The sequence below is a fragment of the Medicago truncatula genome, chromosome 1 (assembly GCF_003473485.1).
Source record: "Medicago truncatula cultivar Jemalong A17 chromosome 1, MtrunA17r5.0-ANR, whole genome shotgun sequence".
In the NCBI taxonomy this organism is placed as follows: domain Eukaryota; kingdom Viridiplantae; phylum Streptophyta; class Magnoliopsida; order Fabales; family Fabaceae; genus Medicago; species Medicago truncatula.
In genome coordinates this window covers 25,217,756-25,289,844 of record NC_053042.1, presented here as the reverse complement: position 1 = coordinate 25,289,844, position 72,089 = coordinate 25,217,756, and the positions used below count along the sequence as shown (strand labels likewise).

At 34.8% G+C, this 72,089-nt stretch overlaps 5 protein-coding genes across 5 annotated transcripts; 1 reads left to right on the top strand and 4 right to left on the bottom strand.

The window, feature by feature from the left end:
* Positions 1-17,630: 17,630 nt before the first annotated feature.
* On the bottom strand, positions 17,631-20,715 carry LOC25483401 (ras-related protein RABA4d). Its single transcript, XM_013612086.3, has 2 exons — positions 20,130-20,715; positions 17,631-18,422 (listed from the first exon to the last, which is right to left on the bottom strand). Exons 1-2 carry the CDS (start codon positions 20,354-20,356, stop codon positions 17,978-17,980), a joined length of 672 nt encoding a protein of 223 aa, XP_013467540.1. The 5' UTR covers positions 20,357-20,715; the 3' UTR covers positions 17,631-17,977.
* Positions 20,716-31,760: 11,045 nt separating this feature from the next.
* Positions 31,761-35,699, bottom strand: LOC25483400 (transcription factor bHLH130). The gene is made up of 6 exons (XM_013612085.3): positions 34,881-35,699; positions 33,514-33,842; positions 33,253-33,423; positions 33,002-33,067; positions 32,816-32,884; positions 31,761-32,177 (listed from the first exon to the last, which is right to left on the bottom strand). The coding sequence occupies exons 1-6, from the start codon at positions 35,320-35,322 to the stop codon at positions 32,106-32,108; spliced, it is 1,149 nt and encodes a 382-aa protein (XP_013467539.1). The 5' UTR covers positions 35,323-35,699; the 3' UTR covers positions 31,761-32,105.
* Positions 35,700-55,045: 19,346 nt separating this feature from the next.
* LOC112418565 (uncharacterized) lies at positions 55,046-55,780 on the bottom strand. The gene is made up of 2 exons (XM_024774969.1): positions 55,690-55,780; positions 55,046-55,464 (listed from the first exon to the last, which is right to left on the bottom strand). The coding sequence occupies exons 1-2, from the start codon at positions 55,778-55,780 to the stop codon at positions 55,046-55,048; spliced, it is 510 nt and encodes a 169-aa protein (XP_024630737.1).
* A 9,164-nt stretch (positions 55,781-64,944) lies between these two features.
* On the top strand, positions 64,945-67,333 carry LOC25483397 (glucan endo-1,3-beta-glucosidase). The gene is made up of 2 exons (XM_013612081.3): positions 64,945-65,020; positions 66,186-67,333. Exons 1-2 carry the CDS (start codon positions 64,945-64,947, stop codon positions 67,331-67,333), a joined length of 1,224 nt encoding a protein of 407 aa, XP_013467535.3.
* A 262-nt stretch (positions 67,334-67,595) lies between these two features.
* Positions 67,596-71,281, bottom strand: LOC25483396 (receptor protein kinase-like protein ZAR1). The gene is made up of 2 exons (XM_013612080.3): positions 69,767-71,281; positions 67,596-68,385 (listed from the first exon to the last, which is right to left on the bottom strand). Exons 1-2 carry the CDS (start codon positions 71,070-71,072, stop codon positions 67,745-67,747), a joined length of 1,947 nt encoding a protein of 648 aa, XP_013467534.1. The 5' UTR covers positions 71,073-71,281; the 3' UTR covers positions 67,596-67,744.
* Between the last annotated feature and the right edge of the window lie 808 nt (positions 71,282-72,089).

Below are 72,089 nucleotides of genomic sequence, written 5' to 3'. Positions count from 1 at the left end.
GCTGCTGTTATTTAACTGAGTATGCAATGTTTATATATGAATATAATGAAAATGATGACGTTTTGCATCAAGTTATTGAATGCACATGATTACGATGATTATGATGTTTTGTTCATATGTGTCCATGCATAGCATATCATTGAGCTTAGTCCTCACCACGAAAATTAGGAGCTTTGTCCTCCGCACGTTTTATAGGAGCTTTGTCCTCCGCACGATTAAAGTATATTAATACTTATGATGACGATTGGTACCACATGCATATAAGGAGTCTAGGAGCATTGTCACATTGTCATGATTAAGATGCCTTGTTGATAATGAATGGATATGTGATTATGTGATAAGTGTTATTTGATTATGTTATGTTGTTTATAATGATTGGTTATATGATTACGTGATAACTGTTTAGCATTTATGCAAAGTTAATAATGGAATGATTGATGTTAATTTATGATTCGCAATTACATTGATTAATGTTATTTTATTATGAAATCTCACCCCTTCTGCTTGAAAATGTTGCCCTTCGTATGGGTAACTTGCAGGTGATCGTGCTTAGTGTGCAGTTGCTTCGTGAGTTGGCCTTGCCTTCACTGTGTCGTCTAGGTCGCTCTGATACGTAACGGGATGGGGTTATATGCTATAACATGCTTCATTCTTTTACGTGAACTGCTTATGTTTTGATAAACTCTTTTGAGATACTTATTGGGCCTGCGTGCCAAAATCGTTTTACGAATTATGATTATGATTTTCCGCTGCTATGTTAAAGATAATTTGTGAAGGTTAAATCATTATTTAACTGTTTTGGATTACGTTTCTATGTGATATCCCGTTTATGGTTTTTACTCTGATAATTGTTTAAGAAATTTGTATATTGGGAAAACGGGGTGTTACAATTGGTATCAGAGCAGGTCGATCCGTCCGGTCAATTAGAGAGTCGTGTCGAGTCTTAGTAATATTTATATTACTATCTTATGTTGCTGTTGCTACTTTTGTAGAATATCAGAAATGGCTGGAAGAAATGATGCTGCGTTAGCTGCTGCTCTACAAGCTGTTGCCCAAGCTGTGGGACAACAACCTAACGTGAATGCTGGTGCAAATGCTGAAGCTAGGATGTTGGAGACGTTCATGAAGAAGAACCCTCCGACTTTCAAAGGACGTTATGACCCTGATGGAGCCCAGACGTGGCTTAAGGAGATTGAGAGGATTTTCCGGGTTATGCAGTGCACGGAGAATCAGAAAGTGCGGTTTGGTACTCATCAGCTGGCCGATGAAGCTGATGACTGGTGGGTTGCTATTCTGCCTACCCTCGAGCAGGAAGGAGCTGTTGTGACTTGGGCTGTTTTCAGGAGAGAGTTCCTGAGAAGATACTTTCCGGAAGATGTTCGCGGGAAGAAAGAGATCGAATTCCTTGAGCTGAAGCAAGGAAATATGTCCGTGACAGAGTATGCTGCCAAGTTCGTGGAGCTGTCTAAGTTCTATCCGCACTATACTGCTGAGAATGCTGAGTTCTCGAGATGTATCAAGTTCGAGAATGGTCTGAGGCCCGACATCAAGAGGGCGATTGGGTATCAACAGCTGAGAGTTTTTCAGGACTTGGTTAATAGCTGCAGGATCTATGAAGAGGATACGAAGGCTCACTACAAGGTAGTGAATGAAAGGAAGGGCAAGGGACAGCAGAGTCGTCCTAAGCCGTACAGTGCCCCCGCTGACAAAGGGAAACAGAAGATGGTCGATGTTAGGCGGCCTAAGAAGAAGGATGCTGCAGAGATTGTGTGTTTCAATTGTGGTGAGAAAGGCCACAAGAGCAACGTCTGCCCTGAGGAAATCAAGAAGTGTGTCCGGTGTGGTAAGAAAGGTCATGTTGTAGCTGATTGCAACCGTACAGACATTGTTTGCTTTAATTGCAACGGAGAGGGTCACATTAGTTCACAGTGTACTCAGCCTAAGAGGGCGCCGACTACTGGTAGGGTCTTTGCTTTGACTGGGACTCAGACAGAGAATGAGGATCGTTTGATCAGAGGTACTTGCTATATTAATAATACTCCTTTAGTTGCTATTATTGATACTGGTGCTACGCATTGTTTTATTGCTTTCGATTGTGTTTCTGCTTTGGGTCTTGTTTTGTCTGATATGAATGGAGAGATGGTTGTCGAAACTCCAGCTAAGGGTTCGGTGACTACTTCTCTCGTATGTTTGAAATGTCCTTTGTCTATGTTTGGTCGTGATTTTGAAATGGATTTAGTTTGTCTACCTTTGAGTGGTATGGATGTGATTTTGGGTATGAACTGGTTAGAGTACAACCACGTTCTTATTAATTGTTTTAGCAAGTCAGTGCATTTCTCTTCCGTCGAAGAGGAAAGTGGTGCAGAGTTTTTATCTACTAAGCAGCTGAAGCAACTGGAACGCGACGGTATCTTGATGTTTTCGTTAATGGCTACTATATCTATTGAGAATCAAGCAGTGATTGACAGGTTACCGGTGGTGTGTAAATTTCCTGAAGTTTTTCCAGATGAGATTCCTGATGTGCCTCCAGAGAGAGAAGTTGAGTTTTCTATTGATCTTGTTCCTGGAACGAAGCCGGTCTCGATGGCACCTTATCGTATGTCTGCTTCTGAGTTATCTGAGTTGAAGAAACAGTTAGAAGACTTGCTTGAGAAGAAGTTTGTTAGACCAAGTGTTTCACCTTGGGGAGCGCCGGTTTTGCTAGTAAAGAAGAAAGATGGTAGTATGCGGTTGTGTATTGATTATCGGCAGTTGAACAAGGTAACTATCAAGAATAGGTATCCACTTCCGAGAATTGATGATTTGATGGATCAGCTAGTGGGTGCACGAGTTTTCAGCAAGATTGATTTGAGATCAGGCTATCACCAGATTAAAGTAAAAGACGAAGATATGCAGAAGACGGCTTTCAGAACGCGTTATGGTCACTATGAATATAAAGTTATGCCTTTCGGTGTGACCAATGCACCTGGAGTGTTTATGGAGTATATGAATCGCATCTTCCATGCATTTTTGGATCGGTTCGTAGTTGTGTTTATCGACGATATTTTGATCTACTCCAAGACTGAAGAAGAACATGCTGAGCATCTGAAGATTGTCTTACAAGTGTTGAAAGAGAAGAAGCTTTATGCTAAATTGTCTAAGTGTGAATTCTGGTTGAAAGAAGTGAGTTTTCTAGGCCATGTTATTTCTGGTGATGGTATTGCAGTGGATCCGTCTAGAGTTGAAGCGGTATCACAGTGGGAGACTCCTAAGTCAGTTACTGAGATTAGAAGTTTCTTGGGTTTAGCTGGTTACTATAGAAGGTTTATTGAAGGGTTTTCTAAGTTAGCTCTTCCGCTAACGCAGTTGACTTGTAAAGGTAAGACTTTTGTGTGGGACGTTCATTGTGAGAAAAGTTTCGGTGAATTGAAGAAGCGGTTGACGACTGCTCCAGTGTTAATTTTGCCGAAGTCGGATGAACCTTTTGTGGTTTATTGTGATGCGTCCAAGTTGGGTTTAGGAGGTGTACTTATGCAAGAAGGTAAAGTGGTAGCTTATGCTTCAAGACAGTTGAGAGTTCATGAGAAGAATTATCCTACGCATGATCTCGAGTTGGCGGCTGTAGTCTTTGTATTGAAGATATGGAGACATTACTTGTATGGTTCGAGATTTGAGGTGTTTAGTGATCACAAGAGTTTGAAGTATTTGTTCGATCAGAAGGAATTGAATATGAGACGGCGAAGATGGCTTGAATTGTTGAAAGATTATGACTTTGGTTTGAATTATCATCCAGGTAAAGCTAATGTTGTTGCAGATGCCTTGAGTAGGAAGACATTGCATATGTCCGCCATGATGGTCAGAGAGTTCGAATTGCTTGAACAGTTTAGAGATATGAGTTTGGTTTGCGAATGGTCACCTCAGAGTGTGAAATTGGGTATGCTAAAGATTGATAGTGAATTTCTGAAAAGTATCAAGGAAGCACAGAAAGTTGATGTAAAGTTTGTGGACTTGTTGATTGCTAGAGATCAGACTGAAGACAGTGATTTTAAAATCGATGATCAAGGTGTGTTGAGATTCCGAGGAAGAATTTGTATCCCAGACAATGAAGAGATTAAGAAGATGATTCTTGAAGAGAGTCATAGAAGTAGCTTGAGTATTCATCCGGGAGCTACGAAGATGTATCATGATTTAAAGAAGATTTTCTGGTGGTCTGGTTTGAAACGAGATGTAGCACAGTTTGTGTATTCCTGTTTAGTTTGTCAGAAGTCGAAAGTCGAGCATCAGAAACCCGCTGGGATGATGGTACCTTTAGATGTGCCAGAATGGAAATGGGATAGTATATCGATGGATTTTGTGACGAGTTTGCCGAATACTCCGAGAGGGAGCGACGCAATTTGGGTTATTGTTGATAGGTTGACGAAGTCAGCTCATTTCCTACCTATTAATATTAGTTTCCCTGTTGCCCAGTTGGCAGAGATTTACATCAAAGAGATTGTGAAGTTGCATGGTGTTCCTTCGAGCATTGTATCAGATAGAGATCCAAGATTTACTTCTAGATTTTGGAAAAGTTTGCAAGAGGCCTTGGGTTCGAAGTTGAGATTGAGTTCGGCGTATCATCCACAGACAGATGGTCAGTCGGAGAGGACAATTCAGTCGCTAGAGGATTTGTTGAGAATTTGTGTTCTTGAGCAAGGAGGAACTTGGGATAGTCATCTTCCGTTGATCGAGTTCACATATAATAATAGTTATCATTCTAGTATTGGAATGGCACCGTTCGAAGCTTTGTATGGTCGGAGATGCAGAACTCCGTTGTGTTGGTTTGAATCAGGAGAAAGAGTGGTCTTAGGACAAGAGATTGTTCAGCAAACTACTGAGAAAGTTCAGATGATCCAAGAGAAAATGAAGGCGTCGCAGAGTCGACAAAAGAGTTATCATGATAAGCGTAGAAAAGATCTTGAATTCCAAGAAGGAGACCACGTGTTTTTGAGAGTCACTCCTATGACTGGTGTAGGACGTGCTTTGAAGTCAAAGAAGTTGACCCCGAAGTTCATTGGTCCGTATCAGATATTGGAAAGAGTTGGAACGGTGGCTTACCGAGTGGGCTTACCGCCGCATCTTTCGAATTTGCACAACGTTTTTCATGTGTCGCAACTTCGAAAGTATGTTCCGGATCCATCTCATGTAATCCAAAGCGACGATGTGCAAGTTAGAGACAACCTTACGGTAGAGACTTTACCGGTAAGGATTGATGATCGTAAAGTGAAGACGTTGAGAGGCAAGGAGATACCTCTCGTGAGAGTCGTTTGGTCGGGAGCGACTGGTGAAAGCTTGACGTGGGAGCTTGAGAGTAAGATGCTGGAGTCTTATCCAGAGTTGTTTGCTTGAGGTAAATTTTCGAGGACGAAAATCCTTTAAGTGGGGGAGAGTTGTAACGCCCACTTTCGTTTAATCGTTATTTAATCGAGTTTAGGCGATTATATGATAATTATATAGTATATGCATGATTTTGGTATGTTTTGATGATTTGATCGATGACGTGTTAAGTTATGAGTATTGAAGGATTTGATTATGATATGAGATTTATTTTATTGTTAAATAAAATAAAGATTTGAAAATAATATAAAATATTTAGTTGAGGGCTGTTTTGATATTTTAGATAGTTTTGGGGGAGAAAGTGAGATAAGATAAGTTATTAGAAAGAGGTATAAATAGGAGAAGACCTAATATTTTAGAAACTCATTGTACGTGAAAACTTTTGGAAAAGGGAGAAAAAGCCAAGTCTAGAGGAACCAAGGTAGAGTGCTGCGATTTTCTTCATAACCAGGTAAGGGTGAGACTAGTAATTCAATAGCATTGATTGTTGTAATTCTGATGATTAGTTGACAAAGTTAGGATTGATTTAGAGAAGTTTTGAAATTAGGTTAAAGCCCTAAAAATTGATGACCAAACGGTAAAACTTGTTTAGATTGATGTAAGAACCGTCCTATAACCTTAGAACATGTTTAGGATGAATTATGGAATCAAAATTAGGCTTTGAACCATGTTGTGTGTTGGATTTTTGAGAAAAACCCTAGTCTGCCCGTGCTTCTGTTCATCGCTCGCCACGGCGAGTGATGATCCTCGCCTCGCGAGTGATGAACTTCATCGCTCGCCACGCGAGCCCCTTTCCTTCGCCTCGCGAGTTGTTTGGTTCAACTCGCCATGGCGAGCAACTTTCCTCGCCTCGCGAGCTTAGGCAGAGTGCATGTCATATTTCGTGTTTCGACCTTTTTAGTTGAATCTTGTATGCCTTTGAGTACCTGAACTTACCTAGTATTGATTAGGAATGAATGTAGGATCAGAGGGAACCCAGAACAAGCTTAGTTTGTGAGTTGAGTGGTGCTCGCCATGGCGAGTAAGTACTCTCGCCTCGCGAGTACAACCAGGATGAACTTGATTATGTGTTTGTGCGATCTGTGTCGCACTTTTTGGTCCAGAGTGAACCCCTAATTGGTAATGAAACCTTATGATAACGTTTAATGCAGTCTGTAAAGCTATTGAGTTAAGTTGATATTATTTGAGCATGATTAAGGTATTATGCAATATGTAAGATATAATTGAAATGATTATGATTCTAGTAAATTGTTGTTGATATATTGATATCTCCTTGCTGTTATGCGACTTGACTATGTTGCTGCTGTTATTTAACTGAGTATGCAATGTTTATATATGAATATAATGAAAATGATGACGTTTTGCATCAAGTTATTGAATGCACATGATTACGATGATTATGATGTTTTGTTCATATGTGTCCATGCATAGCATATCATTGAGCTTAGTCCTCACCACGAAAATTAGGAGCTTTGTCCTCCGCACGTTTTATAGGAGCTTTGTCCTCCGCACGATTAAAGTATATTAATACTTATGATGACGATTGGTACCACATGCATATAAGGAGTCTAGGAGCATTGTCACATTGTCATGATTAAGATGCCTTGTTGATAATGAATGGATATGTGATTATGTGATAAGTGTTATTTGATTATGTTATGTTGTTTATAATGATTGGTTATATGATTACGTGATAACTGTTTAGCATTTATGCAAAGTTAATAATGGAATGATTGATGTTAATTTATGATTCGCAATTACATTGATTAATGTTATTTTATTATGAAATCTCACCCCTTCTGCTTGAAAATGTTGCCCTTCGTATGGGTAACTTGCAGGTGATCGTGCTTAGTGTGCAGTTGCTTCGTGAGTTGGCCTTGCCTTCACTGTGTCGTCTAGGTCGCTCTGATACGTAACGGGATGGGGTTATATGCTATAACATGCTTCATTCTTTTACGTGAACTGCTTATGTTTTGATAAACTCTTTTGAGATACTTATTGGGCCTGCGTGCCAAAATCGTTTTACGAATTATGATTATGATTTTCCGCTGCTATGTTAAAGATAATTTGTGAAGGTTAAATCATTATTTAACTGTTTTGGATTACGTTTCTATGTGATATCCCGTTTATGGTTTTTACTCTGATAATTGTTTAAGAAATTTGTATATTGGGAAAAGGGGGTGTTACACTCTTCCGGAGGACCACAATCAAAGAAGAAAACGCAAGCCAGGAATCATGGCATAGTCTTCAAGGACACCAAGCAAAGGGACAGGTATAAAATTCTTCTCTCTAAACCTTTGCATCCTTGTCGATATCCAGATCCTTATACTTTGAGTGTGCTAGGACTAAGGGATAATGTGTTTAGCTTACTAGGAAATTTAGGATGGGTTGATATGCTTAGACCTATGCAAGGTTTCGAAAATTTCACTTATGAATTCTTAAGTTCTATTGAATTTACGAAGGATAAAGTGAATTTTGACAACCCCGACCATAGAGTCTCTTTCCGACTTTTGAATATGGATTATGAGATGTCTCTTGAAAATTTCTGTTTAGAGATGGACTTCGCAAATGCGGGGTTCATCCATGACTCTTGGAATCCAAATTTAAAGTCGGAAAACTATGACCCCGCTCTCTTTTGGAAACGCATTACCGGGTTAAGGCATTATAATCCTCGCAACAATAAGGCTAGTAACATTCACAACCCAATACTTAGATACCTCCAAAGAGTCATGGCTTGTACCATTTGGGGTAGAAAAGAGGTAGGAACAACTAGGACGGATGAACTTTTTATGCTTTGGGCAATGCTTAGTAACAATCCCGTTAATACTTGTTTCTACCTACTTGATTACCTTTCCTCCATAGGAGCTTGACCAGATAATAGAGCTGAGATAGTAGTCGGTAGTATCATTACCTTCATCGCTAGGAAGTTTGGAGTGGGTGAGGAAGATGGGATAAATCCAATTGAGGGCAACAATAGGCTTAATATTGAAACTCTTGTTGCTATGAACTTCATTAAGATTCACCCACCCATGACTTATGCACTTCAACTTCGCATACCTCTTTTATTTCTACTTCCTAACCCATCTCGGACTAACCCCGAGGTGGAGGAAAATTTGTTGTATGTTGGTGATGGATTACAGGTACATGAAGAGCATAATCAAGGTGAGGAAGAAGGTGCACACATGCACCATGAAGAGGAGCCCCATGACCATAACGACAACAATGAAAGATGGGCATGGATGCAAACCGAGGTACAAAGGATAAGCATCGAGCAACAAAGGCAAGGTGTTGAATTATCCGGGCTAAGAAATGATGTCCTACGGGGCAACCGCATATCCGAAGAAAATAACCAAATGCTTCGGAACATGATGCAACACTTCAACCTCCAAGGCCCTCCCTATGGACCTCAATAAAAATGTGAGCTTTCCTCTTCCTCTTTTTCACCTTATCTCTTCAATCTCTATCTCACTCTTCTTCCTCTCCTCCTCTTTTATTTTTCTTTTATCTTGAATCATTGAGGACAATGCTTCTCCTAAGTGTGGGGGGAGCCTAATAAAGTGTCTTTAGTCGTAGTGTTTCCAAACTCCCTTGAACTTTATTCTTTTGTTTGTTTTATTGTAAAAGGCATGGTTAAGTAGCTAATTTTTATTGAAAATATCATGACACAAAAATTTTCATTGTCTCCTCTTATTTTGTTGATTCTTGTACATGAAAGCAAACTCTTGTGTTTTAAGTCTTCTTGATATACCCACATCTTGTTTTAAAGTGAATAAAATTCTCCAATGAGAAAAACACAAAGTTGCTTCCCTTGAGTAAATATATGAATAGGTATTTTAAGGAAACGCGTTTTAATCTTAGTGGTGCATTAACCTTTAAAGATTCTCAAAGTGCCAGTAGTATAAGTTAGTATAAGGGAGTTCATAAAAAGCCAAAAAGCCAAATAAATTCCAAGATCTCATCATTGAATCTAGATTGGGGAAGGAGGTAGGCCCTCCGACTTCCTACGTGAAGATGATTGTTATCTTAAGGAAAAACTTTAAAAAAGCATCATTGAATCTAGATTGGGGAAGGGGGTAGGCCCTTCGACTTCCTACGTGAAGATGTTGTTCCTTAAATAAAGAACTTAAATGTGCAAATGGCAAAGAACAAAGATTCTCAAATACTCCCATCTCTCTTATATGAATTATAGAAGGAATCTTTCTTGGTTGGTTTAGTGCTAGGATTAGACCATGTTTCCTCATAATGCCTATCTTATACAGGAGCAAGAAAAGGGTTGGACTTCACGCACACACTCACTTGAAACTTGATCGTTGGGTTGAATAAAAATTACAAGAAATGCTTGAGTTTCTGATTAGTGTACATTTGGGATTTAAGCCCTTGAGGAGACATGTGCTTTAATTGAATTGTCATTTGATATAACCGTTTGTGCTACTATGTTTATGCCTTTTGCTTGAGGACAAGCAAAGATTCAAGTGTGGGGGAGTTTGATGAGTCATTTATATGCTATTTTAATATGCTTTTTAGTTTAGTTTTATTTAGATTTTATATAATTTTATATTAGTATTATTTCCTTTTTAGGATAGTTTACTTTAAATTGCAATTTATTATATTTCAGGGAAGAATATTGGATGGATTGAGTCTTGGAGCAAAAGAAAGGGATTTGGAGCAAATTGGACAAGAAAATACGAAGATTGGGAAACAAAATATATCTCCCACAAGTCAGAAGCCTGGCACGGCCCGTGCTAGCCTTGGCACGGCCGTGCCACCCTCCAGAAGACCTTTTGCTGCTTTTCCTTGGACTCCAAGCTATTCTATTTTGGCGCACAATCTACCGAGGAATATTCTTGGAATATACTTGCTTAGATTTTAAGTCAATTGTGTACTATAAATAGAGTAGCTAGCCATCACAAATATTCATCTTTTCTTGGAATGCAATATGTGACAATTGTCTTTCTAATAAAAGTTCATTTTACTTTCTTGTTATTTACTTTTATGTTTTCTCTCTTCTTCTCCTTGTCTACGATGAACGTCAGTGAGTAGACTTCTCTTGTCTTGGGATTGTTGGATAAGTCTAATGACATAATCCTAATCAAACCAAGCTTTAAACCTTAATCTTATGTAACCCTAATTCCTTATCTAAATTCACCGCTTTAACATGGATCAACCATTATCAAACTGTGGAAACGAAAGTGGAGGGTTTGATAATTGTTTATCCATCATCTCAAATATGAATTCATAAAACGAAAGTGGAGCTTTGATATTCGAACAAGTGAATTTAGACAAAGATTGTAAAGGCAGCGAAATAGTCTTTACAATCTTTGAGACATATAGTTTCGATCTTCAAGGGAACTAATAATGATCAAGTCAGCGAAATAGGCTTGGTTGTTAGAGGAACCAAAATCTAATAGTAATCAAGTCAGCGAAATAGGCTTGGTTGCTAGAGGAACAAAAGAGAAACTGTCTTGAGAAATTAGGTTTAACATAAGGTTATAAGTTTAATAGTTTGGTTTGTGAAGGACTTGTCATTAGGATGAACCAATAATTCCAAGACTTTTATCTTTTCTTTTATTATTTCCTTTTAATTAAAAAACCCAAACTTTTCTATCTTATAAACCTTTAGTCTAATCATTATCTAAAGTTGATTGAATTCATAACTCCCTGTCGGAACGATACTCTTTTATACTACTTCGGTAAGACCGTGCACTTGCGGTTTTATCTCATCAGCATGCAACTTAATAATGTTACAGGTGAAATTGTTCGTACTTAAATTATTAATGATGAGCCAATTTTAACACCGGTCCGGACTTTAGATGTCTCCTCTATAGCGGCAAACGCTAATGCAAATATTGATCCTACTTTACGGAAAGAAATGGATTTTATGCAAACATGGTTAGATAAGGCTGCAGCAACAGAAGTGCCTTTTTCCCCCATGCTTTCCAAGTCTCAAAAGAAAAAATTGAATAAGCAGAAGGTAGATTTTCAAACCAAGACCCGTTCACAGGGTCCTCTTTCAACCTCTAAATGAAGATTATTTTTTTGAACATTAGGAGGATCGGTAACATTGATTCCCGGATAGCATTTAGAGATATGTAAATTGTTGTGCAGACGCTTTGGCTTCTTTGGGGCATGAGCCGCCTGACACTTCTTGGTTCCACGTTATGTCAATTTCTTTGTCATTTGATTTTACTAGAGATAGAAATAGGCTGCCCAACTAGAGATTACCGTAGCCTTTTCTGTCTCTTTTTCTGTTTTTTTTTTCTGCTTTGTTTTGAGGGTATTGGCCTAATCCCCCCTCCTTTGTACAGTTTTCCCCCTTTTTTTAATAATATTACGTATTAGAGAGGTGGTAAAGGATGGGAGTTACTGTTGGGTGCCAACCTAGTTGGGATGTTTCAGCTTCTCCCTGATACCTAACCTCTCTGTTTGCCTATCAAAAAAAAAAAGATAGTATTCTTAGTAGGAAAATAATTATAAATAAATATATTAATTTTCAATTTAAATTTAATCTTATTTGATATAATACAACATATTTGACCTAATCAATTCATAAAAAAAGATTTGACTTCATAGTTAAAAAAAATATTCCTCGTGAAATTTTAGATTTTTTTAAATAATTATAACTACTTTCTAGAATAGATAGTATTCTCTATATGAAAAAAAAAAATAGGCAACAATTTTTTCATAATTATATTAAAAAGATTAATATTCAACTTATATTTAACCTTGTTTGATAAAATATGACATATTTGACCTAATTAAATAAAAAAAGATTTCACTTAATATTTAAAAAATATTACCAAATCGATATTGCTTATTCAACATATAGATAAAAAAAAATAAGAACATATACTTAATTTTTTTATAATTTAAATTAAATGAATAAATATTCAATTTATATGTAACATCATTATATATTCAAGGTTTTATATAGGTGAAAATAAATTATTTGACTTAATCATATTTATTTTCTCCAGTAAAAAAATATTACAAACTTGATATAACTTAGGCAAAATATAGATAAAAATGAGAAGAGTACATAATATTTTTTTAAATATAATTAAATGAATAAATTTTCAATTCATATGTAATCCCTTTTAATATAATTTAATAGATTTGACTGAATTTAGTAAAAAAAAAAAAATTATAACTCATCGATTTTTTTTGGGAATACCTGAAAAAAATGGCTCTGCTAGGGTTTGGCCAATTTCGCTTGCTCAGTGAATCAATTCCTTCATGATTTCATCATTCAGGTTTTGTCTTTTTCCATTTCATAACATTACGTGTTGTTTTTGGCTTGCTATTTCTACAAATTCATAAGCTACGGTGCAAATATTTTGGTTTACGTGAACCTGTATCGCGTTTTGTTTCTGTTTCCGATTGGCTCAGCTGTTCCGTTTCTTTTACGCACATTTCTAATTCACTGTGACCGGTTCTTCAATTTGGGGTCGCGCAACCGCGTTAATGCCTCTCTACATTACAAAGGTTGAACCACGCGTGTGTCAATACTAGAACTGGTCTGGTGAGTCGCAATTAGCCCACACATGGCATCCGCGTGCCAGTGGCCGTGTGTGTCTGAAGCTGCACCTTCTTTAGCCATGGTGCAACACATATATGTACCAAACCTAAAAACAACTTTTTTGGCTTTCAACCAGGCTAAAGACATAGATTTAATTTTCTCTAACAACCAGGCTAAAGACATAAATTTCATTTTATCTAACAACCAGGCTAAAGACATAAACGTTAAAAAATCTATTATCATTTTTATTGCGTTAACGTTTGAAAATAATAAACGTTAACGTTTGAAAATAATAAACGGTGTTTTTTTATTAACTTTTGATTTTGATTAAAACCAAAAATATAAATATGAAACTAACCATGATTATTTATTTCAATGACACCAACAATATAACAAAAAAAATATAATCTAATTTTTTTTAATGACACCAACAACAATCTTTATTATAGTAAAAATTGTTTAAGGGTATAATTCGAATAATGAAAAATTAAGTATAAATTTACTCATTTAGTTTGTTACACTTTTGAAATGATAAAGGAAAAAAATCAGATATATATTCATATTGTGTTTGTTACATTTACTCAATTTATTCTTATCTATTTGTTATATGCGTTATATGTATTAAAAATTGAGGGTATTTTTGAAAAGGGAAAAGGTCAGCCCAAAAATGCTTAAAAGGGTTATTTTCTTTATAGATAGTATAGATGAACTGTAACGCCCTCTTTAATTATTTGATTATTTTAATGAGTTTAGAATATACTTATTTGATTTGTGTGATTTATATGATTTATTTTGATGAGTGATATTTTGTTATGTTATATATTGATATTTATTAGTATAATATATATGTTATTTGGTTTAGAAATATATATATATATATATTAGAAATAGGGAAATGATTTTATGCACGACAATAATAGGCACGACTGTTTAATGGCCCTTGGATGTGTAAAACATATCAATAGATTAATTTTCTCTCTCCTCCCATGTATTGTATGTGAGGCGCTTTATGCCTGTCGTGTTTGTTCGTGGGCCAAAGAGAGTCGTGCCATATAGCACCTCTCTTAGAAATATATTTGTTATAAAGATATATTTGTTAATTGTTATAGAAATATTTTATATTTTATATTATATATATTAGAATAGAATATTGAGATTTTAGGGAGATTTGGATTTAAGAGAAAAATAAGTAGGTTTAGGATTTTTATAAAAGGGGAGAGTTAGAGTTAGAAAATAAGGATTTCGTGCAAACTGCTTTTGGGAGAAAAAGGGAGAAAAGCCAAAAGAAGGGAGAAGACTAGAGGGGCTGCAATTTCATTCTGTTAAGGTAAGGGTGGGACTAGCATTCAATTCTATTAAGTCTGTAATTCTGATGATTAAATTTAACAAGTGTAGGATTGGTTTTAGAGAATTTGAGAATTAGGGTTAAAGTGAGAAATTTGAGATTAATTGATGAAAAATTGTTAGATTGATGTAGAAATTGTTTGCAGACCTTAGATAATCCATAGAATGATTACATAAATTAGTTTTGAGCTTTAAACCATGTGAATAGGTGAATTTTCGTGAAAACTGCACTTCTGCCCGAACCAACCTTCATCGCTCGCCTCCCGAGGGATGATCTCGCCATAACGATTGATGAGCTTCATCGCTCGCCTCGCGAGTCTTACCCTGCAGCTCGCCATAGCGAGCAGTTCACTCGCCATCGCGAGTGTGACCAGTGAGTCAACATGATTTTGTAGTTTTGACCCTTAAGTTGAACCTTAGATGATTTTGAGTGTCTGAATATGTATAATAATGATTAGGCAAGTTTTTAGATTGAGAATGAACCTGGGAAAATTTTAAAATGGATTTTTGAGTGAAAAATGTCAAGTTCCCGAGAGCACACATTTATTGTTCGCCAAGGCGAATAGCCACTTTTCTGAACTCGCCATAGCGGTAATATGTCCCTTGCCTCGCGAGCTCCTGTAAGACAGAATGCTTGTTTAGGTTTTTGCGATCGTTGTCGCACGAGTTGTTGAGAGTTGAACCTTGGGGTGGTTATGAATATTAATTATAATATTAATGCTGTATTGTGAAGCTGATTTATGATGATTTGATGTTGTTATATTGTGATGTAATTGTATATGCATTAATTGAATTATTTGTGAATAATTGAGACGTTGATTGACTTGCATTTGATATTATTATGTCATGTTGTTTTTGTATACTGCTGTGTCTTTGTTGTTATTTAACTAAGCTGCATGAGTCGGTCTAAGTTGATTAAGATGATGAAGTCCAAATTATTGGATTATATAAGAGGTTGTCGATTTAAGATGTTTAAGAATTCGAGTCCATGCATTAGCATTTTAGCGATAGGGGCTTGATGCTCTGGAGTATATTGATACTCAAATAGCGATAGGGGCTTGATGCTCTGGAGTATATTAATATCTCAAATAGCGTTGGGGGCTTGATGCTCCGTATTGGTACCACATGCATATAAGAGGTCTAAGTTGCATAATCGAGTCAAAGATGTTAAGTTGTCAAGATGTTAAAGCTGTGATTCTTTATATGAACTATTAATGATGTGATATATGATATATTATTATCTATGATGAATAATTATGATGATTTTAGGTTGTTAAATATAATTGTTGAATTATATGCTTAATATTATTGTTTTGTGAAATCTCACCCTTCTGCTTGGAAATGTTGCTCTTCGTATGAGTAACTTGCAGGTATTAAAGATTAGTAGGAGTGGTGGCTCAAGTGTCTTAGGGCTCTGATACGTAACGGGATGGGAAATTGTTGCTATGTTTATCATTCATTTATGTATCAATTTTGGAAACATGTTGTTGAAGCTTTTATTGTCGTTGAATTAATTCCGCTGCAAAGTTTTAATTATTACATTGTTGAAATTTGAAGGATAATTATTTAATTATTCCATTTATGATTTTTAAGAAAAGAAGTGTAACATTCCGTTTAAGGTGTTTTACTCTGATTAATTTATGAAATTTTTATGTTGGGAAAACGGGGTGTTACATGAACCACCACCTTTCTTCTTCCTTAGGCAACCAACAAAACCACCACCGACCTAGCTTTTTCTTCATACCTTGGCCTTTTTTTTTTTTTTTTGTGGTGGCTAGAATTTGAACCTCGAACCTTGCATATATTATGCATTGTCCCTACACCAACTGAGCTAAGCTCACGAGGACATACCTTTGCCTTGTTTACAAGAACTTCTCGCACCAATAAATCCTACAAAAAAAAATACCAAATATAATGTCAAAGCAAACAAACTAAACCCTAATGTTCAAGAAAAAAAACCAACGTTCAAACAAAAACTACCAACATTTCATCAGAAATTCCATGGATGTGTCTTCAAGAAACCTAAATATCACCCAAAAAAAACACAAGTTTTCCAAAAGCAAGCCAAACTTTTTGCTCAAGCTCTAACCAATTTGTGCGACATTCCCTCATCGCAGCTACCTCATCCAGTCATCAAAGATGACAGGCTTTCAATCATCATCCTAGAAGATGAATATCTTGCAGGGATTGAAGCATGCAAGCACAGTCTCCATGTAAGGATTATTTAGCCAAATGGTGTAACACCGCTCATTGTTCTTGCCTTGCGCAGCAAACTATCTACACGAAGAAGATGTTAAAAGGAGCTAGTTTTTTATGAAGAGGAGTGTTATTTGAACAATCAATTTGGTGACAACTTATTTGACAACCATATTTTACAAGAAAAAAATGTTATTGACACGGAAACCATAGCAATAGAGAGATAAAGTAAAAAGTAATGTGAGTATGAAAGAGAAAGTTGTTGCAAAAGTTGTCACTAAATGAATGTTCAAATATTTTATGAAATACCTATTTATATAGAATTGAACAGGTGTCATAAATCATGCCTAACATTAACTTTTTTTATTGTGTCCGGAGTTCGAATACTGAAACTTGCATATATTATGCATTGTACCTATCAACCGAGTTAAATTCAGCGTTAATTTTAATAAGATTAAATATGGCTTGAAAGTGAATTATCTTATTAATATTAATATGTTGTACATTATACACCAACCCGTCGTATAAAATATTAAAACTTCGTACATTTTATGTTTTTTCCTTCTTGGATAGTTGGATTATTTCCTAGTTGGATTATATTTTATGTTTTCTCTTTTAAGATTCTTTCCTACGTGCATGTGGTCCTCTCTCTCTACACTGTCCTTTATCTTAATTAGAAAATTTGTACTATTTTTCCGGCTAAGAAGTTAATGCTAACTTAAGTTTAACTAGTAATGGAGCTTTTTTCCTTCTACATGCAATCCAATGTTTAGTAATGTATAATTTACTCTTTATACTTTAAATATATGTAACAAAAATATCAGAGTTTTGGTTAATACAAATCTGAAGGTTGCACTTTCAGTCCTCAAGACTATCCCTCAGAAAAAACATCCTCAATACTAATTGAGAATAAAGAGTAAAGAAAACTTTTTAAAATCCCAAAAATTAATTCTACACAGTTTTTTTGCTGTGAATATGTAACATAGGGACAAAACCACAATTTTTGTTCCGTTCTAAAGTACACTTAAGAATCATGTTAGTGCATCTTTGGTTTGATGGTAAGCTTGATAGAATCACGATGCTACCGTCATTTTGCCAAACTCACTACACATTCAAACATAAACTTAATCACAATAAAAGATCTCTGCATCTTTCGGGTGATTCAACGTATATTTAGAAACTTCAATTTTAAACGAAATGAAATGTAATGCAACCTTACTCATGCACTTTAAAGACCTGCACTTTAGATGGTTTCTCACACATAACATTAGTTTTTTTGCTAAACTAGTTGCTACAAATTAAATACATCCAGTAAGTTACACTGTTTCCATTCCTCTATCTGAACTGAACCAGAATTTGTATAAACAAGTTTAAATCCTATAACCAGAAAGGGCCAGAAAAGTAGGAAATGGTATGTTTTGCAACAAATAAGCAGTTTTAAATAAAAAATAAAGCCTACATTTTGCTGATGAGATTGAACTACCCTCTCTGAAAACACCAACCCACATGTCGGCAGAGCCAGAATGAGCAATAAGCTTCCCAAGAAGATCACAACAAGCAAGAGTAGGATTACCCGCAGCAACCACCCTTCTTTTCATAAGCACTCGCATCTTGGTTAGGAACAATTATCCGGGTTCCCTTCAGAAGCCCTGAACCACCACCAGGATCTGCCTCGTCATTGGCAGTAAGTGTTTTTTTGCTGATAAGTCGGTAAATTTCTGTTAGAATAGTCAGAAAGGCGGTTTCGACATTAGTGGACTCTAGTGCTGATGTCTCCATAAAGAATAGGTTCTCTCTTTGAGCAAACTCCTGAGCATCTTCAGTAGGTACTGCCTTTAGAGTTCCCAAATCACACTTGTTGCCAATTAGCATTATGACAATATTTGTGTCTGCATGACCCCTCAGTTCCTCTAACCACCTTGCCATGTGATCAAATGATTGGCGCTTAGTCATGTCGTAAACTAACATCGCTCCAACAGCTCCACGGTAATACGCACTAGTTACTGCTCTGTACCTGAGACAATGAGAGAAAAGATATCATTCAGATGCAGAGTACCAAATAAAATTTGAAAAGAAACAACAATTGAAGTTGTAATCAGTCAATCTGAAACCTAAGCTAATGCAGAAGGCAAGCCAAAGACATATGAAAAGAAGGCAACATATGATGTAGGTTACTTATATGAACTTAAATGCAGAAACAACTATGACTGTGTTAAAACCAATTGCACCACTAGAACTTGTTTAGAACATGCAAACCAATATGTATGGCGAAAATGTGAAGAATCAATTTTGCATTTGTTATGTTTGTAGTGAAGAAAAATCCAGTTGCATATGTATTAACAAAAATATTATCATAATTTAGTATAGTAATATTTTCTTCTAAAAGTAATTTCATATCTAAAAATGATTTGTTCACCATATCAGAATCCAAACAATATTTCTTTCATTTAAATCAATTCAAAGTCCAAATTCAGTTTTGATAGAAACTATCTTTACAAATTAACAGAGAAAGGAAAGGGGAAAGTGATAATGGGATAGTTATTGAATGATTATGGGATGAAGAGACCAAACCAACTACATTCTTAGAAGGGAGAGACTATGATTCTTGAATTTCTTGAAAAAGGAACTGCCTATAAAGTTCAAACAAGTAGATTAACTCTTTCCTTAGTTAGTTTTATTTCCTAATATGTTGTATTCTAAATACTGTAAAAGTCAGCCGTAGATTCTATTCCCATTTTCATTTCTTTCCTAAAAAGAGGACACTCTGTTTTATATTTACGGCTAGTGTTCGTTCCTTGTAACTCATCGATAAAAAAATCATTTTTCAATGATATTATCTCAACGATAAGGTTGCTTCCTTGTGAATTTTAGGACATGCACGAGCACGACACGGTCCCTCGGCTTGTGGGCGTAAAGATTCATACATCTACCCTCCCCAGAACCCACAAGGTGAAACCATTGAACATCCACCCGCCCTTTACCCCAAGCACCTACAACTATATCAACAACATGTAACAATTAATAAAGGAAACAAAAACCACAAATTGTATTAAAATTTGACCCTCAAAACATATGATACATTACTCAATCCCAAATTGTAAATTACTTTCCAGCACAACTTTTCTTCCACCACCTCCTTGAATTACTATCTATCGAGCCAACACAGACACGGGCATCAAACACAACCAACGCATAGACACTAATAATACATTACACAGACACGGTCATCAAGCAGATCCCTTACACATAGACACCAATAATACTTTCTTTTTTTTCCCATATCAGAAGTATGAAGTTTCCACCCATGTTTAGTGGTGACTAATCTCCATCAAAAAACCTCTTTGGCACACAAGTTTGTTTTATAGATACGAAGTTTCTACCGATTTTAAACAGCGACTAATCTCTACCGAGAAATATATTGGACACACAAGGTATGTTCTCCTTTTACAACCGAACTTTCTCGATACCCCATATCACTTGCTTAAAGACCCAAATCCCTTGCCATCTGACACGCCTTCAATTCAAAGTGTCTGATGCTAGGTTACTATAATTTCTAACACTAATTCTATATAAAAAAAATATATGTGAATAATTTATGATGTGTCTGGAGGGTCCCACCATCATGATCATTATCATTGAACACAAAAAACATTACAAAACCAAAACGACATGAAATTAAATACAAAACGCAAAGTAAAAAAAATAAAAAAGGAAATTGCACCTTTCTTGACCAGCAGTGTCCCATATTTGAGCCTTAACAGTTTTATTATCAATAACAAGAGTTTTGGTTTGAAACTCAACACCAATTGTAGCTTTAGAATCAACGTTAAATTGATTCCTCGAAAAACGAGCAAGAAGTTGTGTTTTTCCAACGGCAGAATCACCAATCAACACCACTTTGAAAACGTAATCGATCTTCTGATTATAATCACCGTATAAATTCGACATCCTATGATTAAAATATGAAGAAATTCAACGTTACGATTTAGAATAATTGCTATGATAAGATCTTCATTTTAATCATGAAGAGAATGAAAAGGTTTGTGTTAGGTGTTGAGGTTTGGGTTTTGGTTTGATATGAAAACGACGACGTTTCTTCTTGTATAGGTCAAAGGTGCAGTTTCGTTGTTGTTGGGGATGGTGAAAAACTCGATCGGTTTTTTTTTTTTTTTTGTATTTTTTTGGTTGCAGAAAATATGACAAATTCGATTTACGATATAAACTATGGTAAATTTGCTTCTCTTACGTTATGATGATGACGGATTTGTAATTCAGTTTTTTTTTCTTTGTAATTTGGTGTTATTTGTAACTGGGTTTGTTCGTTTTTTGAAGAGAAAAGTCTTCTTTGAATGAAAGATACAAAGTCCAATACTCGTTTTTTCTTTATTTTATTTTTTATTTAAACTATTTTATCATTTTTATTATATTACTAATGAAAAGACGGGCATTCACGTGTTTGTCTTTCTGCTCTTCTTATTACGTTAACATTTGAAAATTATAACAAAGGAAACTAACTTTGATTATCAACTATATAACAAAAAATAAAATATAATCTAAGTTCTTTGCTTGTAAAAAAAATTATCTAAATTCTTTTTTTTAATAACACCAACAACAATCGTTATTATTATTTTTTACCACTTAACAATCTTTATTATAGGAATTGTGATAATGAAAAAACAAGTATAACTATACTCATCTAATTTGTTACACTTATTAAATTATAAAGGAAAAAAAATCAAACATATATATATATATATATTCATGTCGTGTTTGTTAAGTTTCTTTTAATATTTAAATTTATTCTTATATATTTGTTACATGTATTATTTGTATTGAAAATTGAGGGTATTTTTGAAAAAGAAAAAGTCAGCCTAAAAGTGCTGAAAGGGGTATTTTTCTTTATATATATATATATATATATATATATATTAACAAGCAAAAATGGAATATATATTAACCACAAAAAACAATTCCTCTAAGACAAGATGTGCCAAAAGAACTACCGGAGGAACAAAGAGTCAGTTACACAAGCAACAAACAAACCATTAAGTGATGCCCAAGCATTGAAACGGACTTGAACACCACATATATGTGCCAAACATAAAGGCATCCTTTTTGCCTTTCAACCAGGCTAAAGACATATATTTCAGTTTATCTAGCAACCTGGGAATAAGAGTTACCACATTATTGAAAAGCCTATTCTTGCGCTCATTCCATAAGACTCAAACACACAATAGCCAAATAAGCTGAAGGAATGACCGTTTCGCTTTGCCACCACCTGATATGTGCACGAAGAAGCTTCTGAAGAGATAACCCCCCTTATGGACCAAGTTGGACTTAGTTGGCAATCTGTCCCGAAGAAACCTCCAAGCAAAGATAGAGACCTTCAACGGCACCTGATTATGTCAAATCAAAGATGTTGTAGGATCCACAAGAGGAATATCTTTTGTAGTCAACAGGTGATAAGACCGCGAACTGAGTACCCTTCAAAAGGGTCCTGCAACCATACCCACCTGTCTGAAACATTAGCCTGCAAAGAAACATCAAGCAATAAAGTCTTACACTCCTCTAACTCCTCTTCCTCCCAAGCCCACAATCTCCGCCTCCACTTCCACGCCTCCCCTCCTTCCTCGAATCCAAGAGTACCCCTTTCTTTATATGTATTGTTACGTGAGTGTCATCTTTTTGCCAGTATATATATATATATATATATATATATATATATATATATATATAAACAACTTTTTCTATAATAAAGATTGTCGTTGGTGTCATTAAAAAAAAAATTAGATTATATTTTTTTTGTTATATTGTGGTGTCTTTGAAATAGATCATGATTAGTTTGGTTTGTTATAACTTGAAAACAACAAAAATTTATATTTTTAGTTTAATGAAAATCAAAATTTCATAAAAAAAAAAAAAAAAAAAAAACATTGTTCATAACGTTAGCACTCTAAAAAGAACGGAAAGACGGGTACGTGATGCACGGTTTCAGTTCTGGCAAATGTATCAAATCATTTATCAAGTAATAAAGTGATAAGTATAGTATCGTATCCGGAGGAATTGTCATTTCTTCCAAACAATTCTCGTTACTTATTTTTTTAAGTTGACGATATAAAAGATAAATGGTTTGAAAGTCTTACAATTTTTTATCTGTTTGCAAAATAGCAAGTTACCTATTTTTGGTTGAAGAAAAGTAAACAGCGGTTAGGATTCTTCGAATCCCCCCTGTCTATATTGTTGGATATATTAAATAACACTAATGTTGCACTTATTTTTCTTAGGTATACTATACAAGTGATGAGGTCATTGGGACGTTACTAACCTATTTTGGTATATCCCTCCGATGGATAACTGCACCTGTTGATCGCACTGTGATCCTTATGTGCGGGGTCTTGCTAATTCAAAGGCAATTGAAACATAAATTTAAATTGGTTTTCCAGTGTTTCCCAAGGCAATGAAGGCCAAGGTTCCCTTAGGTCTTCCCATCTATGAATCTTAGGACAGTCATACCACACTCTCTCTACGCTTGCTCAGTACTTCTACAAACGGGCAACCCTAATCTACGTCTACCTTCCCAAGGGTTTCAAGAGAATGGTTATATTAGGTTACATCTTATTTCCTTCAGCTAGGCACTTGTTTTCCTAATTATTAACCAGTTGATTTCTGGGTTTGGTAGGGCACCACACAGTCTTAATAGTTTTTAGCCACTAAGTACATATGTCTAGGGTCAACAATCTTTTCATTATCTTTGACTAGTTAATAATCACTTAGTTCCTACATAGATAGTTATCAGTAAAAGGATATAAATATCAAGAAATAAGCATCCAGTTAGTGATAGCAATATTAGGCTCTGTCACAACCTAAGTATCTAATCTATGGTTGGACCTATCATAGAAATAAACTACTTCCTAATAAAACTTAATAGCGACCAAAAGAAAAAATAAAATGTAAACGACATTAAATTAAATAGGTATCCAACAAAAAAATACAGAGGTTCATCTTAGAACTCTAACCTAAAAAGAATTAGTTACACATGGTAACTAAAAACAAATTACTAAAGATAAAAGCATACCCTAGAAAATCAAGGAGAAGATATATTCTCTCCTGAATCTCCAAAGTAGCCTTCCTCTTGAACTGCTACAGTTCTGAACGAGAAATTCTGAATGAGGAAGGCTGGTATTTATAGTGGACATTTTTAACTGGGTTTGGGCTAAACACGTGGGCTAAACCCAGAAAAACAAATAAACTTACGCATGCGCCCCTTGCATTTGAGATGCTTATGGCACATGTTGCATGCCCTAGGCGCATCCTTCATGTTTGTCATGCCCTAGGCACATGGCATATGCCCTAGGCGCATGGCATCGGCTTCTTGGGTCCAATTTCTCCGATTTTGTCGTTTTTAGGTCTTCGTCTTCAAATAACTTGCCTCGGAACTTGGGAACAGAATTCCTCCTGATGTAAAGTCTCACGAGGCCTCTTGAATCTCCATTCTTGGCCTTCCCAAAGTCTTGAAAATTCTTCAGATGTTCTTGATTTGCCGATTTGCATGATTTCTTCGTGAATTACTTCAAAACCCCCCTAAAATTGCTATGTTTTTGGAAAACTTTACATATTCAAATATAGAAAACATTACAAAAGTCCCGAAATCATAGGCAATCGTTTTAATACTTCTCCTTTTTCCTGCTAAAACCTATTGAAACTAAGTGCAAAACATATTAAGAATAACATAAGATGACATGTCATCAATAAGCAAAACAACACCAATAATAATATTAATTAAACTTCACCAACTAACTTCAATTAATAAATCTTTATACTAACAATTTAGAGTTTTTAGAAATAGCCCATTCCAAAATCCTCTCCTCTAAAGATGTCCACATCATCATAATCCTACTTGGCATTTGTTCCAAAAATTTCTCCTAATTTTTAATACAAGCTTAATAATAATTATTATTATTATTAAAAACTGTTTTTTATTAATCATTAAATTGTACATAAAATACATAGTTGGTTACAATCAAATAATTATTAATATAATAATTGTTTCGATTAAAATTTATATGTTACATTAAAAATTTGTATGTTAGAATCAAATGATTATTAATATAATTATTATTCAATTAACATTTATATGGTACATTAAAAATTTGGTAGGTTACAAAATTATAATAAATAACTTGAATAAATTATATTTTGAATTTTGGTCCGTTACACTATGACAGTAACCTACTAATTAAAAATTTAATTGTAGTAATTAGTTTTTAAGGTTATATAATTAATTTTTATTCGTTACAAAATTATATTACTTAATATTAATAAGATATTATTAAATTTCAAATGTTATGAAGTTAATTTTTTGTAGGTTACATGAAATATAATATAATTGTTTAATGCACATTTTATAATATTAAATACGTTGATAATATTAATTTTAAAACGGTCAAATTAATAATTAATAGATATTAACCGTTATGGTACTATTTTTCTATATAAATAGTAGAGTTTTTGGGTTCGAGTACACAACAATCACAAAATATAATTCTTTGTTCTATGGTTCTCTAATATCTATTATAAATAATTTCTGTAATTTTTTCAATTGCAAAGAAAAATGTCTACGAAACACTACTTCATCTCTGATGTTTCGCCAAGAAAATAATCGTGGACATTGGTTGTGAGGGTTGTTCGTCTCAAGACTACAAAAATAAAAAACTATCATTTTCTAAGGAGTTGGTTCTAATGGATCAAAGGTACTCTTTTCATACCGTTTTTGTTTTTTGTTTAGAGTATAGTGTTTTAATATTTGTTATCTAGGGTGATCGATTATGTGAGTTTATACAAAGAACATTGATCTACAAGTTCAAGGAGCAACACTAAGAGGGAATGGTGTTCACGATTTCCTCCTTTGATTTTGCTTGCAACAGTGGTTCGTATAGACAATCACACAACAAATACAAACTGAATTTTACAATTAACACAAAAGTTAAAATATCTAAATCTTCTTTGGTCCCTACAAACATGTATTCGTTTACATTGCATATGATGTTTTCAATGATTTTTAGGACATGAAATGTAATTTGAATCATATTTGTATCATCAAACTAATTTCAAACCCCCATCCCTTTCTAACAACATGAAATAAATTATATATTTATGTAGTTGGTGTCTTGACTGGGATGGATTTTGTTTGTATGAAGACCTCAAATCAATTATATTAAAAACCCTTCAAGCACAAGATGTTCCCAATAAAGGAAAATACAAAGTTCAAGATGCATAGATACAAAAGAACCAAATCATGAGGTAGAATAACCAAGACAAGTAGAATGATTATTCCACCAACATTTTAACTCAAAATACATACATGATTTCTTAGCATTTTGTATCCAGTAAACGAGAAATGTAAATTTATTAACAACACCATAAACGGGTTCTTGTGACATAAATGTAAGAATTTTGGTCTTTCCAAATAATCCAAATGCAAGTCATCAAAATCAACTAAAAACTAAAACGAACTTTTTTTGGAACAATTGAGAACCACTGAAATGAAGAGTACCCTCACAATAATTAATTGGAAGATCACAATAATTCCAACCACTTTAGAGTATTATGTCATATGCTACTAAAGAATTCACACTAAAAATAAAAAAGATAATTCTCCTCTTTTTCACATCTGCCAGAACATAAAAATAAGTCCATATTTTAACTACTCCATCAACCTAAGTTGCCATTTATTAGAATTCAGATATTCAAGAGCCTCCACGAAAAGAGAGAGACATTTAGAGGAGCTACTTTGTTCCTAATGAGATTTTTAAGAGCCATAGGTTCATCATGCTCCACTTGCAACTAGATAATATAACCCTTTGTCAGGGTACCTTTCACCATGATCAACTTTAAAGAAACTTATCAAAAACGCTAGCCTTAAAAATAATGTTGTCCAACAAATAACAATATATCCCCTGCACCTCATTCCAAGAAAAATTCTATGACATCGTCTCCACCCCATCCAACGCTAACCTACGTATCTCCTTAAATGGCATAGAGTTATTTTGATATAACTCAAAAGTTCTTCTAAATATATCACACAAAGGACCACTCTACAACCACGAATCATTGCAAAAAAAGGAGTATTTTTCTCATTCTCTCCGCTATCATCAAGTTTTCATCAAACCAATTTCTAATCCCCATCTCTGCCCCTATTTTAACACCATGAAAGTAATTTTACCACACATATGCCTAATTGTCCCCACTCTTCACATGAACTCGCCCAACCTATTCTAAGAATCTAAAACTTTAAAATGTAAACTCATTGATCCATATTAGCCTCCAAAACTATTCACGTAGCAAAGATAAGTTGAAATTCTGCATTATACGAACCCTGAAGCAACAACTATATCGACCATGACACACCTTATCTCACTTAACCCAATTGACTTTCCTAACTTCCGCACTCTCTCCACGCTAAAAATAATAAAGATTCAATAAAATAATTTTTACTTAAATAAGCCTTGAAGAATGAAAGAAATTAAACCAATTGTGGTGGATATTGAAGGAGAATACAAAGATACATTACAAGAACATTGAATTGAATTTGAATGGTGAAATCAATTTGTTTTTATTTTTAATATATAATACATTATGATATTTAATTATTATTTTAATTATTTGTCGATTATTTTTTAAGAGATATCAGTTTGAACGTACTCTTTTTTCTATCTTCCGGTAAATTTAAAAAGGCGAATCTGAGAATTTTGTTGGCAAAAGTTAAGTTGTTCCTAGGTATGTATTTATAACTATCAACTTGATTATTTAATACCATTGAAACGTACATATTTATTCATTTACTTGAACTATTTTATTTGTTTATTTAGAGATTGGAAAACGATGTTACAAAATTCTTTTCAATCAACTAAGATCAAATTTAACCGTTAAATTATGGAGACAAAAAGAACTAAAGAAAATGTATGCTTATTTTGATGAAGGAGATTTTTTCCACAATCCTTTTAGTAAATACATTTTCTAATAAATGGTAAAACAATTACCTTTATTTTTAGTTGCCTGATGTATCCCACATTAGCATACCATAAAATTTTTTTAACCTTACTCTAAGGATCGCCATTGAGGAGTTGAAGAACTTGCATGAAATTGAGTGGGTTGACATAGATCTCCTACCTTTTTCTTCCCATGTTTGATGGAGGTTTTAGTTTGTGGATTTTGGTTTGGAACATTAAGAAGGAGGAAGTGTTTGCTTGGAAAAAAGGGGAAATGATGAATTCGAAATCATAACCACATTAAAACATAACGAAATTAGGTTAGATTGTTTTAATTTGTGACCCTTGATCTCTAATTAAAAAAAAATGAAGAGAGAAGATTAAATAAAATTGTTTTCTCAAATTTTTCTCACTATAGATAATTTGCTTCCGAGAGAAATACTCTCTCCAATATTTTTTTAGGAACTCTCTCCAATCTTAGATAAAAAAAAATAAGGCAAAATTACACAATTAGTCCCTTAACTTTATTTTAGGTAACACTTTCGTCCTTTATCTTTTTTTTGTCACGATTTAGTCCTTTATGTTATAAAATGACAATATCTTCTCATTTTTTATGAGATTTTTTTCAAAGAAATTTGATTTTCTAGGCTTGTATGAAGAAGATTTACGTTTGCCTATGAGTTTGATGATTTTTTTTTGGAGTTTTTGATTATTTTTTTCATAAAAAAGGATAACTATGTTGTTATTTTATAACATAAAGGACTAAATTGTGACAAAGAAAAGATAAAGGACGAAAGTGTTACATAAAATAAAGTTAAGGGACTAATTGTGTAATTTTGCCAAAAAAATAAACAACTACCTTATATTATCTTAAATTAAAAAAAATATATAACTTACTTTGACTCTATTTAATGTTATTTATCCTAATATACATTTTAATTCATGTAAGTTTTATTTTTAATATTTTTTTATTCTCATGAAACAAGTTCCAATAGATGGTACTTTTCATAAATTTATCTTTTTTTAGAAACATTTGAGAAAACTAATTGCATATAAGTAAATTTTTTAACTTAGATATTTTTTTATAATTGAAATCCGAGAGAGTATTGTGATTAAATAAAAAAAGTAATAGCTTTATTCAAAGGGGTAGATTTTTTATTATATTTTTATAAGACTAGAGCAAAAAGAATAATCTCAATTAAGTTGGTACCTTACTTTAATCGATTGTCAATTGCTCATATATATTATTAAAAAAGAAAAAAATTATATGAAATTTGGGAGGACAAAAAATCTGATGCAGTCAATCCAAGTGGATCCACCCTAACGGGTAATACATAAAAAAAAAAAAAAAAAAGATCAACAAAGTGGATTCAAACCTAATTAATTCTAACAAACGAATACCATTAACGATAGACGTTTGTGATCGAGGGCAAAGTGGGTCTATAATTTGGCGAATTGATCGATCTTCATCACAAAATCGGATCATGTGCCATCAACTCCCTGCAACAACGGCAACAAGCATTAACGACTCTTTCAAGTCCACACACTCTCATGTCAATCAAGGATTAATGGGATACGAAACACATACATATTCTTGAGAGTGTGGAGTAGATTCAACCGCCAACACGGTAATTAACAAATCCACACGCACTAACAGTTTACTGCTATGATCAACATCAAATTAACAGTCATTTCTGGCCCAACATAGAACCGCAACCACCTCCAAAGAAAGGGAGGAGACGGCGGATTCGAATGACCCACCATAACCAATCCACACGACGACGAAAAAAGTCTAAAACGGTGGCAAAATAGAGGATAAAGAACGGACCTTTTCGGGTTTCAACCAAACCAACGCGGGGTTCTGCCATTGAGAAGCCAACACACGGAACCAAACAAGATCGCCGGTGACAACCAACAATTTATGAATACCAACAACTCAGCAACCACCACCCGTGGCAGAAGCGGTACTGGTTGAATCGGAAACCAACGACACAAATTGTTGTGGGAACCGGAAAAATGGTGGTGCGGGGGGACGACGCCACTCATCACACCATCGTTGCATGTTGGTACATCGTAAGTGATGAAGGTATCGAAAAAAGGGGGTGAGGTGGCAGAAGATTTCTAAAGAGAGGGCAGAGCCATAATGGTATATTATAACAAATGTAATCACACCTCTTATTAATTAGATATATTTTTAAGAATATAGTAATTATTTATAGTATTTTTATATTTTAAGCATAGTTGTACTTTTTCTCACTATTTTATGCAGAGTTAGCATGTCCCTGCCAACTTTGTCTCAATTTTAAATATGAAGATAAAGTACTACATAATATCAAAATTATGAATCAAATCAAACTAAAAAAGTCAAATAATATCTAAAAAACGTATTTATGTGTAAACCCTGTTAAAACATTTTAAATAAAATGTATCCCGTGCTTGGCACGGGGCGTTATACTAGTTAAAATACAAAGTAGGGGTGTTTGCACATGTTATTTTCACATCTTTGATGTATAAAAATGGCCCATTTATTATTTACCATCAAAAGAAAATGAATTAGTTTAAAAAGGAGAAAGTTTCCCAATGGGGATTATGACTATGACATGGTTCATGTGTTCTCCTTTTGTTTATTCACTATTTGAGGTGGAAAGTGGTGGGGAATATCGGAGGATAAGGTTGGATGGCACAAGAAAACCATGAAATGCAGATATTATGTTCCAGTTGGACGTCATAAATAAAGGCGGGCGCCAACCTTTTCCTTATCGAACAAGTCATCAATCAATGACATAACATTTTGCAGGTCGTAATATGCAACTCAACTACTTTGGACAAAAACAGCTTAAATCATCTCTATCATTTGCCATGCATGATTTAAAAAGAACATGAAAAATTATTTTTTTTGACAAAAATAAATGATACTCATTCATTCAAATTGAAAATTGATAGAGTACATAAATATAATGCAAATACGCTAAAAACAAAAAGGATGAATATGTGAACAAGCTCACAACAAAAAGGATGAATATGTGAACAAGCTCACAACATCCATGTTAATAGCATAAAACGGCAAGGTACAAATGCCTACACATATGACTATATTTAAATCTTCGGAATAGCCATGTCTCCGGATCTGCAACGTGGATGACGCCAAAGTCATTGATTGGATCTGCACTGGATCGAAGCTGATCTGACAATCTGAACCGATCAAATACCTGAGAAAAACAAGAAAGACAAACAACGTCGCACAAAGACGACGAACAAACCAATGTCACACGAAGACGACGAAATCGTAAAATAAAAAACGCAACAGATGTGAAAATCACTTATTTCAATAAAAGGGAAATAGAAAAACGAGTTAGAGGGGTGATTTTTGTTCAAAAATTGATCCTAAATCACCCCTCCAACGAAAAGAAGAAAGAAGTGACGGCTAGGGTTTGAGAAAGAGAGAAGAGAAAGAGAAAAAGGCTTAGAAAAAGGCTTGATTGCAACATGAAAAATTAATAGTTTTCCTTTTCTAAAGATCTGGATCGGATTATATTCTCCGAGTATAGTGAGATAATGGACATGTTCCTTTTATGTTTGATTCAAATATGAGAAGATTCAATTTTTCAAAACAAAATTTTGACATAGCTAAGTTAACTCATATCACCTTATTTTTTATTTTTTTTTGTATAATATATATTTTTGTTGTTCTCATTGTTACAATATAGTGATTTGACTGTGAAAACATTTTATGTGAAATCTCGGACACGAATCCAAATCATTAAATAATATTCATTTAAAAGAATTATTAAAAAAAACATCGTAATTTGCACTAATAAAAAAAAACTATCCTAAATTGACACCAGGAAGAATCAAACTTAAGACCTTGAAAAAGAGTACACTCTCAGGTCTCAAGTCAATACCACTAAACCAATATAAATGGGTTTTTTCTATTATGACATTGATAATTATATTTAGAAAATTTGATGTATAAATTCGTTCAAAGAAAATTTAATAATTAAGTTTTGTATGAAGTGTAGTAATAATAAAAAAAAAAAACAATATTGATGACGTATTCTTTTAAAACAAAAAAAAAAAAAAATAGAATTTTAACCATCTATAAAGCCACAATTTGAGACATTGCTTAAGAGATCTAAATTCTGTTATACTCGAACCAATGTATTGTTGTGATTCTTAGGTTTGATGCAAATGATTTATAAAAACAAATTATTTAATTTTACATATTAATCTATGTTACTATCATTGTATATTTAGAAGCTTATATATCGTTCCCTAAAAGAACAAACAAATTCAAAAACCAGTCCAATTTAAACTACTTCAAATAAAATTTTATTTATTTAGAGAGAACTAAATTAATTTTCTCCTTGAAACAAAACTAAATTCATTTATCAGCCTCATCCCAATCTAATTTACAACATCCATGCTAAATCCTATATCTAAATCTAAAACTTTCACATTTAATTGCTACATAAATAAAAAAAAACAATACATTAAGAGTAAAACATTTATTAGTACTCTCCTATACAAAATTACCAATATAAATAAATACTATTGGATTTTATTGCTCTGTAATTGAAACCACTTTAATCTAAAGAACCTTTTTGCTGTGGTGAGGACCTACATGTTTTGTATTCAGAGTCACACTCAACAAAAACATAATACAGTAACATTTATATATTTGCTTCTTTGTTGCATAAAAAAAATATTTTTCAAGTAATTTGATTTTTATCTGCCATCTGCATCCTCATACATTTGCAGTTTGCTCGTTTATCACTTAGGGACTGCAAGTAATAGAAAAAGGAGTGTAAAATTTAATCAGTTAATATCAATCACTATGATGATAAAGGGTGAAATGAATAAGAATTTATGAAATTATAACCATTGGTAAAATTCGTCCTTAAGTTTTGTGAATTTGTAATTCAGCCTTGAAATTTTCAACACAAAAAATAGTCCTTGAATTAAGTTTAGCTATTAGACAACATAACGTGACACGTTAAATGAAGATGTGATAGTTCATGTGAATTCCACATCACTGCCACGTGAAATCATTAGCTATACATAATTGGGTAGATGTCCGAGAGTTATTTTCACTTGAAAATTTGGACAAGAAAAGTAACTCCCAAGCTTTTAGTCATAACAAAATTATAAGTCAATTTCATTCTTAGAGACGTGGCAGTGTCGTGGAGTCCACATGAAATTCCACATCATCATTTAAGGGCCACATGCTGTTGTTTAACGTTTGAACCTAATAGAGAGACTGTTTTGATTGACGTGATACAACTTCAACGACTTAATTGCTAATTCATAAAAGTTATGGACAAATTTGATCGATAGTTACGATTTCAGGGACGAAATTTCCGTTTCACTTGTAAGGATGGGATTGAAACCAAAACCAAATTAACTCTCCTTATATATGTACCTTGAATTGTTTTTGAAGATTTTTAATGTAATCAACAGCCAAGTCCAACATGTCTGATGTGTTAGTTTGCTGCCAAGAACATGAAGAAATGTCAACCTCCAAATACAACTATACTATTAATTAATTAATTAATTAATTATCAAATATTTTCCAAAGTCAAACAAAATTGATGTGTGTAATTTGTACCTTATCCATGTTTGGAACAAGCTCTTGCAATTTCCTCATTCTTTCACTGATCTTAGTTCTTCTTAACTGAAAATAGTTACTTCTTCAAATCATCATTTACAAAAAAATTCATGAATTCAGCATAGTCTGAATAATATCTTCATTCTATCCGTCAAATATTTGTTATGCAAAAGTTTCATTCGATATACTTGTGATTACCGATGATATGCGTGAAAAAACTAATTGGTTTTTGCATTTAAACAAAATCATACCCTCTCGGCAATGCTTCGAGGATGAGTAGCGCAGCCTCTTTTCGCTCGAATTTTACAAGGAACAGAATCTGGAAACTGAAACAACTTCTCCATAGCAATCATCTCAGATGAAGTGTTTGGTAAACTCAACTGATGCGATAATGTATGAACTTGATTTCCAAGCCCTCCACGCTGATGAGTAAAACAAGTTATTCGTATCAACAAAGAGAATCGAAACTTACTTGAAATCCAAAATAAGTGAAGTGAGCTTCCAACACATACCTGAATATCAGAAAACATTTTTTCATTACTACTTCGCCCTCTTTTCAAACCACTGAGATTTTCTGTGAATGATTGAGTATCGTTCCAAGAACTATAGGGGAATCCAGAGCCATAGTGAGTAGAATCGGCATTGCTACCTCCGTCATCAGGGCTAGTTGCTTCAATGTCCTCGTTATCTATTTCTGATATATGTGACAATATTCCTAAGGAAGAAGCATTTCTTGAAGGGAAGCTAAGCTGAGTGTTCAATCGGTTAATAGACGGACTAAGTTCCCCGTTACTACCAATTACCGTGGCATAGTTTCCAACGCCTTTCATGGTAGAAAACCCTGCAATTTATAAACATTATCATCAATAACCATTACGAATGAATTGTATATAGAAATAAAAAATGTCTTAACAACCTAAGATGCAGGTGGGATATCATATCATGTTTTACCATAACATTTGAGAATTATCAATTACAGTTTAATTCGAATGTATCTAAAAGGTAAGCTCAGAATCACATAATTCGCTGCATTCTCCAGAGAACCGCGAACTTGTACTCGCATACCAACTCCCGGTACTTTTGCGAATTGGTTCGTCCTAATTCGCGATCAATTCACAAAAGCTCGTGTAGGGTGACAAAAAGGGAAATTAAAGCATAAGTGGTTGAAATCATTCATACCCTTCACACAAAAAAAAAAAAAAAAAACTACTTCTTTCAACCTAAAACTGAGATTCACTCAATTCAAACAAGGCAACTAACATTTAATTTTCAAGTGAGATAAGAATAAGGGCATGTCATTTTATCCACAAATTGAATCATTAAATTCTAAACTACTAACATAAATTGTACATGTCTCCATCATAATCATTTTTTTTTCCATTTTCATACATACCACAATTTCTAGCCTTATAGGTGATTGCAATTAACTTCATCAACCAAAGTAGCAATATTCTCATTATTACTCATAAAAATACAAAGTTGCATAGCTGAATCCAAAAAACTAAAACATCATTAAAATTTCCAAAAGAACACCCTACAACAAAAAAATCACTCATAAAAATGCAAAGTTTCATAGTTAAATTCATAAGCCAATACACATATCATCATTAATATTAGAGTACTGCTCTTCTCCCATCTGTTTTTGCTCAATCCCGTCAAAATAGCCGAGGGTGAGTTAACTCACGCAGGTGTATTCTCAACGTAAGTTAACTCACGCAGATGTATTTCTCAACGGGAATGAGCAAAACCAGATGGGAGAAGAGCTCTCTTAATATTATTACTCAAAAAATGCAAAGTTTCATAGTTAAATCAAAAAAACAAAAACAACATTAAAATTTCCAAAAGAACCAAACCAAAATAACAACATAAAACAGATTACCATTTTGAAAGGAAATGTTGGAGAAAAGACCAGCAGGGGAACTACCCTGTCTAAGAAGATTTGAACCAAAACTCTTATCATGTAATGTTTCTTGATCCATTCCCAATGAACCAACCAATCCAAAAGAACCATCCATAGCAGAACTTGAAGTAGAAGTAGAACCATGTCTAGGATAATGAGGTGGCAAACCAGAACCACCAGCACCATAACCAGAATTCATTTCCTTAGAACAAGATAAACCAGAAATATTATTATTATCATTACTCACGAATCTCTCTGATTCAGAACCATCCCAAAAATGTTTAGTAAGTTTATTAGAATCAGCAGAAGGTGTAAGATTTGAAAAAAGTGAACTAGGTGCAGAACGAAAACGAAGCAACCCAGAAGAATATGATTGGTTCTGTTGTTTGAGTTGATGATGAGTATTACTATTAGAATCCATTATAAATAATGTTACTGTAAAAAGATTAAATGTGAAAACAGAGAATCATTAAAAAAAAGTTTTTCAGCTTAGGAACAAAGCAGGGGTGAGATAAGATCTTGTAAGAGAAGTTTGCACGCAATTCAAAGAAGAGAAGAGGTGGCTATGGTGTTTGTTTGGTTTTGAGATAGAAAAAAAGAGAGAGATCAAAGTGAAAGGGACAAGGAAAGATAGGGATAAATAAAAAGGGATGCTATATATGCTATAAGTGAAGAAAGAAGCTTTTAGATTTGCTTTTGAAAAGAGTGAAAGAAAGGAAGATCTTCTTGTTAGAGAGAGAGAGAGAGTGAAGTCGGTATTTATCTTGTAATGTTGGTGGCTAAATTAAGCCAATCAGAAAGTACATAAAGACATCGATTGGTCCCCCTCACCGAAGGGAATGCCTTAAATAAATCAATCAAATGAGTTGCCAAAAATATGAGCTAGTAGTACTGTACCTCCTGTCACTAATATAAATAAAAATATATTTTTTAGATATATTTAATTAATGATGTATATGGTCTTTATTATATGTCACATGTAACGCCATTTTCGTTTAATCGTTTATTTAATCGAGTTTAGGTGATTATATTATAATTATATAATATATACATGATTTTGGTATGTTTTGATGATTTATGATGATTTGATCGATGACGTGATGAGTTATGAGTTTTGGAAGATTTGATAAGGATATGAGAATTATTTTATTGTTAAATAAAATAAAGATTTGAAAATAATATAAAATATTTAGTTAAGGGCTGTTTTGATATTTTAGATAGTTTTGGGGGAGAAAGTGAGATAAGATAAGTATTTAAGAAGAGGTATATATAGGTTAAACCTAGTTTTAGAAAAACATTGTACGTACGACTGTTTTGGAGAAAAAGGGAGAAAAAGCCAAGTCTAGAGAAACCAAGGAAGAGTGCTGCGATTTTCTTCAAACAAGGTAAGGGTGAGACTAATAATTCAATAATGTTGATTGCTGTGATTCTGATGATTAAATGGCAAAGTTAGGATTGTTTTAGAAAAGTTTGGAAATTAGGTCAAAACCCTAAAAATTTATGATCAAATGGTAAAACTTGTTTAGATTGATGTAGAAATCGTCCTTTAACCTTAGAACATGTTTAGGATGGATTATGGAATCAAAATTAGGCTTTGAACCGTGTTATTTGAGGGATTTTCAAGAAAACCCGTAGTCTGCCCGTGCTTCTGTTCATCGCTCGCCACGGCGAGTGATGATCCTCGCCTCGCGAGGGATGAACTTCATCGCTCGCCACGCGAGCCCTTTCCCTTCGCCTCGCGAGTTGTTTGGTGCAACTCGCCATGGCGAGCAACCCTTCCTCGCCTCGCGAGCTTAGGCAGAGAGCATGTCATATTTTGTGTTTCGACCTTTTTAGTTGGACCTTGAGTGCCTTTGAGTGCCTGAACATGCCTAGTATTGATTAGGAATGAATGTAGGATCAGAGGGAACCCATAACAAGTTTATTTTGGGAGTTAAGTGGTACTCGCCATGGCGAGTAAGAACTCTCGCCTCGCGAGCACAGCCAGGATGCAGTTGCTTGTGTGTTTGTGCGATCTGTGTCGCATGTGTTGATCTGGAGTGAACCCCTAACTAGTAATAAGACCTAATGATGACGTTTAATGCAGTCTGTAGAGTTGTTCAAGTTACGTTGATATTAATTGGACATGAACTAATGTATTGTATATTCATGCAAGATATGAAAGCTTGATAATGATGCAATTTATGTGCTATTGATATAATGATATCATCTCGTTTATGTGACCTGTTTATGCTGCTTCCGTTATTTAACTAAGTGCATAAGTATATGATGAAGTTAGCTCCAAATTATTGGATGCATGTTGATATGTTGATTACGATGTTTTGTTCATAAGTGTCCATGCATAGCATCTCATTGAGCTTAGTCCTCACCACGAATATTAGGAGCTTTGTCCTCCGCACGTTTTATAGGAGCTTTGTCCTCCGCACGATTAAAGTATATTAATACTTATGATGACGATTGGTACCACATGCATATAAGGAGTCTAAGAGCATTGTCGCATTGTCATGATTAAGATGCCTTGTTGATAATGATTGATTACGTGATTATGTGATAAGTGTTTATCGAATATGTTATGTTGTTCATGATAATTGGATATATGATTATGTTATAACTGTTTAGCAATTATGCAATGTTATTTAAGGAATGATTATGATGTTAATTTATGATTCGCAATTACATTGATTAATGTTATTTGATTATGAAATCTCACCCCTTCTGCTTGAAAATGTTGCCCTTCGTATGGGTAACTTGCAGGTGATCGTGCTTAGTGTGCAGTTGTCGTCGTGAGTGGCCTTGCCTTCTCTGTGTCGTCTAGGTCGCTCTGATACGTAACGGGATGGGGTTATATGCTATAACATGCTTCATTCTTTTACGTGAACTGCTATGATAATTTCTGTTTTGATTAACTCTTTTGAGATACTTTATTGGGGCCTGCGTGCCAAACTGATTTATGGTTTATGAACTAATATTCCGCTGCTATGTTAAGATATTATGTGGAAGTTAAATTATTATTTAACTGTTTTCGGATTACGTTTCTATGTGATATCCCGTTTATGGTTTTTACTCTGATAAATGTTTAAGAAATTTGTATATTGGGAAAACGGGGTGTTACATCATATGCATCATTAATTGAATGTATCTAAAAAATGAATTTTTATTTATATTAATGACGGGAGGGTATATACGAGAATAATTTTTTACTTGTTTTTCTTTAGATTCCTACGTCGCATAATAACTAAGACATTTGAAAAAGAATATTGATAAATTTCACTTTTCAATATAATGTTAGTTACTTTTATCAATTTAACTTTAATTATTAATATTTTCACCACTCTTAATTCAATATATTATACTTTATATTTATGATAAAGAAAAATGCATCAATACTTGACAAAGACACTCAAAACAATTTTATCTCTCTTTCATTTATACATTTTTCTTAATTTATGTGAAATGATCAACTGACTCAGTTAAACTGCGACGAAGGGAGTAATATATTCTTGTAATGTGTTTTACTACCGGTGTTTTAAAAACTGACTAGATCTTTGTCTTAGTGTTACTCGATTAAGAAATAATTAATCAAATCATTGAACCATTGATTGAACTTCACGTCTGAATCGATTAAGTCAAATGACTTACATACTCCCTCTGTCCCGGATTAACTGAGTCATTTGTTCATTTCATACATATTAAAAAAATTGTATAAACGAAGGAGAGAGAAAAAAATGATTTTAAGTGATCTTGTTATGTATCAGTGCATTCTCGACTATCATAAATGCAAAGTGAAATATATTGAATTAAGAGTGATGAAAGTAATATTAATTACAGTTATCATTAAAAAAGTTACTATTCTAGACTCTTAAAGAGTGTCTCGGGGGCACTCGTTAACATTTCTCATTAGAAAAAAGTAGTTAATATTGTATTAAAAAATGAAATGAGTCAATTATTTTAGGACAATATTTTTACAAAAGGCTCAGTTATTATGGGACGGATGTAGTAGCTATTAAATCAAATTGAAACGTAAGACTTGGTTTTTAGATTTTTTTTTAAAAAAATTAACACATAAATGTAAAATAAATAAATTAAAATAACATATATGCAAATCCTCAAAACTTTTTTTGATCAAAGTCCAAAAGTTAATGAAAATCGCTTTCCTAACATCAATAACTTTCTAAAAACACATGAAAGTTACGAAATTAACCCAACGGTAGTTAACTACCATTGAGGCCACCTACCGCTGTGTATGTCTACATATCCAAGTCAGAAGCAACCTTCGAGCCACTCTCTCATCACACTCTCTCTCAAAATCTCAATTATCACACACACACACACACTCTCTCTCTCTCTCTCTCTCTCTCTCTCTCTCTCTCTATATATATATATATATATATATATATATATATATATATATATATATATATCAAAATCTCTACTAAAATCACTCAATCTCTCAAAAGCATTCAAAAAAATTGCTCCAAAATTGCAAGTAAGTAATCACTTAGGCTATTAACATACAAATTAGTTGGTATATATGTTTATAGTTTTAGTTGCAGTCTTAATTTTAAATTTTGATTTTTCTTTTTAAATATAGTTATGTTGTAGATTTGAAATGCTATTAACAAGTATTATGAATACTTGTTATAATAAAATATGGCACGTTTCACATATCTCAAAGCATGTGATGTTTTAGACACGACTCTACATGCATGTGGTACCATTGGATGTCGGTAGTAACTTTATTGATTGATCCATCTACATATCTCTGCATATCTCTACATATCTCCATATATATGACTTATTGATTGACTCAACCAATTTCTCTTTGGGGTTAACCACTTTTCCGTCAGCATTTGCAGTAATACCCTTTTTGGATCTTTGATACCTTCTCCATTGAGTGCGCGTCATAGGATTCCTGCTTTGTAATTGTTACTATATGCATATTTCTTCGACTCATCTGGATTTTCAACATCAGTGGTGACATTTTTAGTAACAACATTACTAGTATTGCCTTTCACCACATTGTTCTTCGCATATTGGACATTTTTATGGGTCGACCGAGCCCATTTCTGTACAGGTGCCTCAGCATGGGGAACATAAGCTTTCCCTTGACCATTTTTGTTAACATAATTAGTGGTCGAAGAGTTATTGATGAAAGAGATATAACTCTTAGTGAAAGAGAACTTTGGTTTATGATCAGTATACCATTTTCCTCTCTTCTTGGATTCTGGAATGTCATTGTCAAGGATTTTGGTAGCCTCATTGTCGAACACCGAACTTCATCTAGGCACAACATTACCTCAGAATTCTTCAATCTGCAACAATTGAGGAAATCAATCAGCTCCTCTTCAACCATGGGATAAGTTGTTTTTGCCTTCTCATCGAACTGAAGTTCTGAAAAGATTTCATCAGCATCTTTGGGACTTCCAGAAACTTCTACCATCTGATATTAGCCAACATCATCATTTTCTTTGACAGATAGTTTTTCCACAACGTATGCAATGGCTTCCACCATGTTACAACTTGCAACTTCATTGTACATTACGTCGACATCTTTTAATGGATCCACATCCACTTGCATTTGAGGCGTTGTTTTGTCTCCAAACTTTAGCCTGCCTTCATTCAGACCTCTTTGCACTAAGTCCCTGAAGAGTACACAATGTGAAGTCTTATGACCCCAAAAATTATGATATTTACAAAACCCTCTCTTTTTATGTTGCTCTAATGGTAGGATTTTTAAACCGTTAGGTACCACCACTTGACCATCAGCAACTACGAGATCAAAAATCTCATCTTCAAAACCAAATTAGGATCCTGACTCATTATCCCCATTAGGATCTTCTTCAACAGCAAGAGACAAACTCTCTTTTGATGGTCTTCTTTTTGATTCGACCATTCTCTGATCACCCTTTGGGTCAACAGTCTCATCTTCAAGGCTTGTAGAAACTCCTTTCTTAAACCGCTAGTACCTTCTCCATTGAGTTCTTGTCATGGGATTCTTTCCCTTGTAGTTGTTTCTATAAGCAAACTTCCTCGACTCAAAGGCAGTATGTAACGCCCACTTTCGTTTAGTTAATTATTTAATCGAGTTTAGACGATTATATTATATTTATATAATATATGTGTGAGTTTTGTTGATTAAGATGATTTGGATGATTTTGATGTGTTTTGATGATTTGATGAGATTATGAGACTTATTTTATTGTTAAATAAAATAAGATATGAAAATAAAATAAAATATTTAGTTGAGGGCTGTTTTAAGATTTTAGAGAGTTTTGGGGGAGAAAGTGAGATAAGATAAGATATGAAGAAGAGATATAAAAAGGAAAGACCTAGGTTTAGAAGACGTTTTGTACGTACGACTGTTTTTGGAGAAAAGGAGGAAAAACCAAGATAAGACCAAGAACACCTAGGAGAGCTGCGATTTTCATCAATTAAGGTAAGGGTGAGACTAATAATTCAGTAATGTTAATTTCTATGATTCTGATGATTAATTGACAAAGTTAGGATTCAATTAGAAAGTTTCGAAATTAGGTCAAATCCCTAAAATTGATGATCAAACGGTAGAAATTGATTAGATTGATGTAGAAACTGTCCCCTGACATTATAATATGTTTAGGATGAATTCTGGAATTGAGATTAGGCTTTGAGCCATGAGATTAGATGAATTTTTGAAGAAAACTGCATTCTGCCCGAGCCAACATTCATCGCTCGCCCTGGCGAACGATGATCCTCGCCTCGCGAGGGATGAAGTTCACCGCTCGCCACGCGAGCCAAAACCCCTCGCCTCGCGAGTTACATGTCGTAGCTCACCACAGCGAGCAACCCTACTCGCCATAGCGAGCATGACCAGAGAGCATGTCGAGTTCTGAGTTTTTGACTTTTGAGTTGAACCTTAGATGCCTTTGAGTACCTTTAGGTGTATACTAAAGATTAGAGGATGATTTAGAACAAGATTGAACCTGGAACAACCTTAGTTGGGAATCTGGCTTGTACTTGCCATGGCGAGCAGATGCTCTCGCCTCGCGAGCACTTCCAGAACTGAGTGCATTTGAGGATTTTGAGACCTGAGTTGCTTGGATTGATTAGGAAAGGAACTTTAGGTACTAATGAGACCTATTTAAGATATTTAATGAGAACTGTGAAGCTATTATGAAATGCTAAGTGATTATAATGTGATTTATTGATTGATTGCATTACTTGAATTATTATTGAATGATCAAGAAGTTGTTGAAAATGAATTGAAATTAAGCTGTTGATGTGATCTGAATTATGCTGCTATTGTTAATTAACTAAGTTGCATGAGTCTGAATAAGATAATTAAAATGATGATGAACTCCAAATTATTGGATGTATAAGAGATTTGATGATTAAGATGTTTTGTTGATAGAGTCCATGCATTAGCATACATTGAGCTTTGTCCTCACCACGATTTGAGCTTTGTCCTCACCACGATTGGAGCTTTGTCCTCCCCACGATGCTTAAAGTATATTAATACTATGATGACGATTGGTACCACATGCATATAAGAGGTCTAAGTTGCATTGTCGCATTTGTCGAGTCTAAAGATGTTATGTTATTGATGATGATTGAATGTTGGGATTACTTGATAATTGTTATCAAAGATGCAATGATGATTAAGACTGTTTATGATGTTAATTATGATTTCGAATTATATTGATTAATATTATCGTGTTATGAAATCTTACCCCTTCTGCTTGAAAATGTTGCTCTTCGTATGAGTAACTTGCAGGTGATCATGCTTAGTGTGCAGTTTGCTGTCGTGAGTGGCCTTGCCTCACTGAGTCGTCTAGGTCGCTCTGATACGTAACGGGATGGGGTGTTATGATATGCATGCTTCATTCTCTTACGTGAACAATTATGTTATTTTATGATATTGAATTAACTCATTTGAAATATTTTGATGGGGCCTGCGTGCCAAAATGATTTATGGTTTTCGAATTAATTTCCGCTGCAACGTTTGAAATATTTGTTAAAGTTAAATTGTTATTTAACTGTTTTGCGATTACGTTTGAATGTGATATCCCGTTATTTGATGTTTACTCTGATAAATGTTTAGAAATTTTTATATTGGGAAGACGGGGTGTTACACAGTACCATTTTTGTTGTTATCCACAACACTTGTGTTTCTTTTCACCACATTGTTCTTCCCATGCTGCACATTCTTATGGGTCGACTGAACCCATTTTTGGTTGGGTGCATAAGGGACTAAAGCTTTTCCTTGACCACTTTGATTGACATAATTGGTGGTCGAAGAGTTATTGATGAAAGGAATATAACTCTTTGTAAAGGAAAACTTAGGTCTATGATCACCATACCATTTCCCTATTTTCTTAGGATTTGGGATAGAACCTTCGAGGCCTTTAGTTACCTCTTTTTCAAACACATCACTACATATGGGGCAGAGCATTACCTTAGAATTCTTCAGCTTGCATCGATTGAGGAAATCAATCAATTCTTTTTCAACTGTGGGATATGACGTTTTTAACTTCTCATTGAACTAAGGTTCTGGAGAAATCTCTTCGACGTGTTCTGCAACTTTAGTGATGTCCACCATTTGACATTCGGCAACCTCAGCTTCTCCTTCTACTTCTACTTCGACAGATAAGCCTTCGACAACATCAATGATTGCTTCAACCATATTGCAACCTGCAATGTCAGTTTACATCATGCTCGCATCCTTCAAAGGATCATAGTCTAATTTCACTCAAAATCTGGCTTGTTTCCAAATTTCAACCTGCCTTCATTATGACCCTTATGAACCAAATCCTTGAAAAGGGAACATCGAGAGGTGTTATGTCCCAAGAAGTTATGATATTTACAAAAACCTCTTTTCTGACATTGTTCTAGTGGTGGAATTTTACATCCTTAGGTGCTACCACTTGACCATCAGCAACTAAGAGATCATAAATCTCGTCGCATTTGGTTACGTTGAACGTATATGTCTTGGGGACATATCTTTCATTGCTTGTTTCGACAAGATTATTCCCATCGGAGGGCCTTAACGATTTACACGTATAAGGGGGCCCTGATTTTAACTCAGCAATATCAACCTCCTTTATTTCGACACCGCCAAAAGCTATGTCAAATTCTTGGTTGCTTTCGTCTGATGCGATATAAGCAACCTTTTCTTTCCTAAATGTTTCTGAGTTCTGGCTTTTTCAGCCTTTAGTCTTTCGACATGTCAAACGCTATTGGACAATCGGACCATATCTCTCAAGTGTTGAGTGTCTAATTTCTTTTGAATGGAATAATCTAGGCCACCAGCGGCCATTTCGACTAACTCGTTGTTTACACTGAAATTTGGTAAACAATCGCTGGTTTCAAAAATGTTTACTTGCAAGATCAACCAGTAAATCTTAAGAGCATATTGTGCTTTCATTATCCCTTTTAGACGTGACACTTGTTCTTAAAGATCTTTGATAGAAACAAGAATAAAAATAAAGAGGATCGAATCCAACCCAGTTGAATCCAATCGAAGTTTGGTGCAAATAACAGTAAAGAAATTACTTAAAATGAATAAGTAAATTGCAAAGACATTTAAAGAAATGTATTGAAATTGCATGGACTGAATAAAAGTTGGTGCACATGTTCATACATTGCAACTTCTGACTCGTTTGTCGCTTCCATACGGACAGTATTGAGTGTAAGTTTTTAGTATGATTGAATTGTGACCCTTTTTTCCTAAGAAAAACTACTATTTATACAAACAGGGGAATAACTACCTAGTCATAGCCATTCGATTTGAATATCAAATAAGCCGTTACAACATTTTGACCTTATCCACAGAAATAACTGTTTTCGATATCTTTCCGCCCATCGAACCGGAACTAGCATCTTTGATTCTCGTCACAAACATATCTTCGATAGAATTTTATAAGGTCAAGTTCATCTCCTCAGGTCAAACTCTTTGACCATATTAAATGATACCCTTTTCACAAATATTGGCTAACAAATTGCCCCCCATAAACGTTATGTTCGAACTCGTTCTTCGATCAGGAGAATTTTGCGTTTCTGAATCAAAACAATTTTTCGATGAGATATGAGAAATTTGAGTGACGTCACTCTCTTAAAAAGGGCATTTTAAGAGATACTTTCAAACTGTCCCCACCATGGCTTAGTGGGCCATGTTCTATCATTGGAAACCATAAAAAAAAAAAAAAACAATTGTTCCATACGATTGCTGACATCTGTAAAAAAATCAAAGGTTATATATAACCTCAAGACCTATTTTTACTTTCACTTTGTCTTCTTTTCATCCGTTTTTACTCTTCTCACTGCACCCTCCTTCTTTACGATAAAACATTGTTCATCGCAAATTTTTTGTAAAATCCAAACCAAAATCTTTTTCCAACTTCATTGTTTTCAATCACAATCAAATTATCCTCATGACTCGTCTTCTCAAACAACAAAATGTCATGAAAAAACCGATCCCATTCATCTCAGAAATGTTCAATTTATGGAAGAGCCAGATATCAAGGAAGCTGAAGATAAAATCTAGAAATCCTAGGTAATCATTTCATGCCCTAACTCATCGCATGCATACCTAGGGCCTTTGCCAGATGATCCCGAAGACTTAGAAAAACTCAACGTTGTTTTCCCTTGTAATGAGGGACAGTTACCTCTCATTTTTTCAAAAGGTCCTTATGACCTGAGTTTTCTGAAATCCAAATTTAGGACTGAGCCAAAAATAGATAATAATGAGAAATATCTTTGTTGGTTGGACAAAGTAGAAAGAGTTAAAGGTTCCTTTTGGAGGGAAATGGGGATTTTTGATCTTATCCAGCTGTCTAGACAAGGACCCAAATATCAAACTGAAATGATCATTGCTGCCCTACATTTCTTGAACCCTTCGACCAATAGTCTTCATTTAAAATGTGGGATGCTTACCCCCACTTTATTAGATGTTGCTGGCCTTAATGGTTTAAAACCTATTGGCCAAATTTTCGACCCTGATACACATTCATCAGAGCTGACTTTCGATTTCACTAGGCCTGCCTATGGCAATTTCATAATTGACCATCATGATACCTCTAGTACTGGAGTATCCGATCAAGAGCATATTGCTTTTTTGACTTATTAGTTGTCAATGTACATTTCTTGCTCGAGATCAATTCAAATTCCCAAGAAGTTCACAACCTTAGCTATACAATTGCACGAAGGAAGACATTTGCTTGAGTAAGCTTATTTTGGGGTCTCTATATGAGAATCTGAATCAAGCGGTATCTAGCATTAAGGATTTCCAACCTGGTAGCAGCCTTATTATACCTGGCCCCATTTGGTTATTCCAATTATGACTCTTAGCCACTTTCAGAACAAAGTTAGCAGTACACTTGCCCACAACTCTTTCGAAAGCTTATGAGAATAGATCAATCGAAGGATTAGGTTTGGCCATGCTTCAGTATGGTAACAGGAGTTCCCCAAATTTGTTTGCCATCGCTTACAATGCTTTCTTGAGTTGCACCTCTTTTACCCCTTCGATGGCTCCTTTTACCACTAGGACTCGTGGGCCGACTTGGTTCACAACAAAGTTTCCATCTGATTCCATCGAAGATGAGGTTGATGTTAATGCTATATGGGAAGCTTATCTAACCCCGACCTTTCTATCTAGTAGAATCACTGCTGGGAGCCCATATGGAGTATATGGCTATCAGCCCAACCATGTAGCCAGGCAGTTTGGCTTGGTTCAAATCAGGCCAAACTCATTGTACAAATGCGTAGACGACCTGAGGCAACCTCCGATAGAGCATGTATGTAGATCTATCTTGCGTCGAGCTCAAAGGCAAAAACTTATTTTCGAGCCAAAGCCCTTTGTTTCAACTTTTGCATGCACAGAAACATTCTATCGATGGTGGCAACACTACTTCAAGCGTCAAGCCAATCGCATAGATCCTGATACTCTGCTTCCTGAACTGATTCTTGCTTTTCATGCTGTGCAGAAGAAATCGAAGAAAAACAAAGGTACGCATATTCGAGAAATTCAAGCTTTCCAAAATTTCTTTCAAACTGTATATGACCCTCTGCATCTAAAGAGGACAGTCTATTATGCCGCTAAAACACTAAGGGATAAAATTCATGACAAAATTGCCTCAATGACATTCCCACCTTTCACCCCCAGTAAATATCTTTTTGCCTACATTTTAAAACGAAGTTTCCCTCTCTGCCAACTAGCCGGTTGGCGGTGGCCTTCAGGCCACCCTATCCCAAATGGTTGTTTTGTGATAGTTTAATGGGAATGAAACAAAAATTTATAAAGAAAGACAAGGACAAGGTGACTGCCACTAAGCACAATTTGTACACCTTTAGAGGCCATCTACATTTAGATCATCCTCACATTCGAATTCTGTCTGATATAGGATTAGGTACGAAATTTTCCAATTCCTGCAGAATTCAGTCAACCTTGAATTTCTATTTAATGAAAAGGGAATTTCACTTATCTGTTCTATCTGATTCTGGCTTGTAGCTCTTCCTTTGGCCTCAGGGGATGTCACACCCCGTTTTCCCAACTTAAAAATTTCACATATAAATCAGAGTATTTCAACATAAACGGAATGTCACATTCTTTTCTTAAAATCATAAACTGAATAAATAACTATTTATCCTTTAAAATTCAATAACAAAATCTTTAATACTTCGCAGCGGAATTTATTTAATAACTAAAACAGTCTTTGGCACGAAGGCCTCTTCATAAATGTCTCATAAAAATCCAATCTAAAAATATAGTCATAAATCTTCAAAAACACTACGTAAGGAATAGAAAAGCAATAACAAAGTTCCCATCCCGTTACGTATCAGAGCACCTAAGACACACGAGAGAGCTAATCCACTCACGACAGCAATCTAACAGCAACTTAAACTCGATCACCTGCAAGTTACTCATACGAAGAGCAACATTTCCCAGCAGAAGGGGTGAGATTTCACAAAACAATAATATCAAGCATATAATTCAATAATTATATTTAACAACATAAATAACTTCATCTATTAGTAATAATAATTCTTCATGTAATAATTCTTAATAGTTTAACCAACTTCTAATCATCATTTCATAATAACATATCAACACAACTTAATCATCACTTAATAATAATAATCATATACAACATGACATAATCATCACTTAATGATAATAATCATATAAACAAACAACATATTCATCATCTTATATTGATATAACAACAACATAAACAACAATGATTAATAAATATTAATACTTCACTTAGTTCTTTATTAACAACTCATTGACAAATGACAACTCAACGACAACGACAACGCAACTTCTACAACTTATCAACTCGACAACTTGACAATCTTGACAACTCGACAACTTGACTATGCAACTTAATCTTCTAATCATGCATGTGGTACCAATCCAGGCATCAAGCCCCCAACGTATTTGAGCGTAAATAGGCTCCCAGGGCATCAAGTCCTCAACTTTATTTGAGCGTAAAAAGGCTCCCAGGGCATCCAGCCCTCAACTTAATTGAGTAAAGGCTCCAGGGCATCAAGCCCCCAACAATGAAATGCTAATGCATGGACTCGACCTCTTAAACATCTTAAATCGACAACCTCTTATATAATCCAATACTTTGGAACTTCATCATCTTAATCAACTTAGACCGACTCATGCAGCTTAGTTAAATACCAACAGCGACATAGCAGTATACAAAACAGCATGACATAATAATATTAAATGCAAGTCAACAACATCTCAAATATACATTCATAATTCAAGTAATAAGTATGACATCATAATCAACATCAACACATCCTAAAACAGCTTCACAGGTTATCATTAATATTGTAAACAACTACCATTCCTACCCCAAAGACCAACTCATGAACTCATTAGACCCTTTATACAAGGTTATCTCCTTCCTAAAAATATCTTTAGATGGTTAGGATAAAGTTCCTACACTTAAGAAGAATTCTGGAAACATTTGGAGTGAAGAAAATTGCATTTTTAAGGTTTCTGGTAAGACAGCATCAGACATACTAAAATTACAGATTTTTCTGTCAAAATCGCCTCATGATCACTAGAATCGCCTTATGATTTCGACAGCATCAGACATACTAAAATTATAGATTTTCTGTCCAAATCGCCTCATGATCACTAGAATCGCCTCATGATTTCGACAGCATCAGATTTTCACCCTTCACGTTTTCGCGCCTAAAAATCAAACCGTTAACCCGTTTTCGATGCCGTTTTCGCCTACGCGCTCCTGACACTTACCTCTATCACAATCTACAGAAAAATTCCAGTTTCAACCACCCAAAAATCGGTTTCCAAAACCTCACATAATCACTCATTTGCAAAAACATTTAGACACCAACTCTTCAAGCGAAAATCCCAATTTTCATCAATCCAAACTCAAAAACTGATTAGGAATTTAACCTATGATTATTCTACAACATGAACACCACCTATTACTTTAATTCATCAGATTATCCACTCTTTCTACATCAATCTAACAATTTTTCATCAATTCCTCACTTTAACCCTAATTCTCAAATCCTCCAAAACTAATCCCACCCTTGTTAAATTTAATCATCAGAATTACAGACTTAATAAGATTGAATGTTAGTCTCACCCTTACCTTATAAGATGAAATCGCAGCCCCTCTAGGTCTTCTCCCTTCTCTTGGCTTTTTGTCCCTTTTCTCCAAAATTGATCGTACGTTATGTTTTTCTAAACTAGGTCTCTCCTATTTATAGCTTTTCTTTTCTATTTTATCTTATTTCTCTTTCTCCCCCAAAACTCTCTAAAATCTCATAACAACCCCTAAACTCAATATTCTAATATATATATATATATATATATATATATATATATATATATATATAATATAAAATATTTCTATAACAAATAACAAATATATCTCTATAACAAATATATTTCTATAACATATATATTTCTAAACCAAATAGCATATATATTATACTAATAAATACCAACATATAACATAACAAAATATCACTCATCAAAATAAATCATATAAATCACACAAATCATATAAGTATATTCTAAACTCATTAAAATAATCAAATAATTAAAGAGGGCGTTACAGGGGACGTAGGGCAGCATGAAGAAGAGAGCTCTCCAAAAACTTCCAAATCGAAATCCGACAAAGCTTCCAAAAAGAAGAAATCTTCGAAGACAGAAAAAAGAAAACATTCTGAAAAATCTTCAAAAGAAAAGAACGATTTTACTGTCGAAGATGTCGTAAGTCATTTCTTGATCCATTCAAACTTCACCATTTGGAGAAATGAATTCTAACTTTGAATTTATTCTGTAGGTCGAAGTATCCCCTGGCGCTATCGAGAGGCTTGTAATTTCTGAACCTCTTAAAACCAAAGAGGGTCGTAAGAAAAGAAAACACGATTCTACGGCCGTCGAAATGACTACTGTTGATGAATCTTTAGGCCAACCCAGCCCCAAAAAGACCAAACAACATAAGGATTCAAATCCCAACAGTGCTCATTCTTGTGTAGGTGATAATGTTTCAAAGGTATTCCTCAAGATCCCTCTAATTCCATTTAAATTTCGATTGTGAAATATATCTTTCATAACTTTATTCCCACATGCAGGGTAGCCAGATTGATAAATCTCAGCATGCTCAACTCCTATCTGCTGGTCAGGCAAATGCTTCGCCTATTGCTGAAGAAGATGAAGGTGTCGAGACAAGTAGTCCTACTCCTGGCATGGAGATTACATCTTCCAATCAGCTTACGGTCGAGTCAAGTGATCATCAGGAAGAAATGCCTACAGGAGATAGTGACGCAGAGCCGGAAAGGGACGCAGATCAGTTTATCATATCTTCGAGGGATGACCACATTGTTGCAAGCCCAATGTCTGCTGAAGACCCAAATCCGATGGTCGATGTCGAACTGATTCAAGATAATTCGATCATGAACCCAGTGGCTCTTGACCAACTTGAAGAAGCTAACCCTCTGGATGCCTTTGACCTTCTAGCCAATGACATTCTTCTTTCTAGGAGTACGGGGAGATCCTCTAATGTATCTGCTGAAGATCCTTCACAAACTTCAAATGATAATCTCCTTGCAGAATTTCGAAGCAAAGTCTTGAGAGTTGCTCTGTTTGAGGCCATAGAGCAAGATGAAAACACCATTCTCGAAATTCGAGAATTATTGTGCAAGCTCATCAATATTCCTTCAGGTTCAAAGTTTCAGAACTTTTTCAAGGTGCTAGAACCTCTCTTGGATAACATTAAACAAGGGTTTCTTCAGAAGAAAGATGACAAGTGTAACACCCCGTTTTCCCAACTTAAAAATTTCATAAACATTTATCAGAGTAAACAATATATAACGGGATATCCCACTTCTTAAAAATCTTAAATAGATAAATAATAATTTATCCTTCAACATAAAACATCAACATAATAGCAGCAGAATTAATTCAACATCATAAAAGTCTTGGCACGCAGGCCTCATATTAGTCATCTCATAAATTCAGTTAAAAAACATGAAAACATAGCATATACGCAAAGGAAAGAGAAATAGCCACTAAAGATCCCCTCCCGTTACGTATCAGAGCAACCTAAGACTCAGTGAGGAAAGGCCACTCACGACAGCAAACACAGCAACCTACTCTGGATCACCTGCAAGTTACTCATACGAAGAGCAACATTTCCAAGCAGAAGGGGTGAGATTTCACAAAACAATAATATTAAGAATATAATTCAACAATTATATTTAACAACATAAAAACATCTTATTATTCATCATAGATAATAATAAATCATTCATCACTTCATTCATAATAATCACAACTTCGCCACTCTTATATGCATGTGGTACCAATACAGGGCATCAAGCCCCCATCGCTATTTGAGTATTAATATACTTCCAGGGCATCAAGCCCCCATCGCTATTTTGAGCTAAAGCTCCAACGTGTTGAGTACAAAGCTCCAGGGCATCAAGCCCCCAACAATGAAATGCTAATGCATGGACTCGACCTCTTAAACATCTTAATTCGACAACCTCTTATATAATCCAATAATTTGGAACATCATCATCTTCATCAACTTAGACTGACTCATGCAGCTTAGTTAAATAACAACAGCAACATAAGCAGTATACAAAAACAACATGACATAATAATATCAATTGCAACTCATCAACATCTTAAATATTCAAATATTTTTCAAGTAATGCACATAACATTATATCACATCATAATCAACATCAACACATCTTAAACAACTTCACAGATTATAATTAACATCATCATTAAGTCTTAATGTTATCCCAAGGTTCAACTCTCGACAACTCGTGCAACAAAGGTCCAAAATCTAACAAGGCACTTTGTTTCTAGGTCACTCGCGAGGCGAGAGCCTCTGCTCGCCGTGGCGAGTTCAGGTCAGAATCCCACAAGTTTCATTCTACAATCTTTCCAGGTTCCATCTCATCCTACATTCTTTCCTAATCATTATTAGACATGTTCAGGCACTCAAAAGCATCTAAGGATCAACTCAAAAGTCAAAATCACGAAATCTTGCATGCTCTCTAGTCAAGCTCGCTAGGCGAGTTCAGCTGCTCGCTATGGCGAGGTGCGACGTGCAACTCACGAGGCGGGGAAAGGTTGTTCGCGAGGCGAGCGATGAACTTCATCCCTCGCCGTGGCGAGGATCATAGCTCGGGAGGCGAGCGATGAATGTCGCTACGGGAAGAAGTGCAGTTTTTTTGAAAAATCACTAACTCTCATGGTTTTAAGCCTGATCTTGATTCCAGAATTCATCATAAACATTATCTATGGTCTAGGGACAATTTCTACACCATTCTAACAATTTTTCACCGTTTAATCATCAATTCTACCAATTTGACCTAAATTCTGATTCCTCTTAAACTCATCCTAATTCATGTTAAATGTAACCGTTGATTCATAGACTTAATAGAATTGAAAAGTTAGCCTCACCCTTACCTTATAGATGAAAATCGCAGCCTCTAGGTCTTCTCCCTCTTCTCTTGGCTTTTTCTCCCTTTCCTCCAAAATTGATCGTACATACGTTATGTTTTTCTAAACTAGGTTTCCCTATTTATATCTCCTCCAACTATCTTGTCTTATTTCTCTTTCTCCCCCGAAACTCTCTAAAATCTCAAAACAACCCCTAAGCTCAATATTTATTTTATTTTCAAATCTTATTTTATTAAACAATAAAATAAGTCACAACTCCTCATAAAATCATATAAAACCACCTCAATCATATAAACCTCTTAAATCACACATTTATCATATAAATATAATATAAACTCATCTAAATAACTTCTAGACTCAATTAAATAATTAAATAATTCGAAACGGGCGTTACAGCAAGGCCAAACTTGAAGAACAAACCACTCGCTGTGATCAACTCTTGGATGAAATTACTGAATTCAAAGCTAAGCTGGAGGCCTTTCGGCAAGAGACTCCCGCTCTTCAAACCCAAGTGGCAGAGATTGATTCATCTATTGCCAAGTACAAGGTAGAAATCGAGCAATTGGAGAATAAAAAAATCCAACTTTTGGCTAAGGAAGACCTCATGAAACAAGAGGCTCAGATTGCCATCAAAAAGGTCAAAGAATCGAAGCTGTCTCAGCAAGAAATAACCGTTCTTACTGATAATGGCAAGGTTCTCGAAGAAAAACTCGATGACTTGAAGAAACAATTGTATCAACTCACCTCTGGCTTTAAAATATGAGCCAATTTCTGTCGAGCCTTTTATGGATATTTTCTTTTATCTGTTCCTTTTATATTTCATATGTATTTTATTTTGAAACGGTATAAAAACCGTTTATATTTAATGACATGTATCTTTTCTTTGAGTAACACTTTATCTTTACTAGTTACTCCTTTGATGGAACAAATTTCAAGAAAAAAATAATAATGAGAAACTAAAAAGTTTCTTCTTAGCCTAATCAGGTTAAATTGTTTTGTAAACCGTAAAGCCTTTAGAAAATCTAATTATGATATTCTTAGAAAAGATAAGACGAAACCTTTTGACAACTTCTCTTCTATCAAGGCGCATGAACTGCTGAAGTCCTTTTGTGCCACGTGTCTTCATCTTGATATTTGATGATTAAATGAGAAGGAACCGTCGTTTAAGTTTCAAACCTCTTTTCAACTTCCTTACTTCACTATAAATAGTGTCCCTTTCCCTTGTAATGTTCATTTCTCATCTATCTTTCTTTGTGTTTTCTTAGAAACATCTTTTCACTCAAATTTTCTCTTCAACTATGGAATTCATAAGTTGTTTGAGTGATGATCTGATCATAGACATTGCTGCGAGAACTGCTAGTCATAGCATGCGTGATCTTTTCTCTCTCCAGAGACAAAACAAGAGGATTGCAACTCTTTGCAGGGATCGTAAGGTTTCAAGAGCTTTTGGGGAAGACTGTATCAAGTTCCTCACTGATCTAGATCCTACTCATGAGAAGTTGGATTTTATGGATCGCTTGTGGGATCATGGACACCCCATGTTTTTCGTTTTGCGATGCACTCAGCAAATGCTCAATGCTGAACCACGCATTGCTACCATAAAGCGTTTACTAAGGAACGCTATGGACGCAGGCTCTGTGAGTGCGCTATATTTTGATGTTGTGCTCAGAGCTCTTGATGGCGTTACCCCAAATGCTATAGAACTCTTCAACGACTTCTGGGATCTCTTAAAGACGCAGAACGTTGCGAAATGTCGTAGAGAAATTATGGGAGGAGATACCCATTTTCGATTTGTTTCAGGCTGGTATAAGAGGCTGTTACCTCCTCAATTGATTTGTCGCCGCTTCTGCAACACCTGGCGCAACTATCCCGGGGACGGGATAAGGAATAACTATCGAGGATTTCACCCTGCTAAGGATGAAATGTACTGTCTTCAGCATTTTTGCCTTCGTTGGCGCCTCGATAGCGAAATCAGATGGTTCATCGACGTCTTTGGTTTTAACCAGTTTATATAGAACATTTCGTCGATTGAAGACTCTCATAGAGTCTTGTTTTTCTTTAAGTTAATTTGTTGCATTTTATTTTATAATGGTTTACTTTATGCTTTATAATCCATTTTGGGACTGTCTTATGTAATCCGCCCGTTAGTTGGCATTCTATATGAAATGCCATGTTTCAATTTCTTTTTGAATCACTCTTGCATAATCTTAATTTCCTGTAGTATTGGCTTATACTTTTTCAAGTACTTTCCGTTTATTCGTAAGATCCTTTGATCTTCATAGAATTCTTCGATTTCATATGCGTTATTCGAAAAAACTCTTAATATCTGCCATGGTCCTTCCCAGCTGGGTGACCATTTCCCTAAAGCTCGATCCTTTTTGTCCATTGGTAAAATAACTTTCCACACCAAGTCTCCTTGGGCGAATAATTTCGATTTCACCTTTTTGTTATATGCTTTTGTTACCCTTTCTTTTTGTCTTGCAAGGACTTCCAATGCCATCAATCTTTCTTCGTCCAAATCAACCAATTCGTCCATAACCATATTCCAATAATGGTTAAGTACTATTTCGCATTGTCTCTGGATTCTAGTTGACTGGAGCAGGATCTCCACTGGTAACACAACATCATGACCAAATGTCAACCTGAATGGTGTGGTGTTCGTCGATTCTTTGGGAGATGTTCGACATGCCCACAGAGCTTCACCCAAAACTTCATGCCAGTTTTTTGGCTTTGTTTTAATTTTCCTTTTGATAATGGCAATAATGTTTTTGTTTGCTGCTTCGACTTGACCATTTGCTTATGCATAGTATGGTGTCGAAGTTAGCAATTTGAAACCTGTGTCTTCGGCAAACTTTACCATTTTTCGACCAGTAAATACAGATCCTTGGTCTGTACTAATGGTTTCTGGAATACCAAACTTTACCATTTTTTGATGAAATTTATAACTTCATCCTCGGTGACCTCTTTCAAAGGGATTGCTTCTATCCATTTCATGAAATAATCTATCCCTACTAAAATGTATTTGTACCCTTTTGATGATGTGGGTTTGATTTCCCCAATTACATCCAAGGCCCACCCTCTGAATGGCCAAGGTTTGATTATCGCATGCAACTCACTTGCTGGAACGCGTTGAATTCTGGCATGTTTTTGGCATCCTTGACACCCTCTAGCGAATTCTATGCAATCTTTGACCATAGTTGGCCAATACAACCCTTGTTGAAACAAAAGCTATTTCATTTTATGGCCGGCCTGATGTGTCCCGCAAGTTCCACTATGTGTATCAGAAACTGCCAAGTATGCATCTGTTTCACCCAAACATTTCAGCAAAATTCCTTCTGAAGTCTCCTATTATTACATAACTTAAGGCTCGATATTTCACCTTTCGACAAGTTGTTCCGTCTGGATTCTCTAAATATTTTACTATGGGTTTTCGCCAATCAGTGTCAGGTAAATCGTTAATGACCAAAATTTCGACAAAATTCATACCTTTTACGTGTCTTTGGAATGTCTTTGTCCCCCCAAGTTTTGGCATTAACGATTTACTAGAGAGAGAATCCATCGAACAACGCCTGTTCCTAATCTCCATCGGTTCTTGCACTTGATCCTTTGGTACTTTGTATCCAGAGGCCATTTGGGCTAGATCGTTTGCTTCTTGGTTTTCCGTTCGAGGTACATGTCGAATTTCCACATGGGTGAAACGTTTCAACAATGTGTTAGCCATTGCATGATATGTGATTAAACTTTCCTTGACACATTTATACTCTTTAGTCATTTGTTTAAGGACTAGTTCTGAATCTCCTTTGATTTCGACAGATTTTGCCCCTAGTTCGAGTACTATCTCTAGACCCATAATCAAGGCTTCATACTCAGCTTCATTATTCGAGCAAAATTGATTGATTCGAAACTTGTATTTAAACATATGGTCTTTGGGTGAAATTATCACTATTCCAACTCCGGTACCATTTCTATGACTAGAGCCGTCGAAATATAATTTCCATGGTCGGTTTATCATTTATGTCGTCAAAGCTTCCTCCATCGAATGATCAGCTATAAAATCGGCCACAATTTGGCCTTTAACGGCTTTTAACAACTGATATGTCAATGAATATTCCGTTAGTGCTAAGGCCCATTTTCCGACTCTGCTATGCAGAATTGGTTTGGACGACATGTGTTTAATAATATCAAAACGGGAATAAACATAAACATCAAAAGGCTTTGTATAATGCTTAAGTTTTGTACATGATAAATATAAGCAAAGGCATAATTTTTCACTAGGATGATATCTTGTTTCAGCGTCATTGAGTACCCTACTTAGATAATAGATGGCTCTTTCTGCGCCATATTCATCATCTTGTGCCAACATGCTGCCTATAGTGCCATCTGATGTTGCTATGTACAATTTCATCCTTTTGCCCTTCAACAATGGTGAAAGTATTGGCGGATTTATCAAATATGACTAGATTTCATCGAAGGCCTTTTGGTGCTCTGGCTCCCATTTAAAAATATCTTCTTTCTTCAATCGGAGTAATGGCGAGAATGCTTGTGTCTTGCCACTTAGATTCGATATAAACCTCCTGAGAAAGTTTATTTTTCCTAATAATGACTGCAACTCTTTCTTCGTAGAAGGAGCTTGAGTCTCAATTATTGCCTTGGTTTTATTCTGGTTGATTTCGATTCCTTTTTTATGAACCACGAAACCTAAAAAATCACCTGCACAAACCCCAAATGCACATTTTAATGGATTCATTTTCAGTCCATATTGCCTCATCCTTTCAAAAGATCGGCGTAAATGTCCCAAGTGTTTTTCCTCTGAAGAAGATTTTACCACAATATCATCAATATAAATTTGCATAAAAGCTTCTACGAAATCATGAAACATTGAATTCATCGCTCTCTGGTACGTAGCACCATCATTTTTTAGACCAAATGGCATTACTAACCATTCATAGCATCCTAATGCCCCCGGGCATCGAAATGCGGTCTTAGCGATGTCTTCTTCAGCAATGAAGATTTGATTATAACCTGAATATCCATCTAGCATACTCAAGTATTCGAAACCTGCCGCTTAATCTACCAGTATTTCTGCCACAGGCATTGGGTATTCGTCTTTAGGGGTAGCGAGATTCAAATCTCTAAAGTCTATACATACCCTTATGGTTCCATTTTTCTTTTTAACAGGAACTACATTTGCTAGCCAATCTACATACCTTGCAGGCCTGATGAAGCCGCATTTCAGGAGTCTTTCGATCTCTTCTTTAATCTTTGGTAAGATTTGCGGGGCAAACCTACGAAGAATTTGTTTCACTGGCTTTTTGTCTGGTCGAATTGGTAACTTCAATTCTACCACTTTCCTGTTTAGCCCAGGCATCTCATTGTAATCCCATGCAAAGCAATCTTTGTATTCTTTCAACAGCTCTGCAATTTGATCTTTAAATTTTTTCGGAATCTTTGCACTTATATAAGTGGGTCTTTTAATAGTGCCATTCCCCAAATCTATTTCTTCGAGGGGATCTTGTGCTCTCATTTTAGTAGTAGATCCCATGGGATCTTCTTCGAAATCCAACAGTTCATCATCATAGATACAATCCAACCTTTGGTCTTCGATGATATCATCTGCAGATTCTTCTGTCAGCCTCTCGATCACCTCTTGTTGCAAATTTTCCGCCATTTTGGCCACTTTAAACTTATTTTCGGCCAAGTAGGCCGTAATTTTCTCCCAAATATTGGGCTCAGTCATGGTCTATTCTTCGGTATCCCACCCAGTTGGCGGGGTAGCATGTAACACCCCGTTTTCCCAATATACAAATTTCTTAAACAATTATCAGAGTAAAAACCATAAACGGGATATCACATAGAAACGTAATCCAAAACAGTTAAATAATGATTTAACCTTCACAAATTATCTTTAACATAGCAGCGGAAAATCATAATCATAATTCGTAGAACGATTTTGGCACGCAGGCCCAACAAGTATCTCAAAAGAGTTTATCAAAACATAAGCAGTTCACGTAAAAGAATGAAGCATGTTATAGCATAAAACCCCATCCCGTTACGTATCAGAGCGACCTAGACGACACAGTGAAGGCAAGGCCAACTCACGAAGCAACTGCACACTAAGCACGATCACCTGCAAGTTACCCATACGAAGGGCAACATTTTCAAGCAGAAGGGGTGAGATTTCATAATAAAATAACATTAATCAATGTAATTGCGAATCATAATTAACATCATAATCATTCCATTATTAACTTTGCATAAATGCTAAACAGTTATCACGTAATCATATATCCAATTCATTATGAACAACGTAACATAATCAATAACACTTATCACGTAATCACATATTCACTCATTATCAACAAGGCATCTTAATCATGACAATGTGACAATGCTCCTAGACTCCTTTTATGCATGTGGTACAATTCGTCATCATAAGTATTAATATACTTTAATCGTGCGGAGGACAAAGCTCCTATAAACGTGCGGAGGACAAAGCTCCTAATTTTCGTGGTGAGGACTAAGCTCAATGATATGCTATGCATGGACACATATGAACAAAACAACGTAATCGACTTATCAACATGCATCCAATAATTTGGAGCTAGACTTCATCATATACTTATGCACTTAGTTAAATAACAGAAGCAGCATAAACAGGTCACATAACAAGATGATATCATTATATCAAAGCACATAATTTGTATCATTATCACATCTCCTTATCTTGCATGAATATACAATACAATAGTTCATATTCAATTAATATTAATGTAACTTAAACAACTCTACAGTCTGCATTAAACGACATCACTAGGTCTCATTACCAGCTAGGGGTTCACTCTTAATCAACAAGTGCGACACAGATCGCATAAACACATAAACAAGTTCATCCTGGTTGTACTCGCGAGGCGAGAGTACTTACTCGCCATGGCGAGTACCACTCAACTCCCAAACTAAGCTTGTTCTGGGTTCCCTCTGATCCTACATTCATTCCTAATCAATACTAGGTATGTTCAGGCACTCATAGGCATCCAAGGTCCAACTAAAAAGGTCGAAACACAAAATATGACATACACTCTGCCTAAGCTCGCGAGGCGAGGAGGGGTTGCTCGCCATGGCGAGTTGAACCAAACAACTCGCGAGGCGAAAAGGAAGGGCTCGCGTGGCGAGCGATGAAGATCATCACTCGCGAGGCGAGGATCATCACTCGCCGTGGCGAGCGATGAACAGAAGCACGGGCAGACTAGGGTTTTTCTCAAAAATCCATCATACAACATGGTTCAAAGCCTAATTTTGATTCAATAATCCATCCTAAACATGTTCTAAGGTTAAAGGATGGTTTCTACATCAATCTAAACAAGTTTTACCGTTTGATCATCAATTTTTAGGGTTTTGACCTAATTCCAAAACTTCTCTAAATCAATCCTAACTTTGTCAACTAATCATCAGAATTACAACAATCAATGCTATTGAATTATTAGTCTCACCCTTACCTTGTATGAAGAAAATCGCAGCACTCTACCTTGGTTCCTCTAGACTTGGCTTTTTCTCCCTTTTCCAAAAGTTTTCACGTACAAAGAGTTTCTAAAATATTAGGTCTTCTCCTATTTATATCTTTTTCTAATTACTTATCTTATCTCACTTCCTCCCCCAAAACTATCTAAAATATCAAAACAACCCTTAACTAAATATTTTATATTATTTTCAAATCTTTATTTTATTTAACAATAAAATAATTCTCATATCCTTATCAAATCTTCCAAAACTCATAACTTAACACGTCATCGATCAAATCATCATAAATCATCAAAACATATCAAAATCATGCATATACTATATAATTATAACATAATGGCCTAAACTCGATTAAATAACGATTAAACGAAAGTGGGCGTTACATAGCATACTTAGGAAAACCTGGTGTAAGGCTATCATCAACCTTCTTGTATGCAGAAGCTCTTGTCCTGAGCATATCTTCATTTTCTGAAGAAATTTCCTTTTGATTGACCATCACATAATCATGCTCCCTAAATTCTCTTTCCCACACAAATCCAGCCTCTGGCTGAAGTTTCATGGAATACATCTCATCATCCGAAATCATACATTTGGGTCCTGGAGACATGACTGGAGTTATGTGCGCTAGTTGCTTATCGAAATTCTTCTTGGTGATAGTATTCACTTCAGCCAAGAAATAACTTTGGTCAGCTTCAACATTTTCAACTAGTCCATCATCTTTCCATATGGCAATCCTCTGGTGCACAGTGGAAGGGACTGCACCCACACCATGTATCCATTCTCTGCCTAATAGCACGTTAAAATTTGCCTTTGATGGGACTACCATAAACATTGTCATTCGGCTTACGCTGCCCACCACTAACTCCAATTCGATAGAACCAAGAAACAAAGTTTGGCCTATGCATGCCAATATTTAAACCATTTTGAGCCATTATATTCTCGACCAAATTGGCTATATTGTTATGCACTTCTATGTTTTGTTGTTGGACATTCCTAAAAACTTCATCGGCATTATCATTTCTATCTACCAAGATCACTTCAGGTTGACCTTGTATTACTGGTTCGACCGGTTGGGGCTGAGGCACATGTTGTTGCCTCTGAACCATTGTTTCAACTAACTGCAATGGTTGTTGATTTTGTATGTGTGTAACTGGTTGGTAAACCAGTTGTCGGGGTGCAAAGAAATCTGTTATTCTGCCCATTTGTGTGGTTAAGGCTTGGTAACTCCGGCTTGTCTCCCTTATCAGAGGATTAAACACTGTACCAATTTGTTGCGTTAACAAACTAACCATTTCGTGGTTAGTCTCATCCATTTGTTATCTCAACACATTCATCGAATCTGTTGTTAATGGTGGTAGAGTATTCCGACCAAAAATACTATAACTTGAAGGACTATGTATGTTGTGCATAGTGAACGGATTTGCTTGGTCTGAAAAAACGGAAGCACTATTATGTACATTTGCCATCATCGAAGTTGGCATACCATACGGTTGTTCCCTCGAAACATTATGTATATTTACATTTCATTCATCAAGTCTAGGCCTATTTGAAGGAGCATTAGAACTTGGAATGCTGGTAGTCGAAGGAACACCATAGGTGAATGGGGGATAACGGTTCCCATTTCTGGTCGTGTAATTTGAGTGGACGTAGAAACGGTTGAAGGAGCGTTTACTCCCATTTCTGTCGATCCTGGCATAGCCATGGTTTCCCCCACAGGGGTTGACACGTTTAAATCTCCCAAAGGAGAGGTCGCTTGTAAAGGTTGTGCTTGTGAAGATGATTGTGAAGAGGATGAACTAGCACGAGCCATAGATTTACCACTTCTCAAATGCATACACAAACAATATTGGTGTGTTTAGCAATAAAGTTACCCAAAAATAGTAACAAAATTCTAAAAACGGATCTCTTCAAAGAGATGGATTTTTGAAAAAGATTTTTAAAACGGTTTTTTATTTTGAAAAAGTTTTTGAAAATCAATTGCAGAAACTGGGTCCCACTGGGCGTGCCAATTTGTTTGCCTGTGATTTTGGAAAACGTGGGCTAGTTCTGATTATTACAATCGAGATCGAACTAGAAATCTCAAGACCGTTGTGCAAAGGATTTTTTTATAGGAAAAGAGTTGAAAAAAGGTCACGAAATGCACTCAGGTTGCTTAGAGAGCAGGACGGGTTTGATAGTAAAAGGCACTATCTCTCGACAGGTTTGAGATTGCAAGTAAAAGCTTAAAACAAAGCAGATAAAAGAAAGATAAAAGTAAGTTTACGCACGTAAACTCAAAGAAAATGTAAAATGCATTGCATTAAAATAAAAGGGGTGGTCTACAAATTAGTTTAGATACATTGTGTATAACTCGTTTCCCTATACGCCAGTAGTTTGAGTGTTGTAGAATTCTATATATGATTTGTGACCCACTTTTCGGCTTGGAAACTCTTATTTATACTAAAACCTAGATGGTGAACCACTAACTCCATGATCAACACTTCCTCCATCATGGACAACTGCCTGTGCCACGTTTCCACTACATGGAAACCGTTTCAATGCTTGAAATCGTGCTTTCCCGCCTTTTGCTTGACTTTGACGCAAGATTACTCTTTCAGCCTTGCTTCGTCGAAATTCTGAATATGGACCTTAGGCTTAACGTTTCGTCGAGATTCTCCAATTGAAATGAGAAAGCCCTTCGATTTCTGCAAAGTAAAAGGTCAAACAAATGTCAACCATATTAAATGAGCCTGTTAAATTTACAGACTAACAGTTCCACACCTTCTCTTAGTGGGAATCATGAGCATGGGCAATACAATGTTTTTGACTTTGCGATTTTGGTAATTAAACTTTGCGATGGAATACCAATTCTTGCATACCACGCTGAAATAGATGTGATCGATACACTCTACCAACTTGTTAAAAATCAAACTAAGAGGAAGGACTTCTAAATTTCCCCAATCTATCTCCATTGACAAGAAGTAACTACCTCCATCACTAAATATATGAGCCTTTTGCAAAAATTGCGGAGATTAAGAAAATTGGTTGTAATATTAAATTTGTATATAATTACTATTGTTTTTATAATTTTATCCTTAAGACAAAGAATTAATTTATGTTTTCAACATAATACTTATTGTTGATTGAGGAAAAAGATGCAAAATAAATAAGGGTAGGTTGGTAAAGAAATAATTAGTGTACTTGGAAATATCAAAGGGGTCTTATAAAAAGGGACAATTTTTTTCTCAAAAGGGTCTTATAATTAGGGACGGAAGTAGTAGATATTAAAAATTAAACAGTCAAAAAAAAAAAAAAAGGGAGCAGAAGTTAAAACTGTGAACCAACGAAGAAGTATGTTGTTGCAGGTAGATATATTTATTGGGGGCTTATATGGTGCAGTTAAAAAACTGACTTTTTTAGAAAAATTAATTTTGATCTTAATGTTTGATTCATTTTTAAATTGTTGATTACTGATTAATGATCAATAATAATTCATCTAGTAATGTTTGCAACATCTTGGACTTATAAGTGTTATTTTATCGTTGGCATCTTTAATATGCAAACAGAGTTGATATTATGTGATAGCTTGTTAATCTGATGAATTGATGATACTATAGGGACTGAACTTTTGATGCCACTGTACAAACAGTGGGGTGTTACTCACTACATTTTTTATTATTTATGATATAGTGTTAACTTCACCAGAAAAGTCATTCTCATGACTTCACAATAGATTTTTCCGAAGCCAAATTTTTGGACTGAATCGAGGATGAAATATTTTTATGACTTAATTTAAAACTATATAATAAAAATAAAATAAATCAGAAGCCAAAATATATTTTTGGACTGAATCATGAGGGCAGAATATTTGTATGACTTAATTTAAAAGCCTATAGTAAAAAGAAAATAAATCAGAAGCCAAAATTTATTTTTGGACTAAATAATCAAAATCCAAATTTTCGTTAATATATTTATAATCAGAAGCCAAATTTTTGGACTGAATCTTGAGGGAAAAATATTTTTATGATTTAATTTAAAAGTCTATAATAAAAATAAAATAAATCAGAAGCCAAAATTTATTTTTGGACTAAATAATCAAAATCCAAATTTTCGTTAATATATTTATAATCAGAAGCCAGATTTTTGGACTGAATCATGAGGGTAAAATATTTTTATGACTTAATTTAAAAACCTATATATAATAAAAATAAAACAAATCAGAAGCCTTTTGGACTAAATAATTTTTTTTTAAGGAATTTTTGGACTAAATAATCAAAAGCCAAATTTTTGTTGGTATATTTATAATCAGAATCCAAATTTTTGTATTGAATTATAAACAAATAACTTATGAAAAAAGTTATTTAACAATGATGTTCATATTCTCTTAAAAAATATGTGTTGCAAGATTCTGTAAAAAAATATGTGTTACAATATTGAGATATTATTTATAAGATATGTTACAATTTTAATGTCTAAGCACAAGGTTGCATCTATATATACGTAGACATGTTGGTCGAATAAATTTGAACAAATTACACAAACCCTCTCGATATATAAGAAATTGCACGATCCCTCAAGATTTTTCTTCTCTAACCAATGGTTATTCCTCAAGTTAATATGGTTATTCCATTGTTGCTTCTTGTGCTTATTGGGTTGGCATCAATGAAAACCGGTATGCATCTTATCTAGTCTTGATTTTCGATTATGATTATTCTTTTGCCTTTTTTTCTAAATATGAAATTATAGTTTATGAGCTTTTTTTTACTAGTATTTTTTATTTTATTTTGAGTATTGATTATTACTTATGACCTTGAAAGTAAGTGAATTTATTCGTTGATTTCCATCCCTTCAGAATATGTGTGCCATATAAAACGAGCAAATTTTAGTTTTTGTTTCATTAATTATTGGGTTAATTAAGTTTTTCATCTCTATAATATGGTGGAATTTGTTTTTAGTCGTTATAAAAAACCAACAGTTTTATTTTTTCTTTCTTTGAGTAAAAAAGCGACATGCTTTGGTACCTGTCTGAAAAAAAATGGATTATTTTGTGAACGAATTTTTGGGCCTATAAAAAGTGGGATTTGTGTTTGTGGAAATTATCGAGTAAATTTTTTCAACGTGCAGTTTTAATCCTATCGAAGTAAATTTGTTTAATTATGCTTAAAATTATAAAAAAAATTTACATGATTTTTTATAGACATGTTAAAAACATTATAAGAATATTTTTTATAAAATATTATAGTTTTTTTTTTATAAAAGATTAAAAGTATGTGCCGAAAATTTTATATGAACCAAAACATGTCACTTTTTATGGTGATCAAAAACAAAATTGACTACTATACAAAAACTTATTTAATCATTAATTATTTTTATCGATTTTTCACTACTTTCATTATTTAATGTTATCTAACAAGTCCTAATGACCTTCCATTAGACTTCTTTTTTTGTTAATGAATGACTAACAACAATAGGAGAAACTATTTCCAGAAAGAAAAAAAAGAAAAAAAACAATAAGGCGAAGAATTGTGATTCTAAACTTTGAATGCTAATATTTACTCCTTATACCATTTCTTTTGACTAACAGTTTACTCCTTTACTAAAATCAAAAACATATTAACACAAATTAGCGTCATGTAAGCAAATTTGCTGAGTTGGATGGGGGAAGATTGTTTTTTAGAAGAAAATGAAAAGTTTAATTAAACCTTTACAGGGGCGAAAATCGAAAATGACCTATATTACTGGGTGAAAAGCACTATTAACCCTAAAAAGTTTATCAACTTTATGAAGATAAAATCACAAGCATATTTGACTCATCCTCTTCTTTTAATTTAATGTAGGAGCACAATCAGTTGGAATAGGAGTATGTTATGGACGAGTGGCGAACAACTTGCCTCCTTCTGAAGAGGTAATAGATCTTTACAAAGCTAATGGTATTGGAAGAATGAGAATTTATGATCCTGATCAAGCAACATTAGAAGCTCTAAGAGGTTCTAACATAGAACTTGTCATTGGAGTTCCTAATGAAAACATTGAATCAATTGCTAATAGTGTTTCATCAGCTACTTATTGGGTCCAAAACAATATATTAAATTACTCCAAGGATGTCAAATTTAGATACATTGTTGTTGGGAATGAAATAGATCCTAGTAATGATCCAACATCAACATTTGTTCTACCAGCAATGTTGAACATTAATGCAGCACTCACATCTGCCAATTTACAGCATCAAATCAAGGTTTCAACTGCTATACAAATGAATTTGTTGGGAAGTTCCTATCCTCCATCATCAGGTGCATTTAGCACTTCTTCCATTTTATATATAACTCCAATTGTTAATTTTCTTGTGGAGAATGAGGCACCACTTCTTGCAAATGTGTATACTTATTTCAGCTACATAAATGATCCAAAAAGCATTGACCTTTCTTTTGCTTTATTTACTTCACCAAATGTTAAGGTGAGAGATGAAAAGAATGAGTATCAAAATTTATTTGATGCAACATTAGGAGCACTTTATGCAGCTCTTGAAAAAGTTGGTGGTGCAAATTTGAAAGTAGTAGTATCAGAAAGTGGATGGCCTTCTCATGGTGATGTTGGTGCATCAGTTGAAAATGCACAAATCTACCACGAGAATTTAATTAAGCATGTTTCTGTCGGGACTCCTAATCGGCCTAATCAAGCATTGGAAACTTATTTATTTGCCATGTTTGATGAAAATCAAAAAGGACCTGCTGAAACAGAGAGGTATTATGGTTTATTTACACCTGATAAACAACTCAAGTATCAAATCAGTCAATTACTTAAGCCATCTTACTCTACAAATTCCTCTTCTTCTAAATCGGGTGGAGGTTCTTCTGAATCGGGTGGCGGTTCTTCTGAATCGGGTGGAGAAATGTCTTATTTTACAAGTTCCTCTCCAAGTGAGTCTAGAGCAGGAGTAGTAGTATTCATTTTGTGTTTCACTTTATTATTTCTTTATTTTGTTTAATCAGTAAGCAATTTTTTATTATTTTTGGACAAGATTGATGATTCATAACTCCTGGTGAGTCTAGAGAATAAATAGTATTCTTTTTGTGTTTCACTTTGTTATTTGTTTACTTTGTTTAATTAGCAAGCAATTTTTTTTAGTTTTAGACAAGATTGATGATTCATATTATCATATTGAGATATTTTTTTGTCATACTAAGTTTATATTAAGATCTTTGTCTTTGTCTTCTTCAAAAAGTATTAAGATTAGGGATGTACACATCTTGTTGAGAATAAAATGCATTAGCTTAGCTTGATACACAAACAAGCAAGATCAAGTATTCCACATCTACAATAATCTTACAGAACCAACACCGCAAAAAAGATAAAGGTTAGACTCATGAACAAAATTTACAACGTTTCCTGTCTTTTTTCACTGAATTTTTATGTGATCAAGGCTCTCAGAAATGGTTCTCATTCTCGGTCGCAATTCTGGATCATGTTCTGTGCAGTTCAGTGCAACATGAAACGCTGCAACAACTTGTTTTTTAGCATTAACCTCCGGCAAAAGTGCTGGATCTATGATCTCTGACAAGGGCTGTTCCTCCTGGAATGCTTTCCTCACGAAACTCTCTAGCTCCTTTTGATCACTTTCTGGTCCTAAATCCGGTAATCGACCTGTCAAAAGTTCTAACAAAACAATACCGAAAGAGTACACATCGCATTTTTGAGTGAACTTTCCACCAGACATCCGCACCTCAGGTGCCATGTAGTTCTTAGAGTTAGCAGCAACTTTGGAACTCTTTGTTGAGACAACAATAGACTGGTTTGAGTTCTGCCGCTTATGTGTGAATGTGGTAGACTTTAAGGTACCTAAACAAAGACGAGTAAGTCCGAAACCGGATATGTAAGGATGGAGATCATCGTCCAATAGTATTTTCGTTGATTTTATGTTTCCGTGGACATACTTCCTACCACTAAACTCATGTATGTACATCAATCCCCTTGCAGTTCCTTGTGCAATTTTTATTCTTGCTGCCCATGATAATGGTGGCGATGAATCGGATGGCCTGCCTGCAACCAAACAGCACCAATTACGAGCAGAGTTTTAAGTTGTTGGTATAACATAGCATAAATAAATTGTAAAGGCAAACATCAATCTAAGTAGGAATTTTCTGTTAAAAGAACTAAAGATGACATTTATTTTGCAAAACTGTAACAACTGAGACACAAAATGCAACAAATCAACAGAGGAACAAAAATATCAATACTTTAAGGACCACAATATATTCCTATAGCATGGCATTGAGTGCACTAGTGAATGCCACCGGAAACCAAGAGAGACGAAAATGTTCATAGTGGCCCATTATCTAACAAGAAAGATTTCGACCGTGATTGCATTGGAAACCATGAGATTATCAGTCACTCAAATGATGTCAATACAAACAAACTTTTTTTAACTTAACATAGGGTCAATCCAATCCAGTTAAATGTTTGAACTTTGAATTTAACACTAAATCTGCTCATGGATTTTCAGTCACTCATATAGTAAAATGAAGACAATACAGATATAAAATCCAGTTAAATTTTTGAATTTGAAGCAGGACCACAACAGTTACTTTGGATGAACGTGTATTATGAATACTAGAAACAAAAACAAAGATAATACCAAAAATGTACCTACAAAATCCATTATAAAAGGGATTTTAGTTCTCAAGTAAGGACAGTAAAAGTAAAACCAGTGGTCCCCAAAAATATATAGTGCAGATGCCAAATAGACACAGTTATCAGTATCCAAAGATGCACATCATCATCATGGCCACAATCACATGGCAACATCATTAGCTCTCAAAAGTAAAAAACAAGAATTTGAACTCAACCACACAGTGACAACAATGTGCACTCACAAGGAATAGTACTTTGTCACCTACTCATACCAAAACCAAATCACAAGTGACACTGTACTACTAAGTGTTTGATGTACAGTTGATTTGGTTACAGCTGAGTTTAAAAGTAATGTTTCTTTAAAAAGAATTTGAGGTAAAGTGACTTTTGATGATTTTTACTCTTTTAACTTAGAATGTAAATTAGTGTAGATTTTTCAAATGAAGCCAAAAGTTATTCATTATCACATTACAACATCTAGTCAAACTAAGGTTTGTCTGAGGAAGACCAAACACATAGGTTTTCACTATGATTAAGTTTAATGGGAATAAACAAAATCAATTCTTCTCAACTATGGAACCAAACACTAACTAAGAAGAAAACTAAATGTAGCATTTGAAAAGTGATTTCCTTACTACATGAATTTGCAATCAAAAACAAACATTGACATCCAAATTAAGCATTAATCATAGATTTATACAATTTGATCAATGTAAAGTCATAGATTTTCACATAGAAATCAAAATGTAGACTAATTAAACAAAGAACTAAAAAGTATGAGAAGCGATACCATGCAAAGCAGTGTGCAAGCTTCCATTGCGAATGAAATCAGTGATGAGAAGTTTTTCATCACTAGCATAGTAATAAGCTCTCAAAGGCACAACATTAGGGTGTCTCAGTCTCCCAATAGCTTCCACCTCAGCCTCAAATTCCTTAAACCGTAAACCACCATCGTCACCCTCACTCAACCGTCTAACCGCCACTGTCGCTGCCGGAACAGACCCTTTCCCTCCACCAACAACTTTATAAACAATCCCACTCCTACTCTTCCCCACCACATAAGCTGAAGCCCTCAACAAATCCTCCAATTCCAACCCAAACCCTTCATCCACCACCACAAATCTCCCCTTCTGCTCCTCCCCACAACCTAAAACCTCACCTTCCACTTTCCCCTTTTCAAACCCACCTTCCCTATCATTCAACCTCCTCCGTCGCCTCCTCACAACCACCAACATCAAAACCACCACCACCCCAACAGAAACCAAAACCAAACCAACAACAACAAACAAACCACCCCTCCCCCTCCCATCTTGAACCGGTTCAGTCCGAACTGCATTCGGGTTAGTATCCGGATTCTCCGGTAAATAGTCAGGAACCTTTGTCTCGTCTTGACAAAGATTCCTCAACGGAAACCCACAAAGTCCTGGGTTTCCTGAAAAAGCAGTAGGTCCTTGATTAAGCAAGGACCCCACCTGAGGAATCTCCCCACTAAGCATATTATCACGAAGATCCAAACTAACCTCTACAGGAAGATTCCCCAGTTTCTCCGGTATCTGACCGGAGAAACTATTATGAGAAAGATTCAAAGTACCTGTTAAAGATATTAATTCACTCAACGACTCAGGTAACGAGCCGTTGAGAAAATTAGAAGAAAGATCAAAATGAACAAGAGATGTAAGTGAAGTGAGTGAAGATGGAAGAGGACCAGAAAGAGAATTATGAGAAAGGTCTAAGAAGATGAGTTTGTTAGTGAAAAGTGATGAAGGAATAGTTTTAGTGAAATTGTTGTTTGAGAGTTGAAGGGTAGTGAGTTCAGTTAAGTGGCCTAGCTCGGAAGGGATGTATCCTGTTAGAGATTTTGAAACGAGGGTGATTTGAGTGACTTGCTTGTTTGTGCATGATATTCCTTCCCATGAGCAAGGTGTGGGAAGTGAGTCTGAGTCTGACCATGATGTGAGGATTCCTGTGGGGTCCACGTCTATTGCTGCTTTAAGGGCTAGGAGAGAGAGACCATCTGAGTTGAGAGATGAAGTGAAGGTTATGGAGAGAGAGAGGAAGAGAAAGAGGAGAGTGATGATGTTGTTATGAGGTGGCATGGTTGGCAACGAGGTGTTGCGGAGAGAAGAGAGTGTTTGAGGGAATGGAAGAAGAGGAAGAAGAGTGTGGGATCAGATCACGATGATGGTACTGTAGAAGGTGGTTGTATTTGAAATTAAGTTTGGGTGTATTCTCGAGGTTTGTCACATACTTTACCAATTTGAATTTTTGTCTTAGTCAGCACTAGGCTACTGTCTTTTGTTTGTTTGGGAGAAAATATGCATACTGCAACAATAATGTTTTGTTATTTAAGTGCTTGTTTGTCCAGACAAATTCTAGTTTGAAAGGTGATTCACGTGGATTAGTAATTAGTAATATTTAAAAAGAAATTGTTAATTAGTGTTTGGGACACTAATTAAAGAAATTAAAAAATAATAATAATTATATTAAAACCATGATTTTTTAAACTTTTTAAACTTTCATTATTCAAGTTTTATAAGTATTTATACTATATTTAGTTTTCTTAACTAGTACTCATGGATACCGGTTAGCATTTTCTTTTAAAAAATAGTCATATTTTAAGAAGACATACATCGTTTTATGTTTTAGAGGTTAGGGGTCCTCCTCATTTTCACCTTTGAGATACTGATTTAATTGATATGAATTTGATTAAAACAATTGAATATAAAATTTATATAAGTAACTTGTATGTGATCGACATTAATCAAATTTTTATCTTAGTTGTAAAGACGAGGAGTGTCATTAGTTTTAACTTCGTATTCTCGATCATCGTTAGAAAATTTAATAATTTAAAATATTTGTAAGAACACTTATGAAGATAATCCATTTTACAACTCGCATTTTATACCTAATTTGATGTGATATTTTTACTTTCAATCATATCCTTTGTTAATCCATCATAATAGAAACGTTAATACTACAATAAAAACAATCGACAATATAAAAAGAATATATTTTGATCTTATATATAAAATAATTTACAATCAGACCGAATAAAATAAATATATATTTAAGCTGAATAGAGAAGAGGAGTGATTCTACAATAAACATAATGA

Excerpts from the sequence above, each read along its gene's own strand:
- LOC25483396 (XM_013612080.3), bottom strand. The coding sequence starts at position 71,072 with ATGCCACCTCATAACAACATCATCACTCTCCTCTTTCTCTTCCTCTCT. Across the intron at positions 68,386-69,766 it reads CTTGCACACTGCTTTGCATG|GCAGGCCATCCGATTCATCG; the intron begins GTATCGCTTCTC and ends GTTTGGTTGCAG.
- LOC25483397 (XM_013612081.3), top strand. The coding sequence starts at position 64,945 with ATGGTTATTCCTCAAGTTAATATGGTTATTCCATTGTTGCTTCTTGTG. Across the intron at positions 65,021-66,185 it reads GTTGGCATCAATGAAAACCG|GAGCACAATCAGTTGGAATA; the intron begins GTATGCATCTTA and ends AATTTAATGTAG.
- LOC25483400 (XM_013612085.3), bottom strand. The coding sequence starts at position 35,322 with ATGGATTCTAATAGTAATACTCATCATCAACTCAAACAACAGAACCAA. Across the intron at positions 33,843-34,880 it reads CAACATTTCCTTTCAAAATG|GGTTTTCTACCATGAAAGGC; the intron begins GTAATCTGTTTT and ends TATAAATTGCAG. Across the intron at positions 32,885-33,001 it reads TTGTTCCAAACATGGATAAG|CAAACTAACACATCAGACAT; the intron begins GTACAAATTACA and ends TGTTCTTGGCAG.
- LOC112418565 (XM_024774969.1), bottom strand. The coding sequence starts at position 55,780 with ATGGTAAAGTTTGGTATTCCAGAAACCATTAGTACAGACCAAGGATCT. Across the intron at positions 55,465-55,689 it reads AAAGTTTGCCGAAGACACAG|TGGAGATCCTGCTCCAGTCA; the intron begins GTTTCAAATTGC and ends TTGTGTTACCAG.
- LOC25483401 (XM_013612086.3), bottom strand. The coding sequence starts at position 20,356 with ATGTCGAATTTATACGGTGATTATAATCAGAAGATCGATTACGTTTTC. Across the intron at positions 18,423-20,129 it reads GACACTGCTGGTCAAGAAAG|GTACAGAGCAGTAACTAGTG; the intron begins GTGCAATTTCCT and ends TCATTGTCTCAG.